The 68,936-nt window shown below is 30.8% G+C and overlaps 3 protein-coding genes and 2 pseudogenes across 3 annotated transcripts; 4 read left to right on the forward strand and 1 right to left on the reverse strand.

Annotated features, from left to right (window-relative positions):
• Nucleotides 1-30,414: 30,414 nt before the first annotated feature.
• LOC125813010 (cytochrome b-c1 complex subunit 8) lies at nt 30,415-34,941 on the forward strand. The gene is made up of 2 exons (XM_049492501.1): nt 30,415-30,696; nt 34,612-34,941. Exons 1-2 carry the CDS (start codon nt 30,527-30,529, stop codon nt 34,658-34,660), a joined length of 219 nt encoding a protein of 72 aa, XP_049348458.1. The 5' UTR covers nt 30,415-30,526; the 3' UTR covers nt 34,661-34,941.
• Nucleotides 34,942-36,384: 1,443 nt separating this feature from the next.
• On the forward strand, nt 36,385-41,447 carry LOC125812998 (putative B3 domain-containing protein At5g58280). The gene is made up of 8 exons (XM_049492488.1): nt 36,385-36,460; nt 37,944-38,123; nt 38,636-38,713; nt 38,807-38,902; nt 39,490-39,548; nt 39,624-39,783; nt 40,196-40,402; nt 41,064-41,447. Exons 2-8 carry the CDS (start codon nt 38,049-38,051, stop codon nt 41,259-41,261), a joined length of 873 nt encoding a protein of 290 aa, XP_049348445.1. The 5' UTR covers nt 36,385-36,460; nt 37,944-38,048; the 3' UTR covers nt 41,262-41,447.
• A 4,649-nt stretch (nt 41,448-46,096) lies between these two features.
• Nucleotides 46,097-48,905, reverse strand: LOC125813001 (60S ribosomal protein L10-like). Its single transcript, XM_049492491.1, has 4 exons — nt 48,847-48,905; nt 46,934-47,435; nt 46,419-46,500; nt 46,097-46,330 (listed from the first exon to the last, which is right to left on the reverse strand). The coding sequence occupies exons 1-4, from the start codon at nt 48,854-48,856 to the stop codon at nt 46,262-46,264; spliced, it is 663 nt and encodes a 220-aa protein (XP_049348448.1). The 5' UTR covers nt 48,857-48,905; the 3' UTR covers nt 46,097-46,261.
• A 5,118-nt stretch (nt 48,906-54,023) lies between these two features.
• On the forward strand, nt 54,024-54,883 carry LOC125813029 (uncharacterized; annotated as a pseudogene).
• A 124-nt stretch (nt 54,884-55,007) lies between these two features.
• LOC125813004 (uncharacterized) lies at nt 55,008-55,767 on the forward strand (annotated as a pseudogene).
• The last annotated feature ends 13,169 nt before the right edge of the window (nt 55,768-68,936 follow it).

Below are 68,936 nucleotides of genomic sequence, written 5' to 3' on the forward strand. Positions count from 1 at the left end.
ATGTTAATTACAATAAATATATAAAAAATATAAATTTTTGGGCGAACATTATATTAAGTACAAAACTTTATGAAGTAACATAAAATCTTAAGATAAAAATTGTACTTAAAAGGGACATGATAATTCACTTCATAAGTAATCCCACAAGTCAAAATTATATTGGTACTGATACAGGAAAACACACTCTAAAAAAATATATCAGGTTCTATATTATGTACATTGAAAGATTCTATAATAAACAAAAGATATATTCTACCTTTTGTGATGCATCGTGTGTATATGATAGAAATATTGTAAATGACATTTTTGTTTATTGTAGAATCTTTCAACAAAGGGCAAAGAGTTCAATAAGCATCTATAAGAAACTTAATTAAAATAATACTAGCTAAGTGTAAATGATTTACACGCGCATATCATGTTAATTAACAATAAATATATAAAAAATATAAATTTTTGGGCGAACATTATATTAAGTACAAAACTTTATGCAGTAATATAAAATCTTAAGATAAAAAGTGTACTTAAAAGGGACATGATAATTCACTTCATAAGTAATCCCACAAGTCAATTATATTGGTACTGATACAGGAAAACACACTCTAAAAAAATGGAAGTCATAAACATTTAAAAAAAAAATATGAAGTCAAACATAAAAGAAAGTCACATGATTGTAAAGAGTTCTCTCTTTTTTCTATTTGTAATTTTTGTTCTAATGTTTAGGACTTGTTATTTTCTTGTTAATGCCCTTTAAAGTCAATTAATAAGATTCTCTTAGATCACATTAATTTTGCTCAAACCCATAATTTAAAGTTTTATTATAATTATGAAAGAACCCTAAAAAGGTAGTAATATAAGGTAAAATTTGATGATAATGAAATTTGAAATATAGGACTTTATAGTTCAAAGAAAGATTTTTTTTAAAATAAAGTTTTAAACTTTTAAATATTACAAAAATAATTAAATGACAATTTTGTTTAACGTGAGGTCTATTTTTAAAGGTAAAAAAGGCGAACGACATTTAACTAAGGTTTCTATAGTTTTGATTAATGCGTTTTAGTGCAAAGAAAAACATCAACAGGTCAAATCAAATGTAAGAGGCTACACTTGATTTTGGTATTGAATCTTAAAGTAAGAAATTAGTTAGAACTTAAAGAGAACTAAACCAGCAAGGAACCAAAATAAATAGCTTAGCTCTTCATTGTACCAGATTTCAATCACCAATTTAATTGAGGAAGATACATCTAAATACATGAATTTTGACTACCAGATACATTGAAAAAGGAAAAAAGATGAGCGAGATAATCATTTATCACATATACATGTGAACCACACTATACACAATACATGTATCCAATGTGATTCACATGTATTTGAGGCACCAGATACGTAAGAGAGTGGTGAGCGAGATTTATTATATATTCAAATGTATGTGAATACACTTGGATTCAATGTATCTAAAACAAATTACACTTAATTTTGACCTCATTTATTTCGAGATATATGTATTTAGACGCACCAAAATTTAGTAAGATTCATAATATTGTAAATTAGAATGTATTTAAGTAATTAGCACCTAAACTAGTGGGATTCATGTAAATTTTCCCATTTAGTTAAGTAATTAATATATAGGTTTAATGAATAAATAAAAATAATACATGATTAGCATTGAGACAATTATAACAAAGATTGATGGTATTTCCCGACCAAAAGGTAAAATAAGGATATTTTTGAGCTATTTCTAATAGGTTAAGCTTATCGGGAAAAAAAAAAGGTTTAACGATATTTTTAGACAAAAAAAAAAAAAGTTAAAAGGAGGACATTAATGAATCTTTTACCTATTTTTAAAAATACTCCAAAATTTATGATTAAACTATAACAATAAACTTCCAAATTTGAACACTACTACGTAAATTAGGAAAAAAAGTAATAGTAGTAGTTATTATTTGATAATAATTAGTAGAATTTCCATAATTTGAGTTGGTTATGGACTCCAACAACTAATCCTTGGTTGAAATTGATTAGAATTCTTGTATTATTATTTAATCTTCTCATAACTATATTAGTTTCAATTGCACCAAAGCTTCATACTGTTTAATACTACTTTCCTCTGTTTTCTTGTGTTTTCATAATCAAATTTTGTCATTAATGGATTGTGTTTGTTCATACTCCAAGATTTCACTGCCTCAATTTCGACGATTTTCTTCTTTCAATTTACAGAGTAGTACTCTGTTTAAGAACAAGCAAAAGAAAAAATCATTGGCATTAACTACTCGTTGTAGTACTCTGTTTAATGGATTAACAGCTCCATTAGTGCCAACGACAGAAACAGGGAGATTGTTGAGCGTGTTTATGCAGAATGACAAACCGTTGTTTAACGGATTTGTGGAGAAAGAATTGGAGAGGTTGAATTATATGAAGAACGATGCATTACTTCGGAGCGTTTTTAGCATGGGCACTGATGAAGCTATTCTTCATAGGTTTGTATTCTAATTTCAATAAGAGTTTAAGTTATATGCACTAACGTTTTTTCTTAGAAACTTATGTTGTTGTAACTTGTAGTCATAAGTCAAATTTTAGCATATGTGGAATTATATGTTCAATAAATATGCACATTAATAAAGAGTGTTAAAGTTTTTACCAAACATTAGTTGGATCCAATGTCGCTATAGGGTTTAGGGACAGTGCTAATTGTGGATTAAAATGATAAGTTATAGGACTAATTATCATATTGTGGATAAATGAATGTTGATTTTTGTATTATGATGGTAGGATGTTATGTATATGAATATAATGATATGTTTACTAATATTTGAGTATTTTGAAATAGCAGGAGAATTTCTGAGATGATAAAGGTGGAATGTCGAAACGCCGTAGAGGATATTATGTACATGTTCATAGTCAACAAGTTCTCTCAGATAGGAGTGCATATGGTTCCTAAGCTCTCCAATTGTATCTGCAATGGAAGGCTCGAGATATTTCCCCGTAGGGATTGGGAACTCGAGTCTATTCATAGTGTTGAAGTAGTCGAAATGGTTAAGGAAATAGGATGGGAAGACATGAACAAGTCGAATGTGAAAGATAGTTGGGGCCTTACTCAAGTCCAAAAAGATCAAATCCGTCATTTCTATGGTGCTTCGATTTTGTATGGATACTTGTTCAAGTCAACCTCGTTAAGGTACCATTTGGAACAGAGTTTTGATAAAGCTTATAGCAACCTCTCATGGCTTTTAAAACAAAAAGGTGTTCCCTTAAGTGACACAGGATCAACATTAGTGTCACTTATCGAGGGGAAGAAGTATGACAATTTTAGGTCTTATGTTACGAATCTTGACAATGAGATAATGATAATGTGTGCAAAACCAAAATTCAAAGAGGCAAAGAGTCTGATTGAGAAGCATTGTTCTGCGCTTTTTGGCAATGAGAGTAATGAGGAAGTCTCAACGTCGTTCGCGAGTCTGAAGAGGTTTGTGTTGGAGGCTGTTGCATTTGGTTCTTTCCTTTGGGACGCAGAAGATCACGTTAGGAAATTTTTATCAACTCGAGGAGTTTTGATCTCATTTATTACATTTGACATAACGAGGAAGTTCACACTGTAAGGGGGGAAAATGTGGACTTTCATTATTGGCAATAGTATTGTAGATTCCTTGTTCTATATTTTCAACTTGTTTTAGAACAAATAGGCTTACAACTTTCATTCGTACTGTGATACTAATTAGTTAATATTAAACTATTTATTCTTCATATGATTTTTAAGGAATTCCTTATTATAGTTGAATTCAGCTTATTTGAAACATAGTTGATTGATTATTGATAGGAATTAGGATGGTCCTTTTGTTTGCCATGACAATGTAATTAGTGGTGGATCTAAGATTTTCACTTAAGGAAGGGACGAATTTGAAATGAAGTAATGTTGTCTTGAAATAAAGTAATGTTCTCAACCTTATTTTGTGACATACTTCAATAACAACAACATGATCCAAATACCCTGCTCCAGCATGATGTGTTCGAAAAATAAAAATATAATGCTTTGATCTAAAACAGTACATTTGATCCAAAACTAGAATTGAAAAATGTTAAAAGTTGTTTGAAGTGTAAAAAATGATTTTGCAAAATCGGAGTTTAAGATAATGGCATGAATGAGTCTTTTCTTAAATGACCATGACATTAATGAGCCAAACTTTTAACTAATGAGCTTTTTCTTAAAGTTTGAAGACACATTTGAGTAGTACTACGTAAATTAGGAAAAAAAGTATTAGTATAATATTTTTGAAGTTTTCATAATTTGAGTTAGTTAGGGATTCTTACTACTACTAAATTTTTATAATTTGAAACGGATTAGGATTCTTCTACTTCTACTTATTCTCATAATACTACTACTACTTTCAATTTCACCAAACATTCACACAGTTATTAATATTTTGTTTTCTTGTGTATTTCATAATCAAATTTTGTTAATGGATTGTGTTTGTTCATACTCCAAGATTTCACTGCCTCAATTTCGACAATTTTCTTCATTCAATTTACAGAGTAATACTCTGTTTAAGAGCAAGAAAAAGAAAAATCCATTGTCAATAGTAGCTAGTTGTTGTAGTGATAACAATAATAATAATAATAATAATGGCGATGAAAACCGCATGTTTAATGGATTAACGGCTCCATTAGTGCCAACGACAGAAGCAGGGAGATTGCTGAGCGGGTATATGCAGAAAGAGAAAGAGTTGTTTTACGAATTTGTGGAGAAAGAATTGGAGAAATTGGAGTATATGAGGAAAGAAGCATTACTTCGTTGTGTTTTTAGCGTGGACACTGATGAAGTTATTCTTCACAGGTTCGTATTTCAATAAGAGTTTAAGTTATATGCACTAACGTCATAGATAGAAGATTATTGCTCTATTTTATAATTTACCATGTGGGACATAATAGCACAAATAGTGTCCATGTATTATATATCATAAGAGTAGTTAGACTTAATATGTGGAATTACATCTCGTTGTAGGTCAAATTAACCTACGAAAGAGATAATTTCAAGTAATTGTACAGTAAAATTGACTTCAACCAAACTTTTTAATGGTTTAATGATGTGTGTCACATAACATAAATTGAGACAAAGGAAATTGTGAATTGGTGTCTGTCCGCATTGTGCAGGAGGGCCTGGTTAAAACCATTAGAAAGCATATTTACTGCTATATGATCACATTTTCAAGTGTCATTTTAAGTAAGCTAAACTTTGCTCTCTGTATATACAATCTATCTTGATATTAACCAATTGTTATGTGGATTAAAATGACTAAGTTGTCGGAGTAATTGTTCGATAAATGAATGTTATGTATTGGAATATATATGTTCAAATGTTTACAAATATTTTGAAATTCCAGGAGAATCTGTGAGATGAAAAAGGTGGAATGTCAAAAAGTTGTAGAGGATGTTATGTACATGTTCATAGTCTACAAGTTCCCTGAAATCGGGGTGCATATGGTTCCTAAGCTCTCGAATTGCATGTACAATGGAAGGCTCGAGATATCGCCCTGTAAGAACTGGGAACTCGAGTCTATTCATAGCGTTGAAGTACTTGAAATAGTGAAGGAAATAGGATGGGAAGACAAATGGAACGTGAAAGATAATTGGGGACTCACTCAAGTCAAAAAAGATTATATCCGTTATGTGTATGGTTCTTCGATGTTGTATGGATACTTTTTCAAGTCCGCCTCGTTGAGATACCATTTGGAAAAGAGTTTTGATACAACTTCTAGCAACCTCTCATTTTCGAGTTCATGCCACTTAAAACAAAAAAGTGTTCCCACAGGATCGACATCAGTGTCAGGGAAGAAGTATGACAATTTTAGGTCTTATGTTGCGAATTTTGATAATGAAATAATGAAAATGTGTAGAAAACCAAAATTCAACGTGACGGTGAGTCTGATGGAGAAGCATTGCTCTGCTCTTTTTGGCGATGAGAATCAACACGAGGAAGTTTCAACGTCATTCGCGAGTCTGAAGAGGTTTGTGTTGGAGGCAGTTGCTTTTGGTTCTTTCCTTTGGGATGCAGAATATCATTTTAGGAAATTTTATCGACTTGAGGAGTACAGATCTTATTTTTATTGACATAACGAACAAGTTCACACTCGACTAGTTTCACCATGTAAGCGGGGAAAAAATGTGTTTTCCCCGGACCATATTGTGCTTTTGTATCTCGTTGAATAACAGGATACAGAAAGAAAGAGTCTCTAGTAGTTGTCAAGTATAAAAAATTTTGCTATTATCTGATGTTAAATATTAGAACTAGATTTGGAGATGTATATAACTTTCATTATTGGCAATAGTATTGTAGATTCCTTGTTCTGTATTTTCAACTTCTTTTTAGAACAAATAGGCATACAACGTTCATCGTACTGTTATACTAATTAGTTAATATTAAACTATTTATTCTTCATATGATAGTCGAGTTCAACTTATTTGAGATTGATAATTTGAAATATAGTTAATTGATTATTCATAGGAATTAGGATGGTCTTTTTGTTGGCAATAATATAATTAGCGGTGGATCTAAAATTTTCGCAAGGGACAATTCAAAATAAAGTAGTGTTGTCCTCAAAAGAAGTTCTTCTCAACTTATTTAAGACATACTTCAATAACCACAGCCAGATCCAAATCCTCCTCTCCAACATGACGTGTTCGAAAAATAAAAATATAGTGCCTAAAATTTTTAAATTGAAAGTTCTAAATTTGAATTTCCTAAACCATTGAGTCAATCTCTTCTCTTGTATTCATAGGATTCAAATTTTATATATATACAAAAAAAAAATTAAAAAATTACCTTAGATATAGTGATTTTTAATCAAAGGGGTACAAGTGAACACCCTTCTGACCGTTAGATTCGCCCCTCGGTGCAAATTGTTTACTCAATCAAATAAATGCATGACATGCGCTTTACATAAATTTTGTAATCGATTAACCATATTTTTCTACTATATTAGAAGCATGAGTATATACGTGGCTTTTTTATTTGTGCATCTCTTTATTAGTTTTTTTTTTTTTGGGTGTGTAGAAATTGAAGTTAAATGACAGTGGAAAAAGAGGTGATCGTAAAAAGTCATCTCAGCACAACAAGGGGGGAGGGATGTGAAGTTGGGGAAATTAGGAGCAGAGACCGTCCATTACTTTACAAAGGTAAACGTGACACAACTAACCAAGTTTTACTATTACTACTACACTCTCCACATTCACTATTTAAACAATATAATTCTCCTTTTTCAACAAATCCTCCACAGGTATTATGTGAACACGTGCAACGTCACTCAACTACAATGGTAGATGCGCAAAACTAGATGACTACAATGTTGCTATTTTGCCCTTTGCCAATACCTGCTTATATAATTCTATTCTGTAAATATCAACATTGTAAAGTGATGAATGTTAACACTCTCTCTCTCTCTCTATATATATATATATCCTATATAACTTCTAAATTTGCATTACAACATAATGTTTTCAAATGTAGGTATATGTTGGGACTGCGCGCACATATACATCTAGTAATTAATACATACTCTATATGTCCCTCTTTTTTTTACTTTTAAGTAAGACAGACTTTGTCCTCTTGCCTTTTGACATTAAGATAATTGACGAAGGTGGTGCTTTGAACATTTTTCGCTAAAGTAGAAAAGATAAACATCTACCCGGTATACCAGCAATTCCAACTTTAAGTCTCATTTACTGCAACAAATAAAAAAGAAAGATAGGAATTGCTTCTAGTCTCATTTACTGCAGCAAATTAAAAAAAAGGCAGGAATTGCTTCTAGTCTCATTTACTGCAGCAAATTTAAAAAAAAAGGCAGGAATTGCTTCTAGTCTCATTTACTGCAGCAAATAAAAAAGAAAGGCAATCGAAAAGCGAACAAACGATAAGAAAGAATTCATTTAGCCTCTGGCTCAGGCTGAATGCTGGAAGGGGTGTTAGCTCTTCGATAGAACCAAGTCTTCCCCCGATTGAAGAAGAGCCCGAGGATCAGTCTAAAATCGAAAGAGCCTTTGGATCAACTAGATTGAGTGTGATAAGAGAGCTAGTTCAAACCCCTTCTCAAAAAATATTTTTTTTATCTTTTAATTCAATTATTAAAAACTTCATTATTTTCATGTGATCATTACTTGGCCTTTTTTTTTTAGTTAAAAATATAATTATAATTTTGTACGGAGGTATTAACTACTCCCTCTGTCCCTAATTACTTGTCCACTTTTCCTTTTATAGTTGTCCCTAATTACTTGTCCATTTTGACAAATCAAGAAAGGACAATTTTTTTTTACCTATAATACCCTCAATTAAATAACTAATTACTTTGAAAAATGTAGAACTTTTCATCCACTTCATAATTAATAGGGATAAAATGATAAACTCACTATGTCATTAATTGATTTCTTAATAGGTGTGTCAATTCAAAAATGGACAAGTAACTAGGGACAGATGGAGTATTAAGAATGTAGCACTTCTATTAATTTCCATTTAGTAGTCTTTTTATTTTAATTAATAAGAAGTTTCATTGTTGTGGAGAATATAAATGTTTTAAATATTATTTTTATATTTCTAGTTTTATATTTAATGTCCATTTGACCATAAATATATTTGGAAAAAATTTGAAAGCTAGTGTTTGGCCATATAATGTATCATCATTTGGAAAACATATTTGCAAACATTCCAAGTTCTCAAGTTCTAGAAAAACCAGTATTTGGGATTTATAGTTTGTTGACTAAATTTCATTCCTAGTTTGTTGTACAAAAACAATGCGGTTATATATATATTTTGTACAATTTTTATCTGAGCTTTCTTTCTGAAGTTACTTTCAATTACAAGTAATATTAGTAGTTTTTTGTATACAAATCAATAGTGTTTTCTTTTTGTTTTCTTCCTCTTTTTTCAAATTCATATTAATTATATTGAGTGTCATGATTTTTCTCAAAATATTTTCATTATAAAATGATAATACAAACTTATGAGTATTTTAAATAATTTGTAGAATTTATGAATTTATGAGAAAACGCAGGATAAACTTCACACAAAAATAACTTTGCCAAAAATATTTAGAAATGTATATAACCCGTATTAAGCTAGAAAGTTACAATTACTTGAAAGTAATCAAATTACAATTAATTTTCGATTCTCTTGAGAATACCATTTTTCAACCACTTGAAACTAGTAAGTTACCAATTCTGGCAAATAGTTACAATCAATATCTAAAAACACATTATTTCCTTTTATTTACAACACATAGAATATGTATTTATTTTCATGTACAGTAAATTTGTTAAGAAGGTAGTAAATCTCAATTCTAAATTTTGAACTATAAACTAATAAAATTTTAACCGTAGAAATATCTAAGAACTTTGAACTATAAACTAATAACATTCACATTACTAGTAAACAAAGTTTTCAAAAGTAAAATCTAAGATAGTAGTACATATTACAAGCACGTGACTAACATCTTATTAGCTTAAATTAAACTTTACCAATATTTTAAATTACAAATTATAAACGTGTCAAACATAGAAAGGTCAATGACACGTATTATATCGTCAACACAATAAATATAAGTATTAAAAATCCAAGTAAAAAAGCAAGAAACACAATTTGGCACAATAAAAACCTTTTTCTCAAAAGCAAGAAAATAAAACAGGGAATTAGTAGATCAATGCATTAGGCTAAAGCTGTTGTTCTTAAAATAATACAAATTACTCGAAATTATAACCAAAAATTGTACTTCCCATTCTGAATTACACAATGAACTGTTTCTTTAATAATTTTATCTAAATAAAACCATTAATCAGAATCTACATGCAGGTACTTTACACACAAGCATAAGTACAAATTTTAGAATTTTTTTATTGAATTTAATTCAAGAATAATTGGCTAAAGATCAATTAAATTTAATCATGAACTATAAGCATAAGCCTTTATGTTTTTTAAAATGTAATTTAACCTTATTTTTAGAAAAAATTGTTTTAAATAAACTTTCGATTGAAAAAGAAGTGAAGCAATGTTTGGATAGTTGTTATATGTGGTATTGTAATGTTAAATATAATGTTTATTTTGGTTTTTATTTAACTTTTATTATAGATTTTTTTTAAATTTACTGTAACATAATCATGAAATTTTTTATTTTGTGTAATAATTAATTTGGTATGATCTCGTTAACTTCTCTTTTCTTCTCATAGTACTTCCTCCGTTCATTTTGTATGTCATCACTTTCTATAAATACATGGACCACAATACTTGTCATTTTATAAAATTTATGCATAAATTATCATATTTTGCATATTATACCCTTGATAGAATAGTTAATTAATCTTGTCATTTATTAGTAAAGTTGACTTAAGAAAACATTAAATTAGGGTAGAAGGGTAAAGTTACACAATTTCTTAATGCAAGTTCAAGTAAAAAGGTGACATATAAAATGGGACGAATGGAGTATTATTTAATAATCTTGTTTTATCTTTCACCTTACTTTTTTATAATAGTCTTACCTCACATTTTATAATTTATTCGTTTATTCTTCAAATTATATATTGACATGTCATATTATATATAGCAATAGTCAATAGACAACATCCTAATCTATTCGTATTTATTAAAACAATACAATATATTACGATAAATTAGGAAAGCATAGCAACCACCCAAACATAGTGTAGGGTTTAAAAAAGGATGGTTGTTATTTTTTTTAAAAATAGTTCTACCTCGTATTATACTTTGTGTACATTTATTCTTTAAATTTTTGATGTATCATGTATATTATGTAGCGATGGAAAAAAATATAGTTTATTTAAATGTTATACATATATGATATGTAGGAGCTTTCACGGGTTGGATAAAAATCGATCCAAATCGAAAAATCAAATCAAATCGATAAAATAAAACCGCTTTTATTTGGGTTTGGTTTGGTTTGGTTTTAGATTTTTGAAAACCGATAGTATTTGGTTTGGTTATGGTTTTATTCGAAAAAACCAGAGAAATAACCGAACAAATTCGATGAATTATATACATATATTTTATTAATATAAATACTTAATATATTATTTTTATAAACAACTTTAAAGATCTTATACATATTTTCATTAAAAATTCTTTATAATTTACTTATTAAAAACAAAAATGCCCAAGATGAAACATTTATCTTATTGATTTCATGTATATGAGTGTCTATGACAATTTTTTGTGGGACTGAAAATGTTATTGTCTCTTCCTTCTAGGCCAATATAGTGAGTTTTAAAGCTTTATTGATAGTAAATTTTGTGATCGAAAGTTCAGTAATTTAAGTCATTCTAACCATTTTTCGTTTTGAATGGATTATTGTCACTTTTTTCACATTTTGAATGAATTGTTTTTTTTATTTTTGTGTATGGTTAATAACCGAATAACCGAACCAAACCAAACCAAAATCGATAACCACCAAACCGATAAATGTATATTATATTTGGTTTGGTTTTGATAATTTTAAAACCGATTAAGTTGATTTGGTTTTGATTTTGACCAATAACCGATCCAAACCGACTCGTGAACACCCCTAATGATATGTTTAAACGATACAATATACTCCATCCGTCCCATTTTATATGTCATCTCTTTCTATAAATAGTTGATCCATAATATTTGTCATTTCATAAAATCAATGCATAAATTACCATATTATTCCTTTTTTTATCCTTGTGAGTTATTAACCTTGAAAATATACATTTGATCAACTTAAAAAAGCTAAGTAAATGATTCATGTTAATTGATTAAATTAATTAATCAAAATAAATTAATTTATATTCATTGATTGAAAACTTGAGTTCCAAAAAAATTAAATAAAAGTAAAAAGGTAAAGTTATATTATTTCTTAATGCAAGTGTAAAGTAAAAATGTGACATATAAAATGAAACAAGAGGAGTAATAAAATACGATAAAGCGTTTGAACCATCCATACATAGTGTAGGGTTTAAAAAAAGAAAAGGAGACAATAGTGAACACAATTCGAGGTTGAAGGAAGAAAAAGGAAATCTAATTGGTTTAGATAGGCGGCAGATTAATAAAACACTGATACTGATGATTATGTTTAATTTATTTTAAAAAAGCATGGGTGGCACACATAAATTAATTAATAAAATTATAATAATAAAGAAATCACTTACACTGTTTATATTCAGTGAACAATGCTTCACCAATATCGACAAACTTAAAAATAAATTAATGAATAAACAGCTGTCTAGAAAATATATTATTTTTAAAACAAATTTTTAAAAGTTTAACAATCTTATTTATACTTCAAAACTAAGAAATAATTAAAAAGGTGAAATAGAAAAAAAACTATTTCTTTTAATTTTGAAAATTGATAAATATTTTTTTCATTCACTTGTACTTGTTAATTTTATACATTGTACGTTCCATAAGAAACAATAACAATATAAGTATTTACCACAATATTCATATTAATTTATGAAAAATAAATGATTGATATTGAGGTAAAATAGAAAAAACAAATAACTATATTTGATCTTGATATATATATTAAAAATAATAACCGTGAATAAATAAAAATGGACGAATAAATAGTTAATGTGTAAGAATAGCAGTACTACAACTTGATAACCCTAAACCCTAAGCTAGCTAATCGAGAACACATGAAAAAACAATCTACCATATAATCAAGATTGAATTCATTGAATCTGGTTCGATTAACAAAAATAAAACACTTATATATTAAGACTAAACAAATTTCAAATACACTCTTTTTTTCTTCCATTTTAACCAACTAATAGCAAATACATATACCTAACAAAATCACTTTCATTAAAATATTAACTCTAAATTTTGAATACGCTTCTATTCAAAATAAAATACATTAGGAGAATCAATCCTTGTCATTTGAAATATGAGTAGGGCTCTCAAGTGTTGCATTTGTGAAGGTTGGGTGCTTGTAAAGCGTGATCATTCGGCATCGAATTTTTATACTAACATTATATGAGCAAAGTATATGAAGAGAAGACAAGATTTCTCACACAATGAATAATGGAAGGGAAAATGTGGGACATCATATATAAGATCAACAACTTGGTGAAAATAATGAAATAAATGTCCAAAAACATAATGATTGAATCCAACGAGTTTAAATTCTTGATTCGTCTCTGTGTTGATACATGTGATGTTTGATCGTATCTCTCAATTATCTTCTCAACAATAGCGCAACCAAACGAGTGCCAATATTCATAAGAAAGAAAAAAGAACAAACAAACAAGCAAACACAAAGAAATTTGAAATGAAAATCTTCAACTACCAAATGCTACAACAAATAAAACACATACATATATTGAGGGATAGTTAACACAAAATCACTACATACTCAGTTTAATCTCAGAATAAAATTTTGATAAAGATAAGATGAATCCAAACATTATTCATATCGTAGTGAAGTATAAAAGTTATTAATTTTTAATAGACCCTCAACACAATTAACATATAACCAATAAGCAATAAAGAACAAAGATACAACTAGTAAGGAGATTATTCACACATATAGTGGCAATTAAAAAGAATGTGTGGAATGAGACTATGCCATAATACATCAGCTCCCAAGCAAATTTTCCAATAAAATTAACCATTTACATTAAATTTGGGCATCAAGAATTGCTAAAAATAAAACAATTGGAGATTTTAGGTGAAACCACTCAAAAATTCCAAGGAAATTGCTTTTCTTGAAAGGAAAAAAATCCCAAATCTTTCCTAGGATACCAAACTGAATCACAACATAAAAAAAAGGTTTGAAACATAGCAAGTACTCGTAAAATAGTGGAGGTACATACAAGAATTTCCCCAAACAATTAACTCATAAGAAATCAATTCGACTAAAAGAAAATGAAAAAAAAAGGTAAAAGGGAGCTCCCTTCAGTCCAAGCACAGATAAAAAGGAGAGAATTTATCTCCCGCATCATTCACACATTCACAATAGTATAAGAATACATACTTCCTATTGTGTTTGAATGAATGAGTCGGGAGATAATTCAAATCCTTTGTCTACCTATGAGTGGACTAAAGGAAGCTCTCTATTATCATCTTTCACATTACATTTAAATAAACAAATTCAATCACAAAATTAGAATCTAAAAAAGAGGGGATTCATAACTCTATAAACATAACATAGATCTTATATTTCATGTTACTACTCTCACTTTTTGTATGAACAAGTCAATATTTATAGAATAAAAAATGATTGTACTAGAACATGCATTAATTGCACTTTGTGAAGAAAAAAAGTGGTTTAGAATCAATTATTTCCAAGTATGAAAAACTCAATTTCAAGTTGGAATGAAAATTAACTACAAAAATTGTATAGCCAAATAATATATAAAGATAAATAAAGTTGGGAGAAAGAAATTGTAATGTCCAAACAGATCTTAAATCAAAACCTAAAAGGGATAAATATTATGTCCCTCCTAACAAATATGTACTTTTTACAATCAAAAATTAAAATATATAGTACTCCATTTAACTTCATATTTACTAAAATAATATGCTAGCAAGAACCCTAATTCAAATAGATGAAAAATTCTCACCTTAATAGGACAACAACGACTATATAACTACTGTAGTCTCACAAGTACGATCTGAAGAAATTTAAAACATATCTCATCCTTATTCCTACCGTAAATGGACATAAGTAAGCATCCCTCTAGGGAGATTCGATAAAATTGAAATAATACAAAGAAGATAATACTAAACACCCTATATATCAAGTGATTGTAAAATATAAAAAGGAAAACAACAAAAAAAAGAACTAAAAAGGCAAAAACAAAGAAGATAAATAACACTATATATTAATGACAACATATTAAACATATTTAAAAAAACAGAAGCATCATCATTCAGTTACAAGACAGATGTTTTCCCCATTTTTCAGGTAAAGCAAAACATTTTTTTTTTGTAAAAAACATTTTATAAAAGGAAAAAAATTCATTTCACAAATTTTGTCAAACATCAAACAGTAAAAAGTTTTATCATAAAAAAAAATAGCATTTACCTGATCTTGATCATCCTGCAAACCCTAATACAAACACGAAATTTTCTGGGAGAAAAAAAATTTTAAGTATAAAAAAGAAAGAGCATTCAAGAGTGTGACTTAAGGATCGATGAAAAATCACTAGAGATCTGAATTCAAATCTCAACAAAAACAAAAAACTTAAAAGTATGAAGAATGAAGGAAAGATAAATACATCCGAGAGAGTGTGACTTAACGGTCAATGAAAAATTCCAAGAAATAAAAGTTTAAATTAAAAAGTATGAAGAAAAAATAAATACTTCAGAAAGTGTGACTTAATGATCAATAAAAATCCACAAAAGATCCAAATTTTTGAAACAAATAAATCATGTGATTTATCAGTCTCAAAGGATATAAACTAATTCGAACACCATAATTATATTTTAAAAATTATAAAGTGTGACCTAAAAAGTCATGAAACCAATGAAAAATCATGAGATGAACAAAAACAAGTGATTTCTTTCGATCTATTTCTATACTATAATTCTTATATATAAATTGATTCGAACACCACCATAATAAAAAAAATAAAAAAATAGGGAAAGAGTGAGAATGAAGTGGGATTTTACTTCCTTTTGTGTGGAGAAATTTATTTCCTTTTTTTAGAAGAAGAGAAGAGAAGATGATATAAAAAGAAGCACAGAATGTGCATTTATATACACATAAATCTCCCCCTTAATACGGAAGAAAAATAAGCAAAGTGTAATTGACCATTCATCTTTTAGGTTCAACACTTGCCTACTATCTCTACTCTGTTCTTCCTTATATATATCATTTCTACTAAAAATAGATGATATATAATATTTATTACTTCCTCCGTCCAATTTTATATAAGATAGTTTGATTCGGTACGGAGTTTAAAAAGAAAGGAAGACTTTTAAAATTTATGATCTAAAATGAATGATAGAAATTTGTGTGGCTGTAAATCATTACATTAAGGATAAAATAAATATTTTATAGTTAAATTGTTACTTAATATAGAAATGTGTCATTCCTTTTTGGACTGATTAAAAAGAAAAATAAGTCACATAAATTGGGACAGAGGCGGTAATATATAAATGACACTATTTTTCTTATTTATCCTTAAAAGTTATTAGTATTAAAAGTATGAATTTGACCGGCACATAAAAACTAAATGATTAATTCATATTCTTTGGTCAATTCAATTAATCAAAATAAATTAATTATGTAAAAAATTGACTTCAAAAGAACACTAAATAAGTGTATGATAGTAAATTTATCTAATTTCTTAAGGGACATGGAATATATAATTATGACATATAAATAGGAACGGACAAAATAATATGAATAGGTGATTTAGCGGTTTTTAGAAGTAATATCAAATAGACTCTTGTGTAGATGAAATTAAGAGTGTTAAATGGATGAATTTAGATAGATTAAAATGAATTGAGTAAATAAATTACAATTCATTGACTCTAAAAAAAAATTACTTGGATTGAAATGGATCATATATCCGTTCAATTCTAACTAAGTTCCTAATACAATGCTATTTAAAACATATCAAATTAAAAATTCTTATTCTTCAGACAGTAGAGTCGTTTAGTAATTAGTTAGTAGAAATATTATAATACATGTATTAAAGTTTAAATTTGTATAAATAATATTAGTTTGATTGTTAATTATAAGAACTATGTACAAAATTAATTTATAATTCGAAAACATAACTAATATTGAAAAAATAAAATAATCAATACATGAATAAGTAATAATAAATAACTAAATTATGCGTATAGTAATACATAATTTTTTAAAATTTATAGTTCAAAAACATAACTAATAAATAAAAATGAAATAATCAATATATAAATAAGTAATACTATGTACAAAATTAATAGGATATTTAATTTATAATTCGAAAACATAACTAATACAGAAAAATGAAATAATCAATACATGAATAAGCAATAATAAATAACTAAATTCTGCATATAATAATACATAATTTTTTTAAATTTATAGTTCAGAAACATAACTAATACATAAAAATGAAATAAGTAATACATCAATAATTAAATTCAATATAATTTTTTTATAACTAATTCATGTATTACTAATATTAGTCCGCTACCAACCGACCTTAAATACAAGTATGGCTTGGTGTTTATATATGGTAAACAATGGCTACAAGTCATACCATTGGTTGTTGACGTGATCGATGAATGTGACTCTTAAAAGTTTGGAGTTTTGGAAATTAAAGTTTTTCGATTCAAGTCATGTATTTTGTACCTATAATAAATTTTTTGGAATCTCTATTTATCATAATTTTAAGTTTAGGTTATGTAAATTTAGTCATTTTAAAGTTTTAATAAATTGCATCTGAAATTACTTATTTTATTTGAAATTAGACATATTACTTATGCAATTAAATTTATTCAAAGTGCGAAGGGATGTGTATTGCGAGTGAAATTATGGACTACTAGAAATATAATGAAATTGTGACAATTCGCCACACCAAGGTATATACTGTTGGTACACTACTTGGTCTATATTGTGCATGGACAAGGCTAAGATACGGGCTATAATCTAGCATTTGTGGGAAGGTTTCTTATTGGAAGATCTTAAATCTTTAGGGGTCGTTTGGTTACTGGATAGAGTTATGTAGATATTAGTTATGTAGGTATTAGTTATGCAGGGTTTAGTTATGCAAGTATTAGTTATGCCGGATTTAGTTGTGCAGGTATTAGTTATGCAGGGTTTAGTTATGCAGGTATTAGTTATGCATGATTTAATTATGTGGGTATTAGTTATGCAGGTATTGTTATGCAGGATTTAATTATGTGGGTATTAGTTATGCAAGGTTTAGTCAGGTAGAAAATTGTTGTTTGTACATTTTTAGTATACCAAATATATAAATTATATATAAATTCATATTCTAAATAAAAATTTTAGTACATGATAATTAAATATATGGATATATTTAGTAATATATAATTAGCATATGCGCTATCAAAATTATATATTCCGATTCACAATATTAATAAATATTATATTTTGATTTTAAATGAAATCAAATAAAAAGTCGTTTCTATACAAAAAGAAAAAAGAAACAAAAATAGTTGGGAAAATAGAATAGTTAGGTAAAGTTTTTTATAAAAAAAGATTAAAAAATAAATTAATAGGGATAAATGTGTAATTTATCTTTTTAATACATGTATAACTAATACCCACATTACTTATTCCACCTTTTATCCTGCATAACTTATACATAGATTTCCTCGTAAGTTATGTAGGTATTAATTATGTAGGATTACAAAAAGGGAAAGCAATCAAACACCGTATAAAATAAAAACATGAATAACTTTTATACAATATTTAGAATTTATCAACCAAACATAGTATAAGTCATGTTGACTTTTCAACCTAATAAAAAGCTTTTACCAAACATAGTAAAACTAATGTAATATTTTATACATAGATAACATGTCTCTTATACCGTAACCAAACGGCCCTTAGTGGTTGTTTGGTTTGGACACAAATTTATTTGGAAATTATAGTTCTGGAACTAATTTTTGTTATATGGGATAAAATAACATCAAATTTGAGGTATACGTTTATCATGGGATTAGTTATATTTTTAATCAAATAAAGTATAAATTTAATCTCAAATTTAATTTTTAGAATATTCCATCTTATCTCATAAACCAAATGATGCCTTATGAATTTTGCTAATAAAGTACACAGAATCTTCTAGCCTTCTATAATTCTAGAGAAAGTCATTATATATCTTATTAAAATGAAAGACTTGCCTAAAAATATTATTTAACACTTATAAAGAGGTGACCATTCATTTGTATATCATAAAGCAAAACATATAACGGATGTTTAGTCTGAAATTGAAGTTGTTGATGGACAAAAGAAAACAGGAATCCAAGCAAAGATATTAAATAGCATTAATCATAAGAGTATTTTTATAAACTATAGGTTATATTACTTTGTAAATTTTTCACTTAATTAATAACACTTTACAGATTGAAACAATTAGGATATATTTGAAAATAATGAATTATTTATTTTTTTCAAAAACATCGCCCTTAAAGAGACTTTAGACACATTGTAGACATTGAAATTTTATGGAACTCTACAAAATGTGTTCAATTCGAGTTGGGACTCTACTAATTGTGTTCAACTCAAATTAGGATTCTTGGAGGCTACTTAACCCTAAACCCTAGTTTATGCCTATATAAAGGGTACTAAATTCTCTTAAAAGGCATCTCAAAAATTCCATAAAGAGATCAAGACCTCGATATATTCCACAAAAGACATGAAATATTCATATAGAGGTCAAATCTAAATCATCCTAGTTTGAGAAATACGCTACTAACAGCTCTCGAATCATGGATAAATCTTAGGAGAGGAGAATCAAGGGAGGGACAGAATTGTACCCACTATCTTGATGAATAAAATTATGTTTCTTCAAATTTTATTTTTGCGGTTTATTTATTTTCCATATGTTTAAAATTTGTTACAAATAAATTGGCACGCCCAGTAGGACCAAATCTGCCCTTCATCTCTTCTCTCTTAAATCAAATCTGAAAATCTGAAGCTGCAAAGGTGGAAGAATGAGTACTTCAAGCCTCGTCTTTGAGTTTCATCAAGTCTATACTCCAACAAGCCTTGAAGCAGGGGGCATTTGTAGACATTGAAATTTTGTGGGTCTCTACAAGATGTGTTCAATTCGAGTTGGGACTCTACTAATTGTTCAACTCAAATTAGGATTTTTGGAGGCTACTCAACCCTAAACCCTAGTTTATGCCTATATAAAGGGTACTAAATTCTGTTAAAAGACATCTCAAAAATTTCATAAAGAGATCAAGACCTCGATATATTCCACAAAAGATATGGAACATTCATATAGAGGTCAAATCTAAATCATCCTAGTTTGAGAAATACGCCACTAATGGCCCTCGAATCATGGATAAATATTAGGAGAGGAGAATCAAGGAAGGAACAGAATTGTAGCCACTATCTTGATGAATAAAATTATGTTTCTTCAAATTTTATTTTTGTGATTTATTTATTTTCCATATGTTTAAAATTTGTTACAAACACACATCTTAATCTGAATTTTTGAAAATATAGATTATCATAAGATGGAAAACAGGAATTCTGAGAGGAATATAATACTCCCTTCGTCTCATTTTATGTGGCAGCATTTGATCGGACACGGAATTTAAGAAATAAATGAAGACTTTGAAATATTTACCAAATTACCCTTTAAAAAGTAGATTCATTTTTCTCTCTCCTCATAAATGTATTGGAGTATTATTTTAAGATTAAGTGGGACCAACAAGGGTAAAAGAGGAATTGCACTTTTAAATATTTACCATATAAGGAAATGTGACATTCTTTTTGGGACTAATCAAAAAGGAAATGGTGCCACATAAAATGAGACGGAGGGAGTAGTCATTTTCATGTCAATAGTATGGAGTATGGAATAATCAATTATCCAATTGTTGAGCGGGATCTTAAATGGAGACAGGCCATGTGTTATTTGTCTCATCAAATTGATTGTAAGAAAGTGTGGTCTTTTCCATAATTAATAAGTATGTATTTAGGGGTTGTTTGATAAGTAAGATAAGGTAAAATATTTCATAATAAAGTTTGAGATAAAAAAATTTGTCGTCTATTAAATCTAATATAAATATTATTTCAATCTTAATTCTGAGATATAAATCTATCATATCTCATCTATCTAATTTAGAAATCTTATCTCATCTCCTAGGTGGGATAAATTAATGTAGTAATTATAATCCCATCATTATAATCATCGAATAATTTAGACCACGTATTATTAAAAGTGTACATCATAAAACCAAATAATGTATTATATTGATGTATTGAGGTGACTGAGAATTTTTTATCCTTAATCAAACGTTTCATAATTGAACTCTTCGAAATAGAAAAAAATAAATGTCAGAAACATCGCTCTTAATAATAATTCTACGATACGCGAATTCTAATTTAATCGCATCAATGAACTCTAATATAAGATCCTAAAACCAATGTCGACAATTGCCTGCTAAAAACAAGGCCACACCCACGCTTGCAGGGAATAGCCAACCAAATTGGATTTCCAGTCTTTCAAATTCATCAAGAAAATGAACAACTTGTCTGCCACAAACTTTGAGTGGACAAATAATTAAAATTATAAAATGTTTTATGAATAAAAATATGGTTATCTATATATAAAAATAATTAATTTTTTATTATTTTCTAGTACTTTATTCCATTGATAGTTAATGTAGTGTATTTTCTCAAACAAATGAATAGAAGAATCTTGCAAGACTTTAAATTAATCGCAAGAAATAACTTCTTTTGATTTTTTATTCTTCTTTTTCATGGTTGTTTGATGCATCGTATCTGTTTTCTTTGTTTATAACTTTATATTAGTAGTAATAATATTATTTGTATAGCTTTTTTGTCTTATAATTTCTATTACTATATATTGTTTCTTTTGTTTTGATTATTATATTTTTGGAGTTTTTATTTTTTGAATGTATGTGATGTATTTCTTATTATATGTTATGTCCAGTTTGTTTTTACGAATATTTTTCAAACTGTTTTAATATGCATTATTTGAATCAAGAGTCTTTCGAAAGCAATAGCTATATCTCTATTTGACTCTCTTTATCTCTTTAATTTCCCTTCTACTTTGAATGAGAATTTTTCTGGTCATGTAGATTGAAACAAACGAAATAATAGTTGGAAGCGTGGAAGATAGTGAACGTTGAATGGTAATTGAGTAATTTATAAGTTATCGCTCGTTATCTTATTATAAAGAAATTATCCGAAAATTTCCTTTCTCCCAAGTCCCAATAAACAAGATGAGATCATCACATCTCTTATTTTTAGTATACCAAACTTAAATGCTACATTTAAAAAATATATATATATCAATCAACTCATGTCAAAATACATATTTCAACTCTGATAATTTTTTTGGTTTGTTTTTTGTATTTATAGAGCATATACAAAAAGATGTCTAACCACCAAAAATCGAGTATGATGAAGTGATAAGTTATTTCCTCTATTATTAATTAGAGATTTTGATTTGAACTCTAAATATAAAGTCATATTTTAACTGTTGATATGATTTTTTTTAATCATAAACTTAATTAATCAAATCCTAAAAAGGGGGAAAAAAATCAAGTCTAGATCTAGTCAAATAATTAATTAGTGTCAAACTTCCTTGTGTGGGCAATGAATTGGACACACAACAGTCGTCTATTTGTCATCGTAGGAGATATGATTCTCTTCAGAAAGATATGTGGGGTATATATGCTACACAAAAATAAATATAAGCTTATTTTCAATGAAAACATTATTCGACACGAATTATTAGTTGCACGTTTAAATCATCAATAAGTTTTAGCTATCTTTCAAATAGTGAAATACACTTGTGGTTATAATATTATTGCAAGGGGTAGAATTTGAATGTCATATTGGTTTTAAGTGTGGATTTATATAGCCTTAGACTCTTTTATATCAATAGCTAACTCTTGAGGGTGGTTCTCTTTAATTTGAATCAATCGTATCAAAGTTTTTCACGACCCTTTGTAGTGGTGACAATAGTATGACATGGTTCAGTTGGAGTTAGCATTGTATAGCTCACAACCGTTGTGAATGCAAAGAGTGAGATTTGAGTCTCACGCCGATTAAATGAGAAGTTGATGTGGGGCTTATAAAATCTTGAACACTCACACCTCAATAACTATCTTTTGTGGTATGGTTCTTCGAAAGGTATTATCACTCACCTATCATATGAATTTTTTTTGTCCATGTCACATTTTTTTTTATTTCTCTTAAAATTGTGAGAGTCAAACAATTAAAATTTGACCATGAATTCGGGAGAGAAATTCTTAAGTTTTTTCAAAATAAAATTTATATATTTGAAAACTAAGTAAAAATAACTAAAAGTCATACTAATTGATAATTCAAGATATTTAAAGGATATATAAAAGAATTTTGATAAAAAGAGAAGTTGTTTTTTTGCTCTCTTCATTTTTTAAATTTTAGACCCAAGATATTTGAAACTCTAGGACTCCTAGTGATGACTTGTGTATCAATCAAATCATTACTCCTCATCCGTCTCTTGCGATGTGACATTAAACTTAAACAACATATACTTTATTTTAGTCCTACTAATTGATCCGAAGACTTTAAGACTCTAGTCTATCTTCAACTCAGTAATTTATCGTTAACTCTATTGCGTGTTTTATCGATCGACAAATGACAAATAAAAATAGGTCAATCCCTAGTGCAACCCCAGTGGGCTATGTGAAATGAAACTGTTGGAAGGGAATATACTTGAACGAATATTGTTCAGACCACTCCCCACTAGTTATTGAACCAAACATTAGAAGGCCAAGGCCTTTCAAATTCATGAACCATGCATCAAAATGTTTAACAGGGTTGGAATATATACACCTACATTTGGAAACACAATGAAGATTTAAAGGTCTCAACTAAAGCATGTCAAAAATGAAATGAAAGCACTACAGAGGAAGGAATTCTCAAATGTTGAGCAAACAGTACTAGACACTAGACAACATTTGGTAAACACACAGGAGGAGCAAATGATGATGCTAGTGGATCTTGAAAAGAAGTTAAGGAAACAATCCCTGATTAAACAAAGTATATACCAACAAAAGTCAGGAATCACTTAGCTCCAACTAGAGATTCAAATTCAACATATTCTTTGCGAACAGAATAACCTATAGTCAGATAAAAAAAACTCCCAACTCTCTTGTGGAAGATGGACTTGTGACGATCGATGACAAGGTAAAGACTTGTGACGTCATATAAATCTGAAAAGAAAAAACAAAATACTAGTAAATTTAATAATTTAATATAAATGACACTCCTTAAACAAATGTGTTGCTTGGCTTGTGGCTAGCTAGAGTGCCTTAACTGTCCCAGCTTCCCGGGTTTGAACCTCATTAGGAGGAATTTTTTGTTTGATTTTAGCTTTTCTTGTAAAATTTTATTCATAAAAGTTAATTTTGTTGAGATTCGAACCTCCAACCTTCAATTCCTAATTAAATTCGAATAAAATGGACCGGTTGAACTAGAATATAGTTTGTGTAGTATTTTAGTAATTTAATCACTTGTTCGAAATGAAACTCAACACAATAATAATAAGTTATAAAGTTAAAACTAAGTCATCTAGGAAGTTGTTAGTACACTTTAAACAATTTATTAATACAGTGTTATCATATCAATTATTTATTTATCGACACCACTTAAAAGAAATTTTGCGTACGTCATTGACTATACAAATCCATTAATTATAGAGATGTAACTCTTATTTCCAAGGTTAATAATCCTTCATCTATTAAGGAATTTAGACCTATCTCTTGTTGATACATAGTGTACAAGCTTATCTCCAAGATTATTACAAATAGGTTGCGAAATGTAATGGATACCTTGGTTGACAAGACTCAATCAGCCTTTGTGCCTGGGAGACTAATTAACCACAATTTATGTTGAGTCATGAACTAGTTAAGGGATATAAAGTTAATCCAATTAAGCTTTGTTGATGAATCGAGATGTTTCTTGAAAAAATGAAGTCATAATTCTTTATTATATGAGTACATGTAAGTTGAAGTTGATCAAATTACTATGGCTACCGATTTACAGTACCACAAAATATCAAATTCAAATTTTAAATATCGAACCATTCTGAATTAATTTAGTATGATAATGATTTAGTATTTTTAAAACTGTAAATTAATATTATCGATTTGAAGTTTTCAATATATTATATCACACCAATTTTCAAGATATTGTACTCAATAATCGTTAGAGTAGTCAAAGTTCCAATGTTTAAATAATTAAGTTTGTACTTGTTATCCAAAATTTTAATTCAATAAAATATAAACACTAAACACTAAAACAAGATGAAAGAACAGAAAATTTGAGTCTACAAAATTCACACGATGTCCTTAAAGAGATAACGGCATGAGATATTTATTATCGATATCGATATGATATTTATTATCTACCGTATCATGTCCATTCCAACAACTTCATGTAAAACTATAATATTAATTTATTTTTAAAAAATAAAATTGAATTGTACGTTTGAGATTCTTTTAGCTGCACGGAGTATTTGATCAGTAAAAAAAGCTGCATAATTACTATTCACTATATAAACTTTATCATAAGATATTTTACTAGGTCAAATGATTATACTTTTGAATTTCTAGCACAACCTGTCTCTCTGTTGAAAAGTTGAATTGTTATATCTGTCTGCTCATGTCATATATTCTATTCACAATTGGCTGTTTCCATTAAAACCTAAAGGTTCCTTTGTTTGACTGAAAAACAAAACTCTAACTAAAAGTAGTACTAGTACAATGTTGAGTTTGCATTTTGCACAGTAATATACCTCTGAATTATCGTAAATGATATGCAAATATTATTCGTCATGTCTTTAGGACATTGATGCCCCTGCCGTCTAATTAAAAGCTAGAGCATTTATATCATTTATACTAACGGACATACACGTGTCATAATTTTATCCACAAATTTGACATTTATTAAATATTGAATTTACGGATAAAATTGTGTCACGTATTCCTATTTAGTCTTCCGTTAGAGTGAAGGCATATATGCTCTAGTTTTGAACGACAAGGTTACCAATATCCCAAAAGTGTGACGAAATGTATCTACATATCATTTACAAAAAATTGGGGATATATTTGTCCTTTTCCTCTATATTCTATTCACAATTGGTTGTTTCCATTAAAACCTAAAGGTTCCTTTGTTTAACTGAAAAACAAAACTCGAACTAAAAGTGGTACTAGTACAATGTTGAGTTTGCAGCTTGCACAGTAATATTCTACTAGTAATTTATAATACTTGCATTTACTTTCCTCTACAAAAATTGATGTAAATCGTCAAAGAATGTAGTGAAGTTGATGAGTCTGAGTTTTGGATATCAAAGAATATAGTGCAATGGATGAGTTTGAGTTTGAGTTTTGGATATGAAAAAATCTTTAGTTGAAAGTGGAGGCATTATGCGGTGGGCATGAATCTAAATTAATCAGATTTTAATGTGAATATCAAATGGAAAATATAAAAAGATTGACATGAAAAATACCCTTTGTTTGCAAATTGTGTATGGATACTCTCCTTGTTTCAATTTATGTAACATTTTCATCTTTTTTAATATATAAATTGTAATTTTTAACATTTCCAATTTCACTTTAAATTTGTTAAACTCGCTCTCAGAAAACGAAAAAAAATCACATAGATTTCTAAGACTGAGGAAGTGAGTATATTATTTTATAGAGGTTTCTTGTATGAAATAAAAGTTCATGAATTAACAGAATGTCGATAAGAATATTTAACACTCTGAGCAATCGTTTGGTTATAAAAATTAGGTGGGTTATTTCAGTATAAAATTATGATTGAATTTTTCGAATAGATGGCAGTAGATATATTATTAATCAATTAATATCGAGGTAAAATTTATAATAAAATCTTGGAATTATCTATCAGAAGGTGGGATTATAATTGTAATAAGATAGCCTTGTTTTGTATCAAACCACCCTAAAAGTAGGCCTAACTCATTTATATAATCTAGACAAATATTATAGAAAGTAAGTTTGGAATAATAACAGGGATGGGATACTTTGTTTTTCTTATTTTTACCGAACTTTTTTTATGAATCCATTTCGATATTCTAGATTCTACCTTAATTTTAACCATCAAATTTGAAAAAGAATTATAAATAAAAATCAAAGGAATGATCACTTCCTGTAGTTGCACCACGTTCTTATTATTATGCCCATAGAATTATTTTAGGAATAATTTGTCTAAAACATAACCCTTGTGCATGCTAAGTAATAATTAATGAAATAAACTTTGGGTTAGGGTATATATAGGGGTAGGGTATAGGGAGACAAGAGTTGCAATATTTGACTGGCATTAATATATGGTTCAAAAATCCTTTTAGATAACTTCACTATCTTTTAGACCTAATTATGTCGTTTAGGAGGCTGGATAAATTATGATGTCCTCTCTCCGTCTACTTTTATTTGTCATAATTTTTTTAGAGTTAAATTATAAAAATATTGATTAATATTTTATGATGTATTTTTTCATCATATTGATATGCAAAAAATTGAAATTTATAGTACTTTTGTATAATTTTTAAATATTTAAATTTTTTGTTTAAAATATCAAATTAATTCAATCTAATTTAACTATAAAAACTAATTAAATTGACTTTCAAAAAATGCAACAATTAAAAGTGGACAGATGGAGTATATGATATTTGATAGGTAGATTGGAAATGAGTATTTTTTTATGTATAAAATTAATATGACGTTTGGTTGATAGTTTATAAATCCACATGACTAAAACATGTATAACAATACAAGTCATGCAATAATTTATGTATTATTTTATGCCAGCTAAAAAGTATAATAACTAATACTACATGAATAATTAATCCATGCATAATTAACAGTTGCACAAAATAATACACATATTATAACATCACCTCTAATTTACATCTTAATAATATTTGTATAACTCTAACCAACTATCAAACAATATAATAATTAACTAGATATACAGTTTAAGAAATAAAACAAAATATATTACCTAAATTATAAGTCTAAATATTTACGACTATAAATTATCTTATTATAAAATGAAAAACGCAAGACTTAATCATTTTTAAAAATATAAAATGATATCAATTCTTGAGTGACATCAAATGTGACTGGTGAAGTAGACTCAAAAGGCGAAGCCAAGATTAAGAGTTTGGGGTTCTAAATTTAATTAGAGAAGGAAAACTAAAGAAAAACTTTTAATGATAGTGATGTTTGAACTCACAACTCTAGCATGGGAAAATATTTTCATGGCCCCTTTCTTAGTCATCCGTCAATTTTGTTTTGGGGTTTCATAACTCTAGCATGAGAAAACATTTTCATGGCCTCATACTTACCACTAAGTCATCAATCAATTTTATTTGAGAGTTCACAAGTTAATATATATATAAATCCCAAGAGATAGGAAGTTCTAGCAATCCTAGATCTTCTTTAGAATATGGAAGAAATTCCATTAGAAAAAGTATATCCAATAGATACCATAATAGAAAAATTCTTGAAATTTCTAATATTACCAGAATAGAAGGAAGAATTTTCATTGGAACAGAATATATATATATAGAAAAAATTGTATGAAATAGCAAATTATTAATTCAAATTAAATGTTATAGCCATAATTTATTTTATTTGTAATTCGTAGTAAACATCCCATTTTTTTGTCATCTGATTCGGTATAAAATTAGCCATTTTCGATGTACAAATACCCATTCGATATACAATGTATAAAATGTGTGTGTTTGTATAAATTGAGAGAAAAGTGTATATACAAATACAAATACAAATACATATATTTTCGTTCTATCCACTTATAATTATACAAATACAGATCTTATTATACAAATTATAATGTATAAATGAATTTATATAAAACTGAACAATTTATATAAAATTTGATGTATAGCGAATTATACAAATCAAAAGTTGAATAGCAAACATAAAATTTGTTATGGAACCCAATTATGTAAACTATAGATATAACATACAAATATGATTTTTACGTTTGTTATATGTGAAAGTTGCTATATATATATATATATACTTATTTAATTTTTCTAATACAAATATAAAATTGGGTTCGTTCGAACCCCAAACCCACCACTCAACTCCACCCCTGGAGTTAGTTACTTATTTGAATGTGTAAGAGTTATTTATACATTTTCCTGGGTACCAATTTCCGTTAATAATGTTCAATTTGTTTAATTGATCCATTTTTTCTAATTTTGGAGCAACTATTAGAAAGAGAGATATTTTTTTAATCTATTTTCTATTTGATAAGTTTTTGGATTCGAAGAAGAACAATCTTATGCACACGACTTGTATATTACATGTATATCACATGCATATCACTTATATATCATATGCATATTACTCGTGGATCATGAAATAATGTAATATAAATAAAGTACATTGATATACATATTACATACACAAATATATACATTAAGATGAACACACCACCCTTTACACCATAAAAAACCGTCAAAAACCACGTTAACACTATAACATTGCAAAAAATATTTCAATACACAAAGGGAAAAAAAGAAGAAGATTGATGTATTCAAAGCACTATGCAACCATCAAGACCAACCCATTTCATGTATATATATATTTTTTAATATCTAAGTGTGAACTTCACCACTAAGCCCTAAGAAAAGGAGAAACCTATCCCACTGGACAACGATACGATGCTCAAATTTCTATTAATCTACTATTCCAATTTGCGATCACCATATCTTTCTATCTAAGGTCATATCCTCAATAAACTGAATTATGACTAATCATTTCTCCCCAATATTTCTTCGACTCACATTTACATCTCCTAAATCTCAGCATAACTTATCTCTCACACCTTCTCATCGAGCTTCTGTATCTCTCCTCTTCACATATAAAGGGAGGTTAAACAACAACTACTATGTTGGAACTTTTCATAATTTAGCTAGACATTTGTTTAACCAAATTTTGTTCTTGTATTAAAAAAAAGAAAAGGGATGACAATGGGGCGGGGCGGATGCGGGGTGGGTTTAAGGTTGTGTGGGTCGGGTCGAATGCAGGGTTGGATGAAGTGGATTTTTTAAAAATTAATGTGGGGGGGGCGGGGGGGGGGGGGGCGGATTTAAGGTTGTGTGGGCGCGGGTCGGATGCGGGGCGAGTTGAAATGGGTTTTTTTAAAATTAATGTGGGACGGGGCGGGTTGCGGCTATATGTGATTTTATGTGGGTTCAAACTTAATTTTAACTTTTTACATGTTATAAGAGTGATAGCGCATTATTTATTAAGATAATTTCATTAAAGCTACTAAAATATTCAAAATAATAAATGAAAATGGTTCAATAATAAATAATACAATATCTTACATGTTTCCCAATTGACCTCTAAAACATAAAATTTTAAGTCAATATCCTATTAAATTAATACAACTTAATGAAAAAATGAATTTATTTTTATTAATTTTATTTTTAATATGAAACATAACTAGAAAAAGAAGATATTAAAAAAATTATGCGGGACGGGTTGAAAATGAAAAGAATTGTTATGCGGGATGGATTAAAAATTTTGTGGGCTAATCTCAATCCGCACCTCCCCCGCTCTACACGTCCCCATTGCCATCCCTAAACAATGGCTAAATATTAAAGTTTGGGTATTAGCAGCCCACTATTTGAGATGGAAAAGGCAAGCCCAGAAGCCCAAACCATATTTCACCAAAGTGCTCTTTACCAAAATACGAATTCCTTTTTCTTCTCCAAATCTCAAATCAACAAACCCTAGATTAGTTCAACGGAGAAAGAAGGATCGAAGCAAATCACGAATTCGCAGTGAACGAAGATGGGGAAGCAACCGGTGAAGCTGAAGGCTGTTGTATACGCTATATCTCCATTTCAACAGAAAATTATGCCTGGTTTATGGAAGGATCTTCCTGGTAAGATCCATCACAAAGTGTCTGAAAATTGGATCAGCGCTACTCTCTTGCTTGGTCCACTCGTCGGAACCTACTCGTAAGTACTTATTTATTGTGTTTTCGCTGTTGTTTTTTCATGTAATTCACTTGTTTTTCCCTTTGGGCTAGGACCTGTATGGAGAGAAATGGATGTAAAGGATTTGTATAGTCGATTTAAGCTGATTTAGGTTGAAGCTTAGTTAATTGATTGTTTTTTTTCTCGATTTATAATCTGATTAGAGCAAAATGTGCATAGGGGATTTTCGGGTACAATATTTTCGTTCAATATGGAATTTTGTTCTTCTGGGATAGGACCTGAATCGAGAAATGGATATAGAGAATTTGTATAGCTAATTAAGTATTGAGGTATAGTTAATTGATTGTTTTTTTCTCGATATCTGACCTGATTTGAGTGAAATGTGTATAGGGAATTTATGGGGTATGGGAATTTGGTTCAATTGGCAAAGGTAGGAGGTATTTATCCATCACATTTGGAAGCTGAAATAGTGGATTTCTCCGTAGTAAAAAAATGGATATTGGGGGATTTATATAGCTTACTGTAACTAATTTAGTGTTGAGGTGTAGGTAATTGGTTAATTTTTCTCGAGATCAGACCTGGTTAGAGCGAAATGTGTATAGGGGATTTATGGGTGCAGGGCTTTATTGCAATAGGGGATTTCACTCTTTTGGGCTAGAACCTAAATAGAGAAATGGATATAGAGAATTTGTATATCTGATTCGATTGAGGCGTAGTTAATTGATTGTTCTTTTGCTCAAGATCTGACCTGATCAGAGTGGAAATGGATATAGTGGATTTAAGGGTACATGGTTTTGGTTCAATTGGCAAAGCTAGGGGGCATATTGTTGTGTATAGAGATCGATATAGAGGATTTCACTCTTTTATGCTAGGACCCAAATAGGGACATGGATATAGAGAATTTGTATAACCAATTCTAACTAATTTAATATTGAGGTGTGGTGAATTAATTACTTTTTTTATTGATTGCTGACCTCATTAGAGCGAAATAGATATGGAGGATATATGGGTACAGTGCTTTGGTTCAATTGGAAAAGATAGAGGTATATTATTGAGTAGAGAAATTGATATAGGGCATTTCACTTTCTTGGGATAGGACCGGAACAGAGAAATGGATATAGAGATATTGTATAACCAATTCGAGCTAATTTAATATCGAGGCTTGGTTAATTGATTTTTTCTTCTAGATCTCTGACATGATTATAGCAAAATGGGCATGGGGGATTTAAGGGTACATGGCTTTGGTTCAATTGGCAAAGTAAGGCGTATTATCGAGTAGAGAAATCGACATAGGGGATTTTTCTCTTTTGGGCTAGGACCCTGCTAGAGAAATGGATATAGAAACTTTGTATAACCAATTCAAGCTAATTAAGTATTGAAGTGTAGTTAATTGATTGTTTTTTCCCTTTAGATTTGACCTCCTTAGAGCGGAAATGGATATAGGGGATTTATGGATACAAGGCTTTTGGTGCAATTGGAAATGGTCGGTGGCATACTATCCGTCAAATTTGGAAGCTGAAACATTGGATTCCTCGGTAGTGAAAGAATGGATGTAGGGGATTTATATAGCTTACCCTAACTAATTTAGTATTGAGGTGTGGTTGTGATTGTTTTGGTATGTGATATTCTCCTAAATAGAGCCTAATGGTTAATATGGGTTATCTATTGCTCATGGTTCAATTGGCATAGGTAGGATAGTCCCTTATCCATTGAGTTTGAAGCTGAAACAGTAGATTCCTCGGGGACATTCATATAGCTGACCCGATCTAATTTAATATTGAGGCGTTGTTTATTGGTTGTTTTATTTTGGGACTCTGACCCAAGTAGAGCCTAGTGACGTGAATATAGGTGATTTATGGATCCAAGAATCATAATAACATACAATAGTAATCAAATTAGGATTTGAGAGATTTTATTGCATTGGTATTATATTGGTTTCCTCGTGTGCACTCTTCAATCTTCATAATCATGGAACAATGCCTATGCTGCTAAAGTTGGAGATATAGTAATTGCCAACGACCGAAGGATCCTTGGGTAATTTGTCTAATTCAAGAAAACTTGTTATGTCCTGAAGTCTTTGTAACTCTTTAAAGTTTGCTTTCTCACTTTATTTGAAAATAAGTGTGGCCATGAATATGTCTAAGAATTAGGAAACATCCAAAAAACCCTCATCACTTTTCTCACTTTCATTATATTTTTCTTTTTCAAATTTACTGTAATTTGTTTTAATAAAAATTAAGCCTATTTATAGTTCAGTTTTTTTTATAGGAAAATTACATTCAAACAACCAAATATTATCTCAAGCAAAAACCATAACCAACACAACTCCATCTTTAACTCCAACTCTAAGAATTTCAAATAAAGTGATTTTTTTAAATAGTATGTAGTAGCTCATATATGAAATCTAATCTATGACATTAAAATTGGGTAATTCTCCTCCCTTTGAGCTACCTTTTGGGTATGAGTTGGGCCCAAAAGCTAATTTTACAGTATTTTCAAAATTCCTAAATATTAGTCATGTTGATCAATACTCCCCTTGTCCAACAATAGTTGTCCACTATTGACTTGACACACCTTAGGAAACAATAAATAGTAGGGGTAATGTTACTATATTACCCTTTGAATATATACAATTTAATGCTTTGGAAAATGTATTAGATATTGAATTAATATTTAATAGCAAGGGTAAAATAGACACAAAAGGGTAAATTATCTCTTGGTTTTCAAAATGGGACAAGTATTGTTGGACAACCATTTTTAGTGTAGTGGACAAGTAAAGGTGGATGGAAGAAGTACTTCCTCCGTCCACTTTTATTTGTTCACTATACTAAAAATGGATATCCACTTTTACTTGGTCATCAAAAAGAAGATATCCACTTTTACAGATTAGAAAATCAAGAAGTTTACCCTTTAGTTCCTAATTTTTTCACCCTTGTTATTACCTATAGTCATTTCCCAATGCATTGAATTTATTATATTCAATGGGTGATATGGTATAATTGTCTTCTATTTATTGCTCCCAAGGGATGTGACAAATCAATACTGGACAAGTAAAGGGATTACTTTCTTGTTAAGGCTCTTTAAATTGATTTTTGTCATGTATGCTAGTGTTTGAGGTTTCAGTATGCATTAAACTCTGTTAGTTTGTCTTCTAACTATTTGCAAACTTGACGGAGCTGATTGCTGAAACCTTCATCATGTTTGGGCTTCTAAAATTTAGATTCTTTAGTTCAAATACTTCATCTATGCCATTTTTATGATATTTGTCTGGTTACAGAACTTACATATTTAGTTTGCCTTGTGGATTATATAAGCATAATGGAAGAGAACAATAAATAATGGTAAGTTGGTAATTAAAAAAAATAATCTGACCATGTTTAAATTTGAAAGAGATAAGTTGCATAATATATATAATTGGTGGAGTGGTGTCAATCATTTTCAAATTCCCAAATAGAAAGACGTCCTTTCTCTCGGTTAGGGCTTTCGGGAGGTTCTCTTTTTAGATTGGATAGTTGGCTGAATAAATTTGTTTCAACCTCATCAATTACAAGATGCAATGAATTCTTTTGACAAGTTTTAGTGCTGAAAATGCATATTACAGTGGTCGATATAATTAACACACACGTGTGTTTGTGTGTGTATATAAGTCAAAGAGAGCGTGATTCAGATATAGAAAACAAAGGAAATCTGAGCCCTGTTTTTTCAAAACATCAAAACGATCTTGAAAAAGATTATGTGGAATCAGACACAAAAAAGGTCAAAATAAAGAACAATACAAAAGCAACACGGAAGCAGAACTAGATTTGTTCTTGAAATGTTATTAGCTTTTTCAATTGAGATGGAGCGATGCTTTGAATCAATGAATGCTCGTCTTGAGGTTGGCTTAGTTGATAACAATGCATGTATGATCATTCCCCACATTCTTTATTCATGCAGGTATGTGCAGCACTTCCTGGAAAAGGAGAAGTTAGAACACAGATACTAAAGATGTGTTCTTCATCTGTCTGTTGAAGATCTCTATTCCATTTTGCAGTTTTCAACAGGAAATAAGCTACTATTGTTGCATTTTTCGAATTTCTCATTTTGAAGATATTTACTTGTATGGCCCCTATAAATAACAATTAAATCTCTGTTAGGGTCTTTTGAAAGTCTTGTGCATCCAAAATCTTATTCAGAAATAGTCTGATAAAATAATTTGTTATACATTTCATTGACTTGCTGTTAAAAGATATCATTGTGATTGCACAATGAACAGTTTTCATTCAATTATCATGGCTTGATTAAGAGTTGGCAAGGGGGAATCGATCCTTGTTCTCCCGATATCCCTTGCTACATCAACTCAACCACCTTTATGAGTCTGATGGAGTCTCGCGAATAATTATATTTGCACAAAGATTTCTCTTATATCTTAATTTGTAAGTTTATATTTTAATTTTACTAGATCACTTTAATATGCCCCAGAAAAGGATGATTATATTGAATGTTACCATGGCCAAACAAATATTACAATGCACAAAAGTTTCAACATATTATAATGCTCTCCCGTGGCGGTACGCGGATTCTCGAGGGACTCTGAATCGATCAATTGAATGGGAAAACACCTTTCCTCTTTCGCTTTATCTTCACTCCTGCTCTCCAACTATTATTTCAAATTAATAAGATTTATGAAGCATAGCTAAAAGTTTTACCATTTTTTTTATCCGTTTAATATAGATTTATAGTTTTTGAGATATAAAGTTGATGCACAGTAACAAGTTATTAAGAATTGTAAAATAGCTTAATGAAATTTGATTTTTCTAGATCATGCATAAACAAGGAAACTTTACAATTGCCTTGATGAAGAGAAACAAATTCTTTCTTTAATTATGACTTTTTCACATATTCTGAAGTATTTTTATTGATATAATATACAAGTACAACTTATGCTTTTCATATAATTTCTGAATTTATAAGTTTTGTATTTTGGACCCATAACATAATCTCTTACATCAACTAACTCTAAATTTATCATTTATTTAGCTAATCAAATTGTGATCTATTTCGATTTGACATCTGAATACATGATACAATGTTTGTATTAGATATTTATTACTCAAAAATTAAAATTTTTTTTATATGTGTTTTCAAGCGTTCATTATATAGATAAGTTAACTACTTAAAATATGTACGCATTAGACTTAATAAGTTGGAAAACATTAGTCTTGTTCCACTTGAGATTGATACGTAGAACTAAAAGAAGTGACATATTTCATATCATTAACTTATCAAAATGCCTAAAAAAAAAAACAACTTCAGCAAAATCCGAACAAGCTATAGTATGGGAATATTGGAACATACATGAGGTTCGACTATTATTGTTTTCAATTGGAACAAACTATAGTTTGACTAATACATGACATTAAGGGATCGTTATGCAAGATAAAGTGAAATATTAAGCTTATGATAAAATTTATACATTTGACTGACATTATAAATTTATCCAAAAAAAATTACTGTCATCAAATACGGGATATTTCAACTTATTTCATCTGGCTTGGAATTATTTCATCTCATCTCCCACATGAGATACATAATCCAAAAGTTATAATCTCGCCACTATAATCCGAGGATAATTTATTCCGCGTACCAAACACCCCATATGGTATCAATAAACCCTTTTTTGCGTGTGCACAAAACCCAAAGCTGTAGAGGCGCATATACTGTTTTCCCTCTCTACCTTTCAAATTTCAAAAAAAGCTCTCAAATTTCATCCTCTCTTTCTCTTCTACCTGCATTTTCACCTCAGGTTTGATTTTTTTTGCTCTCAAAATTTCATTTTTATCATTTGGGTTTTGACTATTTTGTTCTCTGTTTTTTTTTTCTTGTTTTATGTACTATTTTTTTTTGGTGTTCTTTAATTGCCATTTTTTCTCCTGACTTTATCATTGTACTGTTAATAATTTTTTGAGGTAATTATAGGTAAATCTTTTGATTTAAGTATTAATTTAGTAATCTGATGAGTATCTATAACTTAAATCTTTAATCTAATCTTGGGAAAGTTGCAAACTTTGATGAGGGCATTGGATTTCTTGTTCGAAAGATTGGTACTTTTATGGATTGCTACTAGGTTTTTTCTTCGTACTGGTATTACATTATTGGTCTTTTAAAGTTGAAAGACTTTGATTGGTACTTTTATGTAGGGAATGTTGATTGCTACTCCCTTCGTTTCAATTTGTTTGTCTGGTTTTGACTTGAAGTGGAGTTTTAAGACATAAATATAACTTTTGAATTTTGTGGTTTTTAAACTAAAAATGTGTATAATGCACCGAAATGTTTCTTTAATTATGTAGTTTTAAACATGTCACGGGGAAAGTTAGAATGAAAGAGTTGATATCTAAAATAATACTAATAGTCACTTATGAATTATGATGCATTCAAACCCCAACTATTTTGGAATTGAGGCATAATTGATCGATTGGTTTCTTCATGTGGAGTACAAGAGTGGTCTATAGAGGAAATGACTGTTATTAACTTGTAGTTCTATTTGGTGTTTGTTTTTGCAGCATTTGTTGATGAAAACTGCAGGGTTATTTGAGTTCTTCTCTTGTTTTATTTTGACCATTTGGTAATAAAGAAGTCATTTAAACTTTTCGGTATGATCCATTCGTGATTTTGTTGCTTTCTGATATGACCTACAGAACTTTTGTGTTAGAAGACTATTATTCGTCTTGAAACAAAAATTTTGAGTAATGGAATGAAATGTGTTCAAATGGAACAAGATTCATATAGCCGATCCCAATTAGTTTGTAGCTGAGGATTAGTTGTAGTTAGATGCTTCATTTTTATCAATTATGGAGGTACGTGGATTTTATGTTAAACTAGAGCTCAAGATTACTCAATCTTTGGGAATTTATATAGTACCACACTGCAAAGCCATTAGTTTAGGAATGTGTTGGTAGTTTAAGGGTGTTATCAATGTAGAACATTCTTGGAGAAAAGTTTGAATGTATTCTTGAGATGTCGCAGATAAAAAATCGACAGATATTTGACCTTCCTGTTTTTCTATTGGAAACGACCACTATATCTCTACGAGATAGGGCAAGGTTTGCATACACTCGACCCTCCCAAACCCCACTTATGGGATTACCCTGGGTATGTTGTTGTGGTATTTGTAAATAGTAGAAGTTCTAAACATTAGACTAACTTATCTTCAAATTGGCGACAACTGTTTTCCTATGACTGGTTATCTCAATGCAATTAGCATGTGACCTACTAAATATGATTTGCAGGTGAAAGAACATTTGGTGTTTGCTTCACATTTTAGCTCTGAAGTGCATTACAATAAACACCCTTTCCTTTTCCTGATCAAGGAGGTCTTTTTAGTATTGTAGTCAATGGCAAATGACAAAACCAACAGTTACGAGGAGGTCCGTAGGCAAAGGGTTCTGGACAATAAGAAACGATTTGAGGTAGTAACTTCGTTAAGGCACAGTATCTTTTAGTTCTTTTGCTGGTACTTTTAGACTCAACAAAATTGTTGTTGCATCCGTGTTGGATCTTCTAAAAATGCACTACTTTTGGAGGATCCAACATGCACCAATCGACATTTTTGAAGAGCCGAACAACATAGCTTTTGGATGCTTCTTTGAAAGAGAAATTAAGTGATTGAAGGCTTGCATGTGAACAATCTATTAGTACTAACATTAGGTGGCATTTGGATTTGGTACTTTTTAAGTTTTTGAAAACAATTATGGAGGAAAGTTGTATATATGGATACTTATTATGAAAAAACTTTTGGAGAAAAGTTGTATGTATGAATAAACTCTACCTTTTGGTTGTATAAAACATAACCAGGCCTCTAATTGTAGTAAAAGAAATATGTTACAGAGTTCACAATGAAGTAATAACCTGCCAATGACATTTTGTAGGAATTGTAAGATTGCTTTCTCTATCTCTTATTATGTTCCCTTCTTTTTTGAAGGATCTGGGGATTTTGAATATTTCTAAAAACCTTTCTGATATTTCAAAGTCGGAGAAGAAGTCCGACTATAAAACCGAGGTGACATGTTATGATCATTTCATTCCTATAAAGAAATACTGCGGTTCTTATGTAAGCATGCATGAACTGATATTGTTTTCTTATCATGCATAGCTACGCCGAGTTAGACAAAAAGCAAAAGATGTTTACATGTCGGAGCCAAGAAGGTCTGCACGGGCAAGGAATCCTGTTCCAACATACCGTGATGAAGTAAGACTTCATGCTTTTCTTTCAGTACATAGTACATACTGGACACCACATCATGAATGACACATGCTTCAGAATAAAGAGAATCATTATGAAATCTACATAGGTTTTATTATGGTATATTCATATCCTTTTTTTAACACTTTGGTGAATCTGAAAGGAGCATCAAGACTAATATTAATTGAAAACCTCTGATGTCTCATAGTATAGTTTGTTGTAGCTAGAGATCAAAGTTTATTACTCTCCTTTTTTTTCTTTAATTGAATCCGCTAGGCGAGGTGCCTAGGGCTAGTTTATTTTTTTATATATCAATAAAATAAAAGCAAACCTCAAAGAGAAGAGTACAAGCAAGGGGCTAGGCTGACCTTACTAATTAACAAGCAGGAAGAATATAAGATCTAGAGAAAACTAAGTATTCTATAATCATCACAGAGTTTATAATGCACTCCATGATGCAAACAACTCTTCATAGATAATCTTGATAAATATTTTTGGTGAAATCTCTTGGTATGTCCACTGTTTGTAAGTTTTTTCCTCTGGTTATCAGTTGTTTATTTCTTCACTTAGTTACTTATCAATTATCACCTCAGATTGATATAGAGCTTCCATCTTTACGGAAGAGATCAAAATTTAGCTCTTCATGGGCAAGGTGAGATGGTTTAATTTGAATTTTGATACCATTTTCTTCTGTCCGAACTCTGGAATAATTGCTTTGGACTGGCAGTTATCTAGCGAGACCATTGGAAGAAGTGAAAGTTGCTTCGTATGAAGAGAAAGTACAAGCTTTAAAGTGTGCAGAAAAGCTCCATAGTAATCTGCAGTCGGATAATCCATTTTTTATCAAGACTATGGTTCGATCCCATGTATACAGTTGTTTCTGGTTGGTAAGTTGCCATTGGCTTCAGCTACTAGAGTTAAGGGAAGAATGAAAGAAGCAATACACAAACAAACACTCAAACTTGGCCTCAAATGGCAAGTAAATAGTCTAATTTTGAGTATGCACATCTTGACACCTCAACTCATCTCCACTATGTCAACTGAACGCTCCAACTTACAAAATGATCTATTACCTCCAAAATTTGTGTGTCACATCAGCATCGGGCGTCCACAAGACACAATGTGGACGAGTTGGAGTGTTTAGTTGTCAGTTGAGACCAAATGTGGTGTCTAGATGTGCACTGTCAATGTTAGAGTGCTTACTTGTCAGCTGAGCTTGTGTTTGTTATATACTATGCGAACAAAAAAAAAACTCTTTTTATGCTACACTCATTATGGCCTGTCTTGCAATGATATCAGGGACTTCCTACTAGATTTTGTCAAGACCATCTTCCCAAATCTACTGTAGATGTTCTGCTAGTGGATGAAGAAGGTATAGAGTATGAAGCTCTCTTTATCGGCAAAAGAACTGGACTAAGTGGAGGATGGAGAGCATTTGCACTTGATCATAAGCTGGATGATGGGGATGCTCTAGTATTTGAATTGGTCGAGCCCACAAAATTCAAGGTTGGATTTTGATATGCAACCCTCTAATCCGTTGAATAAGCTGACTTATAATGCATTAACTTGTCTCGTTTATCCTAGTTATTGCAAATCTGTAGACAAACAGCTTCAATTCCTTCTTCGCCAGTCCAGACTACCCGTTCCCTCAATCGTTCTTCTTTTTCTTAACTGAAATTAATCTTTTAAACCATTTTAAATCGATGACACATTTTCAGTCCTTAAATAACAAATGCTCAATTTGATATGGTAGTGTTGTTCCATATAATACTGTTTAATGCTATAAGGGGTCGTTTGGTTGGGAACCAGTATCCAAGGATTAATTATTCTGGAATTAGTTATCTTGGGATAACTTATCCCACCCTGTATATGGGATAACTTATCCCATCACTATGATATAATACCAAACAAGACACCAAAATTTTATCCCAGGACTATAGATTCTTATCCCTCACACCAAACACCCCTAATAGTGGTGGTATTCTTCTAAGTGATTTGAGGTACTTATTTCAAGTATTCTTAAATTGGGAACAATCTCTCTATCTCTACGAGATAGGGGTAAGTTCTGGGGTATACTCTACCCTTCTCAGCCCCCACTTGTCGGATATCACTAGGTATGTTGTTGTTGTTAATTCAAGTGTTCTTATTAGTTTTATAATGTTCATAGGTCTACATTGTTCGAGCATCCCAATGTTCAAGTGAAGTGGATAAATCCGGTGCTGAAAAAGGAGAGAGTGAAGCTGAAGAAACACCAAAGAGTGAAACAAAGAACAGAAAGAACAAATCAGAAGTTCCAACAATAGCTAAAGAAGAAGTCTCTGTAGTAGTGGCTTCAGCCACGAGACGCAGTAGTAGAAGAAAGTAAAGAAGCATCATTCTGTAGGCATGTGAGAAATTAAACCCTTTGTTGTGGGTAAGCATATCATAGTTTACTGAAAATTTTGCAAGACATGTTAAAATATTTGGTAGTAAATCTCATTTGCCAATAGCTAATTAGGCTACTTGCCTTGGAAACTCTTGACAGTTGAAGAAATGCAACTGCAGCTCTGTTGCTCCATTTTTACTTTGCTTAACAATGCTCTTAAGCAACTTAGCTTGTTACTTTTGGAAGAGCATATTCGTTCTTTTTATTTGGAAATCTTCAAAGATGTTATATCAAGGATCTTCAAGTTGCCATGATGAGTGCTTCTTTCTAAATGTGTCCTTCAAATACTACTAAGAATCATTGGCATTTCGGTTACCGACCTTTAATTAAGGGTGGCAACGGAACCGGTAACGGAACTACCGGACCGGGACATTCCGGAACCGGAACGGAACCGGGCACCACGGAACCAGGACGGACCGGAACCGGGACGGACCGGAACCGGTAATTCCGGAAAAAAATACCTGTACCCGTCCCGGACCGGACCGGACCGGAAACCGGGTCCAACCGTTATAAATTATATTTTTTTATTAAAATTAAAAAATTAGGAATATTACACTTAAAAATTTATACTTTTAAAGTTTTAAATACAAACTTTCAAACTTTTAAAAGTATAAAAGTTTAAATTTCACAATTTAAAACTTTGAAAATTTAAATTCAAACTTTAAAACTATAAAAGTTTAAATTTTACTCTTTAAAAGTTTGAAAATTTAAATTTGAATTATAAACTTTAAAACTATAAAAATTTAAATTTCACACTTTAAAGTTTAAATTTTAAAAGTTTGAAAATTTAAATTCAAACTTTAAAACTATAAAAGTTTAAATTTCACACTTTAAAAGTTTGAAAATTTTAAACTTTAAAACTATAAAAGTTTAAATTTCACACTTTAAAAGTTAAATTTGAACTTTTGAAGACAATAATAATAAAAAATTAAGGCGAATAGCCTATACTTTTATTAATATTAATTAAATAGTACAAGTTGAGTTACAAAATATTAGTAGAGTATTAAAAAATCTAATCTACACAGCCATCTTCTAGGAAGGGTTCTGTTTGAATTAGACCTCGAATTATTATACTCATACTAATAGACATTTAAATTTAATAGTTCATGCTACCAAGGAAATCTTTTTTTAAATCATTTAACATTTCTCTAGTAACATGCTCTGGAATTGGTTGATTAGCTAGTTCTTCCATTGCATCAATGCCGTCATCACTAAAATCTAGCATTATTTCATCAACGTCATTTTCAAATTTGGTCGGTAGAGGTGGACGACCATAACTCCTTCTCTCGCCATTAATCCAATCTCTAAATAGTACGGATATCTCCAATCTATCTGCTGCTAATGAATATCTATGCTCTCCAATTTGAAATCTTGCTGCACTAAAAGCGCTTTCCGAAGCTACTGAAGATGCTTGAATAGCTAACACATCTCGAGCAACCGGTTGTAGTTTTGGAAATCCTTTGCCGCGATTACTCCACCATTCTAGAAGATCAATAGTAGTAGGTTCTGTATTTTGATTAATATATGCATCAAAATCATTTCTATCATTATGAGAAAGTTCAATAATACAATCTATCATATCATCAATATCATCTTCATTATTATATCTACTCCTAGAACTTTGAGGCTCTTCGTTATGTACTACATTCCTTATATTAGAATTATACAAGTCGTACAGTTTTCTAGCTTCAATTTTTATACTATCTTTAACATCTTGACAACTAGGTGTTTCATCATCTTCACTATCAATACCCAAATTAAAATATATTTTATCAACCATTCATGATGCACCTTCATCTTTGTAATGTGGGTTTAACAAATAAGCAGTTAAATAAATTTGAGGAATAGGAATAAAATATTTTTAAAATTTTTCAATCATTTTCTTAACAGATTGTTCAAATCTTGGTTTATTTTTGAATTTATAAAATTTAGTAGAAATAGCACAAATATTAGGTAAAACAGAGCAAATTGTTGGATAATAAAGTGCAGATATTTTTTTTGTAGTTAAATAAAAAACTTTTAAGAATTCTATAAGTTCTTTTATGTCATTCCAATCATTATCATCAAGTCTATATGTCATATTTGAATTATGAGCATTCCAAACCATTTGTAAAGGTTTCCTATATTCATAAGCAACTTCAAGCATTTCAAATAAAGAATTCCATCTAGTACACACTGATTTTGGAATTTTTCTAGGTGGAAGATTAAATTCACGACAACGATTTTCAAAATCTCTACGTATAGACTTAACTTGACATTTAAAAATAAAATGACATGCAGTTTCAACTTTTGTGCAACCATCATCATATATTACTATACCATCTCTAACAATCAAATTATATATGTGTGCAGCACACCTAATATGAAAACCATCAATATAAATAGGGCAAAGAGACGGTTTTAGTATTTCAACAGCATTACTATTATTAGAAGCATTATCTAATGTGACACTACTTATTTTATCACAAATTCCATAGTTTTGCAAAACATCTATAATTGTTTGAGCTATATAACTACCAGTTTTATGCATTTCACAACATTTATAACCTAAAATTCTTTTTTGCAAAGTCCAATTTTCATCAATCCAATGCGCAGTAATTGTGAAATAATCATTACCATTTACACTACGGCCCATATCAGAAGTAATAGCTATTTTACAATTGTTATAATAAAATAAACAACGAAGTTATTGAAAATGTTGAGCTTGATAATCAAAGATAGCCTTTTTAATTGTATTTCTAGTAAAACCTTTAAAATGTGAATTATACACAATTTGAATATAATGAATAAAACCGGGATTTTCAGCAAAACTAAATGGCAAACCCATAACAACAATCATTTTAGCTAATTCTTCAAAATCTTTTTCTCTACTATATGACCGTTGTATACTAGAACCAGAAACATTAGAAGGATTTAATTGTGTTTGGACCATATTAGAGCCATCTACTCCTACATTTTCAAGAAGGGTGGTACCATTTTTTTTAGCTTCGGCTACAGCTTTAGCATGCAAAAATTCATTTTTACAACATGACATTAAATGATTACTCAAATGTCCCGTCCCACCCTGTTTTCCTACAGTTTTATGATTCATTCTATGTTTACATTTATTACAAATAGCTTGTGTTTTATCTTCATTCTGAGTCATAAATTGCCACACAACTGATTTTTTAGCGCGTTCTACCTTAGTCCTAGGATGCACGGGGGGAATGGGAGCAGGACAACGAAAGGGAGCGGGAGCCGGGGAAGATGGATTGGGAGGGGGACTAGTAGCCGACGGTGGCTCAGTTTCATCATCATCATATTCATCAACATTATTATCAAAACTATCAACATAATCATTAACATCATGTTCATCATCTTCAGGTAATTCCTCTTCAAAATTACCAAATCTTCTTTGTAAATGTTCATGATAAGGATCTAATCCACTATTACTATCAATATTAAAAACAGTTTCATCAACATGCGTATAATCATCCGTATTTATTCTTAATTGAGAAGTTTTTTTAGTTTTAGATTGAGAAGTACTACCGGTTTTTTTATTTTTCTTGGATTTTGAGCTAGATAAATTAGTGAACGAATTAACTATGGTTGTTTTACCCTTTTCAATAATGTTTTTTCCAAAATCCATATTCAAAATATAAAAAGTGAGCAAATTATATATAATACGAAAATGATTAGCAAAGTTTTAAACAAATAAACAACTAAATAAGTAGAGACTAGAGATTAATTACTCACAAAATAAATAATTAAATGTAAACAAATAAATAACTAAATGAAAAGTGAGTTGGAACGAATGTACCAAACGTCTACTTAAAAAAGTAGACGTGTATGAACGGAAGGCGAAAATTGAAAGTTGAATTTTGAAGCTCCAATTTCCAAAGATTAAATTCGTAATTTTAACGAGAAGTCGAGAATAAGAGAATTTAGAGAGTAGAGAGTAGAGAGATTATAAGATATTTTTGTGAGTGAAAAGAATGAAAGATTAGGGGTATTTATAGTTAAAAAAAAAGGTTGAAAATGTAGTTTTAGGAAGTTTGGGGTATTAAAAAAAGTTTGGGGGATAGGGAGGTGTAAATGGGGGGTTATGGGGTGAAAGAGCCGTTGGTGGGGCCCAAAACCCGTTGCCCAACGGCTCTCAACGGCTATTTTTCAAATTTTCAGATTTAAAAAAAAAAAAAAAAAAAAAAAGTTCCGAACCGGACCGGAACCGGGACTAACCGGTAAATCCCGGTTTCCGTCCCGTTACCCCTCCCGGACCGGAACAAGTCCGGATATAACCGGCACTATCCGGAACCGAGACGGAACCGGTAACGGACCGGAACCGGAACCGGAACCTCCCGGTTCCGTTGCCACCCTTACCTTTAATAGAACTTCTTGACCGGGCTTCTAACATTCAAAACCCCATTGTATGTGAGTGAAATAGTTCGGTTCCTCACAGGGAACCATTCAAGATAATACTACCATTGCTCAATAGATTGCTGCTATGCATAGCTTTTCATCATATTAGGTAAGTTGTCAAGTTTTTTCAGCACAGATGAGCTTGGCTAGTTGTATAATAATGAGTCACTAACTGCCTCATTATTTATATTGATCAATCAAGATAGCAGTAACTCATTTGCAGACACTATTGTACCATACAGAAACCGATACCGTCCAAAAACAGTCGGGAAAATTTTGTATGCTGCAGTATTTCATTAATCAAACCCAATGATGGAACAAATTAAGATGCAGCTCGCATGGGTAAGAAACGAAGCAGAACGCCTAAGGACAGCAAATGAAAATTAAAACTCATCATTTAAATAAAAGTCGATCATTATATTTTGAAAAGGTAAAACATTCAGAGCGGTAAAACAACTTATGTAATGGTTCAAAACTAGGACACAAAATTTCATTCAGCGGAAGTAGAAAACTAAAGGTTCAGATTCGTAAATTCTGCAACTTCAGTTTGCAGCTTCTAGAAAAGCTCTTCCAGGTTGACGTGCAGCAAGTCGTCCATGGCAGCCAAGAAGCTGCAAAAACATAAGAAGCACTAAGATTTGATATACAATTCTATCATAATGCAGCTTGTAATATTAATAGACTATTTATGGAACAAACCTTGGCGTTGACACCGTCTGGGACAATACGATTCTCAGATTTGTACTTCAAATAATCAGTACGGCTGAACTTAGTGAACCCCCTGGCAATTAAAGCAAGCACATTACAGAGATGCAGTGGTACAAGCCCATAGAACAGATCCTGTTCTAGGCACTTTACAAGTTTTTGGAAGAACGGAGATCCCCCAGAGATTACTCCCCTTTAACGATATTAGAAAAAGAGACCAAACGATGATCCAGGGGACACAAATAACTGACATTGAGCTACTATGTGATATGAGTTGAGAATGTATAGCTAACATGTGATATGGGTTGAGAATGTATCTCCCTAAACCAACTCAATGACTATTAAAACCATTAACCTACAGAAATGTATAATTGTCATAACAAAGGAATAGCACAATGACAAGCCAATCCTTCATAACCAAACATAATTTAGTATGGGAAATTATCTAGTCCTCAAAACCAACACAGAGACATTAAAATTAAAGGTGACTAGTGAGATAAAAGTCATACCACTTTCTGCTGACAATGATCTTTTGTCGGCCAGGGAACTTAAACTTAGCACGGCGAAGAGCCTCTTGAGCATGGTTAGCATTGCCATCTTTGCAGCGAACTGAGAGCAAAACCTGACCAATAGCAACACGGGCACAGACTCCCTGCGGCTTACCAAAAGCTCCTCTCATACCAGTTTGGAGCCTATCAGCCCCAGCACATGACAACATCTTGTTAATTCGCAAAACATGGAATGGGTGAACCCTAACCCTGAGGTGGAAAGCATCCTTTCCAGCAGACTTGGTCATGTACTTGTTGCAAGCAATACGAGCAGCTTCAAGTGCCTCACTTGAAACATTCTCCTTCTCCCAACTTACCAAGTGCACACAGAAAGGAAATTCATCAACTCCCTTTCTCTTCATACCCACATCGTAGATCCTGATCTTTGGATCTGGGACACCACGGCAAAACCGTGATTTTGGGTAAGGCTTGTTCTTAATCTGGCGGTAACACCTTGCAGGTCCTGAGAAAATATTTCAACCCAGTTAGGGACAAGCTTTTGTGATGTCAATACTGAACACAGATACAAGTATCACAATTAAGGGTCAATTAATTGCAGCATCATATTATAGTTAAGAGCAAATAAGGAATAAAGCTAGCTATATAAATAATTGCCATAGCATAAATCTGCAAGTTAGTGAAAAGCCTCCTCATCCATAAAGAAAGTTATATCTACTATGTACTGCAGAATAACTTGAATGTGCTATCACTAACAAAGAACAATAAATGGGGGGGGGGGGGGGGTGAACCTTGTCATACTTGTTTCTGTTCATACACAGCAAAATTTGGTGCATATTTCAGATATATTTTTATCATCAACTTCACCATTTACATAGATTCATCAAAATATTCACAAAAAAATAAAATAAAATAAAAAATCTTTTTCATAAAAAAACAGTATGGCAAACTGTTCTCTTTCGCATTTATCCTCCACAAGGTGGATACTTCAGCTGTTTTTCAGTGTGGTTGCAGAAAAGGGTTCGTTTTGCAAGAAACAGTGAGGAAAAGAGGGCAAATTTTCTATCTTACTACCAATTTATCATTTCTAGGACCAGAGATCAATAATTGGCCTAAAAAGATACATCTGTAGCAACATCATAAAACTGAAGGGCAAAAATTCCATCTTTAAGCAACCAATTATATCACACGTAGAACCAGAGATAAAGTGATTGGTATCAAAAGACACGAATTGTAGAAACGACATGCAACTCCCACATATTTTATAATCTTGAATAAACTACCGAATTTTATCACTTGTAGGACTAGAGAGTCGAGTGATTGGTCTCAAAAGACAGGAACTCATGTAGCAACATCATAAAACTCCATTACTTATATACTCAAATACTTCAACTAGGTACTCTTAATATCTTTAATCTCTATATGAATACTAGTATTGAGGAATCTTATTAATTCAGCTTGTTGACTAGCTGAACCTTCAACTACTGAATTAATCTCTATATGAATACTAATATTGGGGAATCTTAGTAATTCAGCTAGTTGACTACCTACCTGAACTTTCAACAACTTAATTGGTCAGAGTTCCACTCCGCACGTTGTGATACTCTCCCACAACCTTTTTTATATAAAAAAATCCTAATATCCATTCTCCTCCATTTGCAGCCTTTGGAATCGCTCAGCAATAACTAGTCTTAACAATAAACAGAGTTCTCTACATCTACTTACGTACCGAATCACACAAGGCAAAAGGCCACAAATCAGATGTATCATTTCAGCAAAAATTGGTAAAACAACACAGAAGCCATGAACAAACAGCTAGATCTTAACAAGTTTTTTTAGAAAAATTAAGAACAGTAATAAGCTAAAACCGAAAAGATATGAGTAATTAACGTAAAATTGGGAGAAAATAAACTTACTTCGCCCCATCGCTAATTCTGTGTGTGGAATTGTTCGGCGGCGGCTTGAGAAAGACGAAATTATAAGAAAACCCTAATTTAACGTTCTTTAATAGGTGAATGAATTGATTGGGCCGCCTTATATGGGCTTACGTCTTGGCATGCATCAGTAGAAGGTCGGTGGGCCGATTGCACTTGACCCGTTAACCACATTCAAACCTAGTATTTGAATTGGTCAAGCCCACAAAATTCAAGGTTGGATTTTGATATGCAACCCTCTAATCCGTTGAATAAGCTGACTTATAATGCATTAACTTGTCTCGTTTATCCTAGTTATTGCAAATCTGTAGACAAACAGCTTCAATTCCTTATATGGGCTTACGTCTTGGCATGCGTCAGTAGAAGGTCGGTGGGCCAATTGCATTCAAACCTAAACTTGACCCGTTAACCACATACTTTTTTGAGAAAATTTTACATATAGCAAATAAAAAAGGAAAAATTACTATAAAATACAACTTAAGTTTTTAATTAACCGTATATACCTATACTTATATTTAATTACAAATATAGTTTCAAAATTACAAACTTAACAATTTAATTAATTTTCCAATTTAAGTTAATTATTCAGTTTCCAAATTTTCTCTCTCCCTCCTTATAGAAATTCGTGCCTACATTTATGGATACTTTTTTAATTCCACACGTTACTGCCTTTAATAAATATTTGTTTTTATTTTTATTTTTTATGCAATCTGCCCAAAGTAAAAACTTTTTGTATTTCCATAATTATTTCTTATTTTTACAAGTTACTTATTTTTAATATAATATTTATTTTTATTTTATACCTTATATGACACAATTTAGGTAAGGTAAAAAGTAATTTTTTTTTATTCTTTTCAATATTTCTCCTTCTCTGGTTAGTCACGCTTTCTAGAACTCTTCCTTCTCTCATCTTCCTTCTTTTCTCTGTTTCTCCATTGTTGAGTTTTATAATTCTTGCACCATTGTTAACTCCTTGCTGTTCTTCATCTTCAACTTCTTAGTTTATTATATTGTTTTAGATGGATAGCCCCCCCCCCCCATCATAAGTTCTAGACCTTCGTTTGAGTTGAACGCATTTACTCAAACTCTGGTAAAAAAAAAGGCGGAAGAGATGATTGTAAAATAGGTAAAGAAAAAAATGAATTTATTTTCATCAATTCCTCATCAATCAACAAGATTCAACTCATAGCTTTATCAACACATGTTACACATGAGGGATATCTTGAAATGAAATCAGAATTGAATCTCTTTTGATCTAAATAAACTTGGACACCCATATCATTATGAATCTTTATTGGTGGAGATGGACCACTCACGACGTATTTGAGTTCTAAATAAAATATGATCGTGTCCACGCCCAATTGGGGAGATATAGTATTAATAAAGCTTTCGTATTTGGTGTTTGCATCATACATCACTCCTTCGATATCATAATCCACGTAATTACCTGTATAAAATTACAAATTATCAATCAACTTAACAAATTAGCAGAATGCATTTCGTACATAAATTAAATTACACAGTTTGATAGTTAGTATGGTAATTAATAATATACAAACGGGTGTTGTTTTTAAGTAGTTATCAGACCAACATTTTCACCAAAAATAAAACTACATAACTGATAACACAATTTGGTAGTTAGTATGGTAATTAATGGTATACAAAGGGGTGTTGTTTTTAAGTAGTTGCCAGACCAACATTTTCACCAAAAACAAAACTACATAACACTTTTGCGATGCCTTACACCAATAAGTAGTTGTCATACCAAAAATTTTAAACATGTTAGATAAATCAAATTAGGCAAATTAATACACCAATAAATGTACCATTATATTTACAGATAGGCATGCTGGAAATGACTTACAAGAACTGATTTAGTTGTCTGAAAATATATTTTCACCAAATCACGCACCACAATTGGTAACTATCACTTACAAAATCACTTACTTTTCATATACCAAGTCATAATTTACACTATCAACTACACCAAAATATGCAACTCAATATTTCTTAAACATGTTATATACAAATTCAGACAAATTAATACACCAATTTGATGTACAATAATATTTACAACAAAACTTACCAAATCACATAGCAAAAAACTTACCACATCAGACACCAAAAAACTTACAAAATTAGACATCAAAAAACTTATCAAATCAGACACCACAATTTCACTTACCATTTCACTCACCAAATCACACACCAAAACATTATTCACAATATCAATTACACCAAATAATTTACACCAAATTAGTAATACCATATGTAATTGAGAATTAAGGTATAGAATTCGATATCACACTAGTCAGACAAACAAATTCACCAACAGAATATTAGTTGAAGTTGGTCTTTGTATAAGACACCAAAATAAGACATACACCATACCAATTACATCTGATCACATACCAAAAGAATTTCTCAATTTAGATACACCAATACATGTACCCGAATTTTAACTTGAAGTTGGTATTTGTATAAGGTATAATTATTAACAATAACACCATATTGATAAGAAACCAACTGGTGTGGCAATCAATTAAACATACCAATTTAACAAGATCACAAATAATAAGAAAATTTTGAATTAGGTGTTTTTATACTCACAATAACTTATCTTGGTGTGGTAATCAATTAAACATAAAGTTATACCAAAAAATATTCAATGAATCGGCTGTTTAATAACCACCAAAGTTGATTTACTATACCACCAAAAAATATCACTCGTAGAAAAAAATATTACTTAAACCTAATAATATAACAAAAAAAAACTAAATTTATACCAAAAAACGTATGTGATGAGTCCCATGCTATTAAACCTAAAAGATTACTAGATGCACCATGCTAATAATCAAATCATATAAATTTTATGATACACCACAATGACGTACAATATAAACAAACGAATAATTATCGAAAACATTAAACATCGACGGTGTGAAAAATAAAAATATTAGCAACGTAAAAAATACCAATTCAATCATTTTTTATTCACATACATGATGAATCCCATCGCCTGTTGTGTTGTATTAAAATTGAAAAATTGTTGGTATCCATTTTGAATTGTCGATCAAAGTAGTCAGAGAGTTTTATTTTTGTTAGAAATCTCTCTTCCTGGGAGAGAATATTTAACAAATCTGAGTAAATCAGGGAAGGTAAAAGAATTGGAGAAAATTAAGGGATATGTGATTTGGTGGGTGACTCATTCTACGTTTCTTTTTTTTTATATATAAAAATAAATAAATAAATAAAAAATAAATAAAATATATATATATAAATTCTAGTTTTGTAAAAAAACTATTGCTATATAAGTGAAAATATATATATTGTTATATAGTAGTAATTAAGGTACTTAAATTGTATACTTAAGTTTTTTACCCAATAAAAATTGCTAATTGTATGCTATAACAAACTTTGTAAAATTACAGTCCGTAGCAAAATTAAAGTTTGCTATGGACTTGTCTTTCTGTATATTCGCTTGTCATTTTTTTTTATATACATTTTGATAGTTTAAAAAAGAAAAGGGCGTTAATTTCGGTTAGAAAAAAAAGGAAAAAAATCACTGAAGTCACGCACGTTCTGTTCCATTCGAATTCCCTTCCTTCTTCATCTTCTTCAATAGTAAGAACTCCATTGTAACTCAATTCAGAAAATTGATCAAGCAATTGACGGTACTACACAAACAATCGAGATCATTGGACTGTAGAGATAGCAATAGGAGGTAATTTCATGAAGAAAACATACTCTGATTTTGCTTTTTTAGGTCGAAGATGGTGTTCAACATGTATTCAAAATTAGATTTCCTTTTTAACTATCATCAATTTAAGTTGAATGTATATTGAGAGGTGTATATTTTGTTCGAAATAGAGTTTAACACTTATCATTTGTATAGTTAATTTGTAATCTAGAAAAATTTGTGATCTGGAAATTTTTTGGATGAACTTGTTGATTATTTTGAATTTGTGATATGAGATTTGCTCATTTCACAGTAATATTTGTGTTCGAATTTGTATATTTGCTTAGAGTTTCTACGTATAGGTTTTCAGATATGATTCAGTAAGATATGTATAATACATATAAGAAACTATTGTGTATGTTTTATACAGTGCATCTTCATCATAATTTTGGATATATGACTGTTATACAAATGCAAAAATTTGTACTCTGTGAAAGTAACAATAACACTGCACTTGTATGAAATTGTATAATTGTGTATAAAGTTATAATTTGTGTATATAATTGTTTATATATAAATGTATATGTAGAATGTGTATATAAATGTTTCTATGAGTATGTAATTGGAATATGTATATATGTGAATAACTGAAGTTGCTAGAATTTGTATAAATATACGTTATGTTTGTTGTTGAAATTCTTAATAGTATAAATGTATATATAACTTTTTTTTTATACAGAAATTTTGAAAATGGCTTCGTTAGCTATTTTGGTTATGCATTCCGGTAGATGGGACAATGACAATTGTTACGTTGATTATACAATTGAGGGGGTGATTTTTAAAGAAAGTTCATCGTATAAGGAGTTATATAATGTTATTGCAATGCAACTCGGTGTTGATACAAATGTGATTAAGCTGAAAATTGAGTATAAGGTTAAAAAAAGCAAAACGCCAATGTTGATTCACAACGACATGGGTGTTAGAGTGTATATCATGCTTAAAAAGGCTGCAGATGACTTCAACAAGTATCCAATTTGTATAAGCAAAATGGATAATAGTAGCAATATCACTGAACTGTGTGAAAGTTCAAATCATGAGAATGATATGGTTACATCAATTTGTAATGATGGTATTGCTGATTTTGAGACTATGCAGCTGTCAATTGGTGAATTGTTAGAGTCGCTTTGTGTCTTGGGGTCAGGGAGCTGCGATGGAGTCATTTCAGATCCTTGTAATAAGTACGTGGAGATTGACCAAGTGTATAAGAACAAAGCCACTTTGAAATCTGTGATGAAAAATTATGCAATTGAAAATAAACTTCAATATAGAACTGTGAGGTCAAATGCAATCAGGTAACTAGTTTATACAACAAATACATTAGTGTATATGGTGTTTTAGTTATTTGTATATTGATATGTTGTGTTGTATTTGCTGATGTAGTTATACGCTGGAATGTATTTCTGATGAATGTGAGTGGTTGATGAAAGCATCAAATATCAACAAGTCTGGAATATTTAGGATTCGAGCATTTAATACAGATCATACTTGTCCTTTGAAGGATAAAGTGTATTCACAAAAACATGTAACAAACAAGCTTATTGGTGGGATCGTTAAGCCTAAGCTTGTTGATCACAAGAGAAAATATACACCTTCTGATATTCTGAGTGATGTAAAGATATATTTGAGAGTTGATGTAAATTACTCATTGGCTTGGAGGGCTAAAGAAAATGCTCTGATTTCATTGAGGGGCACCACAACTGCATCTTACAGCAAACTTCCAGCATACTTGTATATGATGAATATTACATATCTAGGCTCGCATATACGTCTAAAGAAAACAGAAAAAATGAGTTCTTGTATCTTTTTGTTGCATTGAATAATTGTATACAAGGCTTTGATCATTGCAGGCCTGTCATAGTTGTTGATGGAAGTCACCCAAGAGGACCGTATAATGGAACATTTGTGGCTGCAAGCACAATGGACGGAGCAGGTATGTTTCATTGTGTTTTTGAATGTATATTTTTGATTTTATGTTAATTTGTATGTAAAAAAAAATGTAGGACATATTTTCCCACTGGCCTATGGTATCATTGATTCGAAAAATGACGTAGCTTGGTCTTGATTTTTTGTACAACTAAGGGAGGCTTATGGGGAAAGGAGTAATATGTGTGTAGTCTCCGATAGAAATGAGAGCATCATAAAGGCAGTCAATAAAGTGTATAAAAACGTGCCACATTATGCTTGTATGTGGCACTTGTGGTGTAATGTAGAGAAGAAATTTAGGAAGACATCAAATGAGCTAAGTCTTGTGTTTTATACTATGGCAAAGACTTGCAGTAAAGTTGAGTTTGATAGGTTGATGGATACAGTAGAAAAGGTTGATGTAGGTGTCAAAGAGTATTTAGAGCTAGTTGGATATGATAAGTGGCCAATGTGTCATGCAGAAACTCATCGGGGATGGGCTATGACGTCTCACATTGCAGAGAGTATAAATTCTGCATTAGTGTCTGCACGTGAATTGCCAATTTTTAATTTTCTAGAAGAGGTTAGACTGATGTTTGGGAGATGGAATCATGACAACAAACACGAGGCAGCCTGCATATTTACTCCGTTGATTGGAAAATTTCAGAAGATACTGATCGAAAATGAAGCAATGAGCACACGAATGGGGGTATGTTTTATGTATATATAGTGTTAATTAATCAGTTATGCACACAGATAGAATATATATACAATTGCATAGACTTGTACATATAAATAAATCTATTTGTATGAAACAGGTTGTGCCATCAACTGAATATATATACAATGTGACTGATGATGGTAGGAGTTTTGTGGTATGGTTAAAGAATAAAACATGCAGTTGTGGAAAGTTTCAATATGAAGAAATACCATGTGAACATGCTTGGGCTGTACTAAAGCGGAAAAGTCTAGTGGCTGATGGATATTGCTCAGATTTGTATAAACCATAGACGGTTTTGAAGATTTATGAGATACCAATTTATCCATTGCCTGATGTAGCAGAATGGGTGATACCTGAATACATAATGTATGATGAAGTCCGGCCTCCAAAATTCAAAAGACCTCCAGGAAGGCAAAAAAATAAACCCCGTTCAAAAACAAAACGTGAATTGATTGGTCTCAAAGGGAAGCATACGTGTAGCACATGTGGAGTTGCAGGTCACAATAGGCGTTCATGTAGAAATAGACCTCAAAAAGTTTAATAAGCTCTTTCAATTATATTTGAGTGTAAAATTCGATTTTATAGATACTTGAATGTTATTCTAAACTGGTTCTGTGTTTCGATTATATTTGAGTGTAAAATTCGATTTTATAGATACTTGAATGTTATTCTAAACTGGTTCTGTGTTTAAACTGTACGAGTTGGAATGTTGATGATGGAATAAAATTGTTATGTCCTATTATTTGTGATCTTTTTTATCTTCATTTTGTATTCATGCTCTTGTATATAATATGAATTAGCGTTGGCGTATATATTGTACATCATATACAGAAATTTTATATGTATAAGTTAAATTGAACATTTTATTATATTTGTATAAGCTGGCTATTGAACATTGTATTCTATTTGTATTAGTTATATTGTTTTTCCCTTTTTGAACAGAAAATGTATATTCATAATGAATTAAGGGAATTAAAGATTGTATAAACTTTCAACATTTATACAGTTAATCTGTAAATATATGTTGTTAGTTAAGTGGTTTGTATACTTATACTTTCTGAACATCCTATAAGCCTAACAATGTAGATGTATATATTCAACATAAATGTACTCTAAGATTTATATTGTTAGTGTATAAATAAATATTGTATAAGTTGATTTGTATAATTAAACTTTATGAACAATTGTATAATCCTAACAAATGTATATTTATACACTCAATATAAAACATGATTATATGGTCCAATGACCTAAAAACAAACTTCAGTTTATCATTGTGATATGTATAAATGTAAGTTTTATCTTTCCTTTTTTTACTTGACATAGCAATAAGTGTATACATATTACACAACATAAAAGATACACATAGATTTATACAGTTAATGTATAAATATACATTGTATAATTTAGTTTGTATAATTATTAAAGTGTTAAACTGCATATATAATGAAATTAACAAAAACAAGTAAGTAAAAGACTTAATCGATCAAATGAGTATATTACAATCAAAAAATTGAAAGTTCAAAACTTGAAGTCAAAACAGTAAAGGTTGTTATGCATGTCATTTGCATATTCAAAAAAAAAAATCAGAAATTTAGTACCATTCTAATTAATTGTGATCTTTTCACTACTATCGCAATCCCTATGAATCCTAATTGGCCTTTCTGGTGCCTCATTGTCAGGAGTGGCATCGGCTTGGATCTTTTGTACCCCATATATAGTTCCACAATAAAGAAGCATATTGAATACGTGTGAACTCTGAATCGAAGGAATTTGAAACCCCATTTCCATTACTGATATGGTTTGCATAAGTAGCAACATATAGTCCACAATCGCTAAAAATAAAACACATCCAATTTTATGGTCAGTATAAAATTAACAATAACTATTTGAATAAAAATAACCATAATAAAACTTACAGTCTTCCTGCATCTTGTTGTGATATATCATTGACATAAATCATTTCAAAAAAGTCACATTCAGAGTAGGACTTGTACTTTGGGTGTGAAGATATGTCAATGTCTTTCTTCCCATAAAAATCAGACTTAGATAAATACATGGGAATAAGTTGTGCATATTTCTTGATCTCATTCTCAACTGACGAATCGTGTAGTGCACCACCCCTAAGAGAATCATAGATCTGTATAGATCTATCATTAATAGACACAACGATCAAAATGCAATAAAGATCTCCTTGACGTTAACAGGAATGAAGATGTTATCAAATGTATGCCAAGGTCTAACAACATGCATTCTGTATCCATTAATATACTCAATAATCGACTCTTCTGTACTTTCCTTGTTAATATTACTTTCAAAATTATAATAAGCATCCCAGACATTGGTAATCAAATTACTGAAATTGCAATCGACAGTGATAAAATTGAATGCATTGATGTCAGAGTACTTGGCTCTTTTGCGTATGTAATACAAAATGACATCTACGTGCTGTAAAAATAAGAAGATATAAATTATATAAGTGTGAGCAAATGTGTATGTTTAAGGGAACATTATACATTTATACAACCACAATTTTATAAGCAACCAGTATAAGACATGAATCAACACAACAATAAGACAATGTAAAAATAATGATTATACAGTCCAATAACCCACAAACACACAAACTCAGTTTTATCAAAACAGTAAAAGTTGTTATGCATGAATCAACACAAAAAATCTATAGAGAAACAGTAAAAATATAAAACACAATTAATATTATATAAAAAGTTCATTTATACAGAACATGTCAACTGTATAATGAAATAAATAATGCAAAGCTTACCGAGTCATCAAGCAATTGATTTTTGTATGCAAGACTATAGAACCAGTTCTTGTTTTGGACTGTGACAATTCCAAAATGAAACCACATTTGTAAGACAGACTTGTTCTTTTTGTATCGCTCTTCTTTGCCATTCCTAACAAAATAACAATAAAAAGACAAATTTATACAAATATACACATATAAAATTAAATCTGTATATTTAATAATTACTAAATGATTTACTTTGTGTTGTGTCTAACAAACAACCCTTCATTTAACCATTTCCAGAAATGAATATACAAAGTTGTACACTCCAAATCAGACATTGCAACAAATGGATGTTTCAAATCAAATGAGAAATGGAACCTTGATGAACTACCTGAAATGTATAAAGACATAAATAATCTTTATAAGACTTAACCTTTATTGATATATATCTATTACTATGTAAATAGTAAATTTTATTGTACCAGACTCTGAACCGAATGATGTCACATAAGGCAATGTGTTGAATGGGCCTGGACGCCTTTTCCTATGAATTGGTAATGGTGTATGCTTGTCCACAGCTAACAAAGGATGTAACACCATGCTTCTTTCTGGATTAATGTTTGGCTGGTCATCATGTACCATTTGAAGAGGTGCTGGACACATTAAAACTTCTTCAACAACTAATTCATTAACATTGGATGATCCTGCTTTGTTTGTATCTGTAAATTCTTCTTGGAGCAGAATCTTCAAGTCTCAAAGCTCGTCAAATTCGATCAAAATCTTCAAATCAAAATGCTCCTCGATGCATGAGCCAAAAATGCATGTCATAAAGTTCATCAAATTCGAGCAAAATCTTCAAGTCAAAATGCTTCTCGTCACACGGATCTAAAATGCATGTCATGAAGCTCATCAAATTCGTGCTAAGTCTCAAGTTTCGAAGCTCTTCAAATTTAAGCTATGTTTTCAAATCATGATGCTTCTCAAATGGGAGCCAAGTCTTCAAGTCAAGAAAAGCTTCAAATTGTTACTTTTGGCCCTCATGAATTTAAATCTATATGGTTCAAAAAAATTCAATAGGTGAAAACCTTGAAATAAGTGGACTAGAAAAAATTAGAAAAAAAAAACTCACATGTTTTGCGTGAAAGTGTAAAGTAAATACATTTTATTTCTTCAAAATTGCAAGAGTTTTTTTACACATCATAAAAAAGGGATGAAAAATGGACATATTATCCCATACAAAAGGTCTAAGTAGAAAAAAAAAAGAATCAAACATCAAGAAGTGGTTTGTCAACTCCTCTTGGATGTCTTTATCAAGTTCGCATCACCTCTTCATCAAACATCATTGCTTCAAATGTTTTTATGGATCGATGCAGCCATAAGTGAGCCTATATCTTTGACATGGGGGCATATTTTGAAGTTTGATAATAAGTTGATAATGTGACGAGTAGTTCCTCTCCAAAACTAGGACAAACTGCGACAAAATCTCTTTCTCTCCAAAGCCATAACTATAGAGGAAGAGGTACAAAGTGTGATTCATCACTAAGCTTCAATTTAGAGGAAGATACACTAAGTGTTGTTCTTACCAAAGCAACAATTGTAGAAAACGATGCACTAAGTGTGGTTCATCGCTAAAGCTGCAACTGCAAAAAACTGATGCATCAAGTGTGGTTCATCATCACGCTGTAACTGCAAAAAAAAAAAAAGTTTCATGTGTGGTTTGTCATCAAAGCCGCGACTCTAAAAGAAGATGCACCACGTGTGGTCTGTCATCAAAGTCGCAACTGTAGAAAAAGATGTACTAATGTCGTTCGTCATTAAAGCCGGAAATACAAAAGAAGATGGGCCAAGTGTGGTTCGTCATCAAATTCACAACTACAAAAGAAGATGCATCATCTGTGATTCGTTATCAAAGTCATAACTGCAAAAGAAGATGCAGTAAATATGGTTGGTTGTCAAAGTCGCAATTGAAAAGGAAGATGCATCATGTGTGGTTCGTCATCAAAGGTGCGATTGAAGAAGAATATGCACTAAGTGTGGTTCATTACTAAAGCTGCAACTACAAAAGCAAATGCATCAAGTGTAGTTCATCGTCAACGGCACAATTGCAAAAGAAGATCACAAAGTGGTTCGTCTTCATCAATGCCACAATCGCTAAAATATTGCACCATGTATGATTCGTTGTCAAAATCGCAACTACAAATGAAGATGCATCAAGTGATTCCTCATCAATTATGTATTATCCCTCATTTTTATGGTGTGATATTGAGGTTGTCTTCAGTCCATCGTAAACCTACAAAAAAGAAGAAGGAAAAGTGATGTGTCTCACGGTGCCAATTGCACGAAGCTTCAAATCGGCATGGTAAAAATTGTGGCATATGCTCTCGCGCTCGCCATGATGAATATGGTTGTATTGACTTAAGAGATTCTTGTTCTTTCTCCATGTAGATGATGACAAAATTCTCAATCAATATGCGGCCCTTCGGCGAAAATGCAAAGATGTGAACTCATGGATGTTGTCCAAAGTCAATTATTGGATCGCTAACTTTAAAAATATCAATTTTGGTGAATTCATAAGAACTTTAACTTTGATTTTTGGATAGGTTGTAGACTTAAGAGTCTATTTTCTATCGAATCAAGTCTCTCATACACCAAGATGCAAACGTTTTGGTGAGACTCCACAATCTGCAAAACAATAATGACAGAATTGAAGACCAACTTCAAAGATTAATTCTCGTCAATTCATGAAGAGTTTTACCTTTATTTTTGGATATGTTGTAGACTTTGATGTCTAGTTTCCATAGAAACAAGTCACTCGTCATTCGGAATCTCCTACAGCAAGATAGAGACGTTTTGGTGGGACTGCATAGAGCTATAAAAAAAGAAGACAGATTTGATAGCAAACTTCAAAAATCAATTTCCGCCAATTCAGAAGGGTTTTTATTTTGAACTTCGGATATGTCGTAGCCCTATGAGTGTAGTTTCTGGAACATCAAACGGATCATGATTTCGATGTTTCTACAACAAGTTATGAACTTTCTATCGGAGATGTGCTGTGCTAAAAAAAGGTGACGAAAATTGAGTTTAGTATGCCTCAAGTTGACAATCAATCATTGTAAGAGCATGTGTATTTATACAAATCAAATGTATATTAATTGTGTTCCTACAAATTATGGGAAAACCATATTTAAAACAAAATTATGGTAAATTTTTCTAGGAACCAAATTATGGTAAGTTTCTATAGGAATCAAGTTATGGAAAATTCCATTGGATTCAAGTTATGGAAAATTTCCATTGGAATCAAATATGGAAGTTTTGAAAGACTCCATAAAAAATATATATTTCACGAATGCTTTAAGCCTTGTCTTTAAAGGTTGGACACTGCAACAAGCCTCGAAGCAGGGGGCATTTGTAGACAGTGAATTTTATTGATAAATCCATATTAAATTTTGGATTAATCCATAAATTCATGATATATTGACCAAATCAAATTACTGGTTAATAAAGTCGGATTAATATTTAAGTCTAAATATATGACTTAAATAAAGTCCAAATCACATTTGGGTCAGTCCATTAAGTTGACAAGACAAGCCCAACTCATGTTCTCAAGCCCAAGGACCAAAATTGCTTGGACAAAAATACCCCTAAAACCCTAGCTCAAGTCTATATAAAGAACTCTTCATAAGACCAGAAGAAAGGAGGAAGAAAAAGAAGAAGACACATAGAAATACATAGAGAATCTTTGCTCTTCAGTGGTGATCTGCAAGTCTTACAAAGAAGTCTTCGCTCAAAGTGTTGAGCCGCAAGTACAAAGAAGTCTTCGCTCCAAAAGTTGAGCCGCAAGTATTCCATCAAATCAAGAACACCATTGAAGAGAAGAATCGGGGGATTACATATTTTTTCTTAAAGATTTTATAAAGATTGTAACCTTCGCATAAACTCAAATACAAATACTGTTGTTTGCTTGCTATTTTGCTTTCCTGTTTGCTGTATTTCAGGATTGAAACTTTAGACGCTTACAATAACGTCGGGAAGTCAAACATTGGCTCGAGGCATAATGTATAATCATTTCCCTTTAGCTATTAGTTTTCTTTATCTGAAAATGATAAAAGAATATGTTTTAAAAAGCATAATTCTAATTTATGAAACTACGATAGATTCTAGAAAATAGAACACAAGTTCTGCCGTATGACTTAATTCCTTCAGAACTTATGACAAATGAATTAGATTGGAATACATCAAAATACTCTAATCAATAGATTTTCGTTAACTGAGTAGTATAAGCAAGGCCAATAGATTGAAGATAAAAATTAAATATTATCCCAAATTGGAACAACCTTTGTAAAAGTTCGAAAGAAATAAGCCAACAATACTTTTTGAATCATTAATCGATTTTGAATTAGAATTTTTTAAAAATAATTAAATGTTAGCCATTTTTAATGTGAAAATAATCTATGAAAAATGATACTTTTTTTAAAAACTAAAATATACGTTATTTTCAAAAATAATATGCGTAACCTAAAATATATGACAATGAAACATTTTTTTTCACCTAGGAAAAAAAACTTAGGAGTTTGAAATATATAATTTAAATTTAAATTTCAAGAAAAGGTAATGAACTTTCACTTGTAAAATTTGTCACCTAGGTCATTTATCTCGAGTTTTAAAAAGGCACCATAAGAAGTATCACAATATTTCACATATTTATTTCATTCATAATATCTATTTTAATATTGTTAGGGAAAATACATAAAAACCCTCCTAAACTTGGCATGAAAACTTATTTTAGTACTTAAACTTTACGGGTAATTATTTACCCCCCTTATCTCATTTCGCGTGAATTTAATACAATCCTAACGGATGGCGTGGCAAAAAAAGAAAAGTATTTTTTTTGAAAGCGCGTTAAGTTATTTTTTTTTAAAAGTAATGGTCCCACATTATATATATAATGAAAAAAAAAATGAAACCCACCCACCCCATTCTTCTTCTTCTTCTTCTTCAAACCCCCCACCCCGCTTTCTCAAAACCCCACCTACCCCCTCTACCTGCTTGTCTTTTCTTCCTCAAACTCCCCACCACCCTATCCCCACCCCATCCTCTTTCTCCTTCTTCAAATTCTACATTCAAAGTACATTTTTTCATTAAACACAAACAAAAAGAATCACATTCAAGACCCACATAATTTTTTTTACTCTTTACTTTGGAGATTTGATTTTTCTTAAAAAGTTATGAATTTTTTTGAAAAATAAAGACTTGGGCATAAAAGAAGATGAGGTTTTTGTCAACCGATCTATAATGTTAATGGTTGGCAATGGCGATTGAAGCAATGGGTAGAGAAAGTTTTTTTTTAAAAAAACAAATCACTACAAATAAATGTGTTTTTTTCTTGAATTAGTTAAGAATTAGACCTTGATTAGTATATAAAATAAAAAAAATAAAGAACACTGACAATCGACATGGCAGTAAATGACGTTGAGTATTGAAAAAAAATCACTGCTAATGATTTCAATATTTCTTAAACTAATTAAGAACTAAAGATTAACTAGTATTTAAATATTCTGAAAAGGAAAGAAAGAAATGAATTTAAAAAATCAAAAATCAAATTTTAAAGAATTTCCAATGTGGCTATGACGTGGCGCTTATGTGGTTCTAATGTGTCAATGACGTGGCGCGTGTGTAATACACTTGCCAACTTGAGACTGGTATTATATTTTTAAGGTGGTATTAATTCACTTCAAATATGTTAAGGGGGGTAAATAATTACCCGTAAAGTTTAAGTACTAAAGTAAATTTTCGTGCCAAGTTCAGGGAGGTTTTTATGTATTTTCCCATATTTTTATATATTTTATCACTATTTCATTCATACAATTGTATAAGTATAATTGTTTTTCAAGTTGACACTATTGTTAAGGTACATAAATTAGCTCTCATAAGAACACCATTGGTGAATGAAGGACAAAATATCAAAGTTAAATTATGTAATAGTTTTTTTCCCTTCATTTTCACCCATTTTAATAAATGACTTTCCATTATTTTTATGGGCATAATATCTTTTAAAGTAGCACTATTCATTTGGTGCACATTTAAACTATTAACAGTTTCAAATTGTAACAATTCAACTTCTTCTCTATAACATTTGTGTTTCAATTCAAATTTTAAGTATGTGGTATAATTTTTTGAGATTTATTCAGATGATTCAAATTAAGATTTGGAGAGCTTGTGGTTATTCAGATAAGTTGAAAGATTATTTTTGTTGGTGGTGCACCACAATCGTGAAATTGTGGACATTACTATAGACTTTAGAAACATCTCAACATCTTATTTGAGTGTTCCCCAAAACTAGCTACCAGGAAAAAAAGACCACTATTTGAACATCAAGCTTGTGGACAAGTTGCTTCCCTTTCTGTGCTTTTACGCTGGCCTGTTCGACCTTTTTTGGGTTCACTAGAAATGTCATCAAAGCTCTCTCTTCCTATCCGAGCTAAGACACCATCAAACCTTGTCGGATAGAAGTCTACTATAACTGGCTCATTTGTTTACCCGAGTTAGACCGCTAGCATCTTACCAATCATTTTCAGTCCCTACCCCCATCTTTCTCTATCCCGTCACGAGCAATCAAACTTTTGGAAATGTGAAAGAAATTTTCAGTTAGAGACTGGCAGCATGGAGTCAATTGAATGATCAAGGCATCGGTTGCTTCCACTTGTGGCCTTCCTGCTCCCGCAAGCAAAGAGGTTTCAAGATAGTAGGCGACCAAAAAGCTCCGAGCAAATCTTCTAGAGAGCGTACCCTTAGTTTCGACTCTTTCTCTATTCTAAAACAAAAAATAGAAAAAAGAAAAAGAAGCCAATTTTTTTCCACCAGATTACTTTACTGATTGTAATTCATTCAAAAAGAGTAAAGGAACTGGTTTCACAAAGGGGCTCTCAAAAGCGATCTGATACCTTCTTCCCTTGGTCTCAAAAGCCAAATAACCGATTAGTAATATGCCTAAGATTGCCATAAGACCTTCTCCCTTTGAATTACGTTTCTTAATTTAACATTTTTCTTAGATCAGTATAGTATTTTAGGATTTGTTTGAAGTATTTGAAATCCATTAATTCAACTGAGTTTTGGACAAAATTCACATTTTGGATATTATAATTTATTTTTTCTAATGCAGGTATTATACTTCGTAATTGCGAGGCACTGAAATGAGATAGCACAAGCATAATCTGTTGGACATCATTATTGCGAGCACTCATGTTATATGTACATAAGAGGCTTCATTGGACTATTTTTCGTCGACGGATAGCCCGTATCGAGATTGCAATGAGTAATCTAGAACAATATAAAAGAAGAAAATTGAGATTTGAGTTTATTTCACTAATTTTTTGAGTTTAAACAACTCAAGAATGACGATTTTAAATAGAATTATTTATCAAAAAATATTGAGTGAGCATTTCAAATGTCTAGTTGATGTATGCCGTTAAATTTCTTCAAGTTATTATGTCAAAAAGCATGAATTAAATATGTGGTATTTAAATATTTTGATCAAAATTTAAGAGAGTGTAATTTAAAAAGTTGAATATCAAATTAAAGAAGGATTAAAAATTTATAGATTTAGACTTCTATAATTATGAATAATTCAAAAATGTGATTTATTTTTGAATTTAACCACGAGACTTGAAGATGACTTTTTGATTGAACTTGACTTTAACCTAATTAAAATAAATAAATTAACATCAGTTTATTTGTCTAACATTATAGAGTATTAACTAGATCAAGCACATGATTGAATTTGAGTGTCATAAAAAAGATTAAAGTAACTTCTAACTAAGGCAAGTTAGAAATTTGATCCTAACAAGAGAATATTTTTAAATTGACATTGTTTGTTGTACATTATGTATTTATGGTACAATATAAATGAGGTGTTGACTAGCGAGCATATATACGAATATCTTACTTAAAAATAACATACGAAATATAAGTTGATATTAATATGATATTTTATACATTTTTAAATGTCGTGACTATTTTAACATTATCATGATAATATAGTGCTAAGAATGTTAGTTTAATATTATGATCCATGTGCTTGTGTTACTTACATAAATAGCTCATTAGTCATTAGATGTATATATTTTTTTACTTATTTGCATGTGTAATTCAGATATTTACAATTGGTATGAGTTTATGAGTATAATATGTTCCACTACTTAAAAGTCATAAGTTATAGGGTGTGTTGGGTACGGAGGAAAACACTTTTTGAAAAATGTTTTTCAATTTTCTCATGTTTGGTTGACTTAAATGTTTGGAAAATGTTTTTCAAATCAACTCATTTTCCTCAAATTTAAGAAAAACGACTTTCCTTTCAAAATTAAGGAAAACATTTTCCAAAACTCTACTTCATACTTTAATTTGGGTGTCAGGGTCGGGTCCTAGATCAATTATCGTGATTGATTTTCGGATAAGAAATTATTTTCCTAAAGTGTATTTTTTTTGTCTCAAGCCAAAAATAAAAGATATTTTCTGAAAAATATTTTTCATTCACCAACCAAATATTAAAAAATATTTTCTACTCACCAACCAAACATGAGAAAATAAGTTAGAAATCCACTTGTTTTCTAAAAAAACATTTTTTAGGAAACATTTTCCTTCGTACCAAACACACTCAAAGTCTAGTATTTTGATTATGGTGTGCAGATATAAATTATCTCTTATGAATAATTGTATGAATTGTGTCTTTTGAACAGTATATGCATATGATTATTGACCAAAAAATGATGATTTAAAAGACAGATTGAGATTTTATCATACATTTCTAATTTTTATGTGTAATTGTGCATAGCTTAATATGTTATATTTGTACATTCACTGTTATGATATCTCAAGATTTACTTCTCTTTAGATTATATTAATATTATATAGGCTAGTTAAGTGAATATTTTTTTTATCAAATAGACATCACCACCAATTAAATTTAGGAGATAGAGACTGATGATATTTATTTGGTAAGTATTAATTACTCATACTATAATTATTATATTTTTATGTTAATATTACCCTAATATATGTAAAACTCATAAGTTGGTCTAGGTTTACTTGTTGGAGACAATTATGGTTAGCAATTAGGGCTAATTTACAATGCTTTGAAGTTTTTCTTATTTTTTAAATGATATTTGTATTAAGACAAATATAATGTTACTGCAGATATGAACTTTGAACGTGCAAAAGCTCCCAGGCACATTCCACAATGATCCTTAACTGAGGTTCCTTCTGGACCCAGCCTCTCCGGTGGACTTTCTCCACCAGAGCAGCCATCTAAACCCACCTTTTTTCATCTCAACCTACTTGTTTCATGGACAACATAATCTTCTTCCACCTTGAGGGTAAATCTTACGATATCACAGAATCTAAATTCAAATCAGGGATTTAGTATGAATGGGTCGAAAGTGCAAGATACCACACGAGCAGACTGATACTTAGCAAGGGAGCCATGTCTTGGATATGCTAAGGGCTCAAGGAGGCATCAGAGAATAGAGGAAAAACCTTCAAGTCTTGGAAATGCAAAGATAACACAACCAACATTTTCTTAACACAAAAGTTCAATCAATATGGAAGATTCGTCTCAGTGATTACTGTTAAAGGAAATGACAGAGCAGTAATTGCCAGAGAACACATTTAATGAGGGATGGAATGTTCTAGTTGCAAAAATAGAAAATTTCATAGATAGAAATCGTACAACATTAATCACAAACAAGCAACCTAGAATCCTTAATCAAACCAGAGGGGATAAGAGCTACAAAGAGATGTTTTTCATGAACAAATGGACTAAGAGAGACACATAGAAAGAAGGCATGCTGGACAAATGCTTGGTGGGGAGTTTTAGAGGAGCTGAAGACACTCAAACTCATAACAACATCAGAAGATGGGCTCAACAAACTTGGAATTGAGCTCAGGGAGTTCAAGTATATAACATGGATGAATCCAAATTTCTTTTCGAATTCCGTTCAAGAGCAGTGACAGAACATGTTCTAATGGGGAACTGGAAGAGGCAAAACAAACCGTTGATGCTACAATGGTGGTCACCAACCGTCGGAACCCTACCTAGCAGCTCAAACCTTGATTGGATCTGGATTCGAGTGGTTGGTCTTCTGCTGCATCTTTGGTCCAACTCCACCTTCATGGAGATCGGGGATAGATGTGGTGGATGGCTGGAAACGGAAGAAGAGACATATCAGAAAACCACCTTTGATGGGCCAGGATCCGTGTCAAGGCACTGCGAGAGAAGATTCTGGCAACGATTGATGTCGAAGATGGAGATATGATCTTTTCCATCCCAATCTGGTCGGAGCTACCAACGACCCATCGGAAACTGACATCCCACTGAAAAGGAGAAAACAACTCTCGAGGTAAGGTACAACCTATTCTGCCTTAAGATATGTTGGATGTGGACCTACCATGGAAAAAATGGTCATGCTTTGAATGCACCAAGGTCAACAATGACCTTTATGCTAGAAAAGGAAAAGGGAAAGCTGACACACCCATGTGTGACATTTCAAAAGAAGGGGACCACCTCTTTTTGAAAAGCAAAATTTAGGGCAACTAAAGAAGGGGAATTTTTTGGGCTTTATAGGTGGGCCAAAAATCAAACCTTCTGGCCCAAAAAAACTTTTTCCTTAAAAGCCTTTTATAGCACAAAACTTCCAGATCATAACATCTGAAGATCTGCACAATGGAGAAATTGACACTTGCATGGAACTGGAGAGCACATTCCATGGCAAAAAAGAGGATCGAAACATAATTCCAACAGTAGAACTAAAAAATTCCCATGACAACTCAATGCCTTTGATTGCTATGGATGAGATAGACAACACATGGAAGATTCTGGACACAAAATTGCTTAACTGTGATGAACCCACTCCAATTCAATCAGACTCAAGTGAATGTAGTAGGGAGGATTGAGGCCAGATCAACAG

This window comes from Solanum verrucosum, unplaced genomic scaffold (assembly GCF_900185275.1).
Source record: "Solanum verrucosum unplaced genomic scaffold, falcon-dt-bn FXZP01000144.1, whole genome shotgun sequence".
Taxonomy (NCBI): Eukaryota; Viridiplantae; Streptophyta; class Magnoliopsida; order Solanales; family Solanaceae; genus Solanum; species Solanum verrucosum.

Bases quoted from the DNA above. Each gene is read 5' to 3' on its own strand.
- LOC125813010 (XM_049492501.1), top strand. From the start codon at position 30,527: ATGGGGAAGCAACCGGTGAAGCTGAAGGCTGTTGTATACGCTATATCT. The intron at 30,697-34,611 runs GTAAGTACTTAT...TTATTCATGCAG, and splicing joins CCACTCGTCGGAACCTACTC to GTATGTGCAGCACTTCCTGG.
- LOC125812998 (XM_049492488.1), top strand. From the start codon at position 38,049: ATGGCAAATGACAAAACCAACAGTTACGAGGAGGTCCGTAGGCAAAGG. The intron at 38,714-38,806 runs GTGACATGTTAT...TATCATGCATAG, and splicing joins AGTCCGACTATAAAACCGAG to CTACGCCGAGTTAGACAAAA. The intron at 39,784-40,195 runs GTAAGTTGCCAT...CAATGATATCAG, and splicing joins TATACAGTTGTTTCTGGTTG to GGACTTCCTACTAGATTTTG.
- LOC125813001 (XM_049492491.1), bottom strand. The intron at 46,501-46,933 runs GTATGACTTTTA...TTTAATTGCCAG, and splicing joins ATCATTGTCAGCAGAAAGTG to GGGGTTCACTAAGTTCAGCC. The intron at 46,331-46,418 runs GTTTGTTCCATA...ATGTTTTTGCAG, and splicing joins CAGACGGTGTCAACGCCAAG to CTTCTTGGCTGCCATGGACG.